This window comes from Lutra lutra, chromosome 16, assembly GCF_902655055.1.
Source record: "Lutra lutra chromosome 16, mLutLut1.2, whole genome shotgun sequence".
Taxonomy (NCBI): Eukaryota; Metazoa; Chordata; class Mammalia; order Carnivora; family Mustelidae; genus Lutra; species Lutra lutra.
In genome coordinates, this window is record NC_062293.1 from 24700005 (window position 1) to 24760952 (window position 60948).

The 60948-nt window shown below is 49.3% G+C and overlaps 1 protein-coding gene across 2 annotated transcripts; it reads left to right on the plus strand.

Moving 5' to 3' along the window:
- Positions 1-12000: 12000 nt before the first annotated feature.
- IGF2BP1 (insulin like growth factor 2 mRNA binding protein 1) lies at positions 12001-60622 on the plus strand. 2 transcript variants are annotated; one of them, XM_047708901.1, is made up of 15 exons: positions 12001-12630; positions 13846-13906; positions 38335-38383; positions 38875-38926; positions 41554-41617; positions 43457-43738; positions 45055-45189; positions 46053-46175; positions 46926-47061; positions 48789-48911; positions 49280-49396; positions 50155-50229; positions 51920-52051; positions 52304-52417; positions 53892-60622. In XM_047708901.1, exons 1-15 carry the CDS (start codon positions 12456-12458, stop codon positions 53982-53984), a joined length of 1731 nt encoding a protein of 576 aa, XP_047564857.1. In that variant the 5' UTR covers positions 12001-12455; the 3' UTR covers positions 53985-60622. The 2 variants fall into 2 exon arrangements, with proteins under 2 accessions (XP_047564857.1, XP_047564856.1); XM_047708900.1 differs by having other exon boundaries at positions 12002-12630; positions 49277-49396.
- Positions 60623-60948: the final 326 nt, after the last annotated feature.

Here is a 60948-nt window from a genome sequence, read left to right on the forward strand (position 1 = left end):
GATTCGCTTGAATATCCACTTGACTTTTTTTTTTTAACTTTGTTATAAAAACGTAATAGTCTTAGATATCCTGAAAAAATACAGCAGAGTCAAGAGAGAGAAACAGGGAGAGAGAAAAGAGAGGGAGAGAGAAACAGACAGGAATAGAGAGAAATCCACTAATCCTGAAACCAGAGTCACTATTAACAGTGTTTTCCAGACTTTTTAGTATTTCAATTAATTTTTATTATGAAATATTTATATTTAACAAAGTAATGTAAACTGTACATGTACAGTTTCAAAGAATGATAAAGTACTTGTGTAGCTACCACTCAGTTGGAGAACTAGAACATTCATCCCTAGTATCTTTGAAGTGCCCTGTGAGCTCCTCCTCGATCATCCCTAGAATTAATTCCCAGAATTAACACATTCTGTTTTGTTTTGTTTTTTTAAGATTTTATTCATTTATTTGACAGACAGAGATCACAGGTAGGCAGAGAGGCAGGCAGAGAGAGAGGAAGGGAAGCAGGCTCCCTGTCGAGCAGAGAGCCCGATGTGGGGCTTGATCCCAGAACCCTGGGATCATGACCTGAGCCAAAGGCAGAGGCTTTAACCCACTGAGCCACCCAGGCGCCCCAAGAATTAACACTTTCTGGAATTTTGTTTATCATGTTTGTTCTTTTCTTTTCCTTTCCTTTTTCTTTTCTTTTCCTTCCTTTTCTTTTCTTTTCTTTTCTTTCCTTTCCTTTTCTTTTCTTTTCTTTGCTTTGCTTTGCTTTTCTTTTCTTTGCTTTGCTTTTCACTTTGCTTTTCTCTTTTCTCTGCTTTCTTTTTTTCTGAAAAAAAAAAAAAAAAAAAAAAAACTTTATTGTTTCCATTTAGTCCACAGCTTGGGAGACGGCTCCAAAGTAGTTAAAAAGCTGCCCAGCAGTTCGTTGCAGAGCTCTTCATTTTCTTTAAAGTTCAACCTTTTCTGGATGCATCCCTAAACAACAAAGTGTTAGTTTTGGATATTCTAGAACTTCTGTGAATGGAACCATTAAGTGCATATTTTTTAGTCTCTGGGTCTTTGTTTTTGTTTATTGATCAGAGTTGTGAAATTCACTCACATTGATAAACATTGCAAAAGTTCTTTTATTATGATTGCCCCCAAATTCCACTGTATGACTATACTCAGCTTTTTATTTATTTTTTTTTTAGTAACGACCTTATTTATTTATTTGACAGACAGAGATCACAAGTAGGCAGAGAGGCAGGCAGAGAGAGAGAGGGAGAAGCAGTCTCCCTGGCGAGCAGAGAGCCCCATGTGGGGGCTCGATCCTAGGACTCTGAGATCATGACCCGAGCTGAAGGCAGAGGCTTAACCCACTGAGCCACCCAGGCGCCCGTATACTCAGCTTCGTTTATCCATTCTTCTTGGAGATGGACATTTGTAAGGTTTCTAGGTTTTGTTATTGTAAGCAATGCTGCTATGAAATGTTCTTGTACACATTCTAGGTATCCATATGCAAGAGTTTTTCTAAGGTAATTTCTAGTCTTTAATGTACACATAGCTTTTGTCATTGTTGCTAAGATGGTTCCAATCATATAGACTATATGAGCACAAATACTAAATTTTGTGTTGTGATACTCATTTTTTAAATAAACTTCCCCTAAGTTTTTCTAAACCCCTTTCAGACACAATTTTTTTTTAAAAGATTTTATTTATTTATTTATTTGACAGACAGAGATCATAAGCAGGCAGAGAGGCAGGCAGAGAGAGAGGAGGAAGCAGGCTCCCTGCTGAGCAGAGAGCCCGATGCGGGGCTCGATCCCAGGACCCTGAGATCATGACCTGAGCCGAAGGCAGTGGCTTAACCCACTGAGCCACCCAGGCGCCCCTCAGACACAATTTTTTAAAAAAGATCTTTACCTGGGGGCGCCTGGGTGGCTCACTTGGTTAAGCAGCTACCTTTGGCTCGGGTCATGATCCCAAGGTCCTGAGATCGAGTTCCATAACAGGCTTCCTGCTCAATGGACAGCCTGCTTCTCCCCTCTACCTCTGCCTGCTGCTCTGCCTACTTGTGCTCTCTATCTCTCTGTCAAATAAATAAATAAAATATTAAAAAAGAAAAAAAAGATCTTTACCTGGGGCACCTGAGTGACTCAGTGGGTTAAAGCCTTTGCCTTTGGCTCAGGTCATGATCCCAGGGTTCTAGGATCGAGCCCCGCGTCCGGGTCTCTGCTCAGTGGGGAGACTGCTTCCCTTCCTCTCTCTCTGCCTGCCCCTCTGCCTACTTGTGATCTCTGTCTGTCAAATAAATAAATAAAATCTTTACAAAAAAAAAAAAGATCTTTACCTATTTACTTATTTTTGAGAGAGAGAGAGAGAGAGCGAGCGAGCACGTACATGCGCACAAGCAGGGTGGGGATGCAGGGAGAGGGAGAAGTGGGGAGCCTGATGTGGGGCTCTTTCCCAGGACCCCGGGATCATGACCTGAGCCAAAGGCAGCCACTTAACCAACTAAACCTTGGACATAATTTTTAATGGCTGCATAATATTTTACCAACTGGCTATGTTTGAAGTTATTTGAAGATTTCCCTATTAGTAAGCATTTCTATTGCTAACAGTTTTTTTCCTTAACAGTGATAAATACTATCTTTGTTTGTTTTCTTGTTGTTCTTGATATTTTGAAAAAGCTAAAATTTTTGTCTTTAAAAATCATGGTATTAAGGGGCGCCTGACTGGCTCAGTGGGTTAAGCCTCTGCCTTCGGCTCAGGTCATGATCTCAGGGTCCTGGGATTGAGTCCCGCATGGGGCTCTCTGCTCAGCAGGGAGCCTGCTTCCCCCTCTCTCTCTGCCTGCCTCTCTGCCTACTTGTGATCTCCCTCTCTCTGTCAAGTAAATAAAAAAATAAAATCTTAAAAAAAACAAAACATGGTATTAAAAAAAAAATCATGGTAAAGGTCAAGCTCCCTGCTCAGGGAGGAGTCCTGCTTCTCCCTCTGCACCCCCTCTCACTTGCCAGCGTGCTCACTTTCTTTCTTTCTTTCTCTCTTTTTTTAAGATTTTATTTATTTATTTGACAGAGATCACAAGTAGGCAGAGAGGCAGGCAGAGATTGGAGGAAGCAGGCTCCCCACTGAGCAGAGAGCCCGATGCGGGGCTCTATCCCAGAACCCTGGGATCATGACCCTAGCCGAAGGCAGAGGCTTTAACCCACTGAGCCACCAAGGTGCCCCTCTCTCTTTCTTTCTAATAAATAAATAAGATCTTTCAAAAAAATGGTAAAATATACATAACATAGGCGTAACTGGGTGGCTCGGTTGGTTGACCCACCAACTCTTTGATTTTGTTCTCTTTCTCCCTCTCCCTCTGCCCCTCCTGTTTGTTCTCTCTCTCTCAGATAAATAAATGTTTAAAAATACATACATAGGGACGCCTGGGTGGCTCAGTTGGTTAAGCAGCTGCCTTCGGCTCAGGTCCTGATCCCAGCGTCCTGGGATCGAGTCCCACATCAGGCTCCTTGCTCGTCAGGGAACCTGCTTCTCCCTCTGCCTCTGCCTGCCATTCTGTCTGCCTGTGCTTGCTCTCTCTCCCTCTCTCTCTCTGACAAAAAAAAAAAAAAAAAAAAAAAACAACAACAACAAAAGAACAAAAAACCATACATAAAATTGTTAATTTTAGCCATTTTTAAGTATCTTAAGATTCAGTAGCATAACAGTGTAAATGTTGTGTAACCATCCCAGTACCATCTCCAGAACTTTCCTCATCTCAAGTTGAAACTCCATACACTAACTCCCCACCTCACACATTCCTCCCAAGCCCTGGTAACCATTATTCTACTTTCTGCCTTTATGAATCTGACTATTCTAAGTATTTATCCTTTGTGCCTGGCTTATTTTACTTAGCCTCATGTTTTCAAGGTTCACCTATATTGTAGCAGGTATCAGAATTTCCTTCTTTTTTAAGGCTGAATAAAATGTTCTATATACCCGATTTTAGTTAGAAAAATTACTCAAAAGTGCAACTTCTTTGTCAAACAATATGAATTTTTAAAGGGTTTTGTTGCCTTAAAATTGTTCTCCCACACAGGCATATGGAATGTTTTATTTCACTATATTCTTGCTAGTAATGAGTATTATAAAGGTTTTTTTTTTAAGATTTTATTTATTTATTTGACAGACAGAGATCACAAGCAGGCAGAGAGGAAGGCAGAGAGAGAGGAGGAAGCAGGCTCCCCACCGAGCAGAGAGCCCGATGCGGGGCTCGATACCAGGACCGTGGGACCACGACCCGAGCCGAAGGCAGAGGCTTTAACCCACTGAGCCACCCAGGCGCCCCTAAAGGTTTTTTTTTTTAATAAAGATTTTATTTATTTGTCAGAGAGAGAGGGAGAGAGAGCGAGCACAGGCAGACAGAATGGCAGGCAGAGGCAGAGGGAGAAGCAGGCTCCTCGCCGAGCAAGGAGCCCGATGTGGGACTCGATCCCAGGACGCTAGGATCATGACCTGAGCCGAAGGCAGCTGCTTAACCAACTGAGCCACCCAGGCGTCCCTGGTAATTATAAATTAAATTTTATTATATTATAAATTATAAATATTATAAATTAAAAACAAAACAAAGCACTTTGCTATTTTCATGACTTGCTTAAATTTGGCTTTAATTTAGACTGCTATAAAAATTGGTTTGCCTTCTCCTTAGTGTTCACAGCGGAATTGATAGGTAGGTGTCCAGTAAACATCTCATATGGGAAGTGGCGGTAGCAGACATCCTGGGAATCACTGAGATGGAGGGCTGTCTAGGGGTGACACTCGTGCTTTGGATGACATGCAAAATAATAAATCTTTACATGGTTAATGAGGTGCTGGCTATATTCCCAGAAAGAAGACCCTAAGAGACCTGTTGGCAGGAAACGCTTGTGGACTGTCCCTTGAGATTGTCATCCTGGTTGGATGGCATCAAGGGAGATAAGGATGGCAAAGGGTTGTGCCAACTAACACTGATGGTTGACTGTCTGAAGCATTGAGTTGAGAACTCCAAGGCTACTTAACCAGACACAAGGTGAAGAGATTGCTCATCCACGGACATCTGGAATAGGACAGTCATGGGTACAAGACTAGGGAGAGACAAGCTGAAAGATATCTTTTGGTTGCTGTTCTTTATGCAGACCTATCAGTCTTCAGAATGATGGAATTTAATCTGATGATTGTAGAGTATTATATTTACAAAAATAGAAATGGGGAAAAAAGAAGAAAGAGAAAGAAAAAGAAAGAGAGAGGAAGGAAAGAAGGAAGGAAGGAAGGAGAAAGATAAAAAGAAAAAGCTCCGCAGGCTGAACACAGCATTTTATTTGATTACACTGACCATGTTTTTCCAGATAGTATCAAAAGATACTTACTATATATTTTTGGACACCTGTCAGCACTGTGTTGGGACTCCTTGGGTGATAGACAGGCTGTGCCCTCAAGGATTTGATACACAAAATTCTAATAACACAATCTGTTATAAGCAATGTAAGACACAGAAAAATGATACAAAGAAGTAAAAGTGTCTAGTGAATGTTCAGACAATAAATGCTGGGAGAACAGGGAGCTTTGTCCTCTGAATGACATGGATGTTCATCTAAAAAATGTAACAAGCTTTTTATTTTGGTGTACAAAATTACTCAAGCATCTCTGTAGCCTTCCACTTCACCAGAAATAACAGTCTGAATGATAGCAAGTTAGTGATAGAGGGACAGGAAAAAGGAAAAGGGAAGGAGTGAAGAAAAGTATAGAAAGTTGGGATAGGTTTATTGATTAAAAAGAGGAAAGACATGGGTTGAGGGGCAGAGGAGCCAGGGAATAATAAAAAGGGGAAGAGAAGTAACAAAGAAAAAAGAAAAATTAAAAAGAGGGTAAAGGTAAAGGGGGAGGAGGAGAGGAATTGACAGTGTCGGGAGTAGGAAGAAAAATGGAGGAACAAAGGGGGGGAGAGAGGGGAGGGGCGGGGAGAGGGGCGGGGAGGAAGAGGAAGATAGGGAAGGACTTCATGACCCTCATTTCAAAGCAGCTTAGAGATAACTCTAATATTTGTTTTCTACACACTTTGTGTAGAAACACATTTTAGAAGTGAAAAGAATAACATAAAAATATATTCAACAATTTAGCATATAAATGCTTACCAAATATTTTCAGGTTATGTTTAAGAATGGAAGTTAAGTTGTGTTGATAATTCTTAAAAACTTGAGAGTGTTTCTGGGAGAGGTGTGTGGACCAAAACTCTTTCTAGATCCTTAACCCATGAAAATCAGAAATCATTTTAAAACTATATCTCAATTTAGTCAAACAACCAAAATAACATACAATTAGGCTGGGTCCCTTTTCTTTGTAAAACTTGTTTCACAAAGACAGAGGAAGTGTTTTAAATGAGTATTTTGGTAATGAGATATTAGTGAAATAGTATGTGCATACAATTTTTAAACCTAAATATAAAAAATCATAGCAGCATTCCCTCTTAAGTACTTTGAAATATTTGAGAGAGCTCCTTGGGGCGGGTGGGGGGGGATCCTAACTAGCAAGAGGAGTAACAGCAATTAATCTTATCATCAGGAATAAAATTTTAAACAAGCAAACAAAAACAACTTGCTTTCTAGATAGAAACATTCTTTTAGTCTTAAAAAGCATAGATGTTTTGTAGCTAAAACTGAATGAACTCCCTGCAGTTTGCTATTGTAACTGATGCATTTTGAATTAAAATCATTTGCATACTTAGAAGCTATGTGGATGTCAAGTATCAAATTGTCTTATTACTATTTCCACTTTAAATAATATTGAGGTGTGGGTTCTCTCTCTTTTGTTGCTCTTTACAATTTGTTTTATTTTGAAAAATAACATTTCATTTTCTTGAATTCTACAGTGTTCCCCCAAATTAACCTGGGACTTATTTTGCATTTTGTGCCAAGTAGGGACTACACAAAATTGTTCACTATCTTTTAACCAAATGATTTTGGAGTCAAAAAAATGCAAAAAGGCAGTAGTCGTGTAGTGTGAGGAATGTTACTGACCATTTCTTGTACATGTGTCCATAGGGCTACTATGGTGTAGTTTAATTTACTCAAACTGAATTTGGAAACATCCATTTTTTAAAAGTTAACAAAATAAACGATTCCCTTCCTTATCTAAGGGTTTCTACATTGCCAACCTGAGCCAAAACAAAACACTGAGCAGTTTTGTCACACAAGCTGTGTGACCCATAGAAAAACAGATGATTGTTCTTAAAGTTCTTTTTTTCTCTTTGAATCTTTTCTATCTCTGGAATAAACACATTTCTTTTTTAAGGTCTGAAACATGGAACACTTTTCCATAATAATCTGAACGAGGAAATTTTCCTTTTCTGCTTACAATTCCCTTACATTTTATGAGTTATCTTAAACACATAATTATCCTTATTTATTTGACAGGAGAAAATACTTCATGTGCTTTTAAATTGGGACTAATTTACACTTTTTCAAAGTTTATGGGCATTTAAAAGAACCACACCAAGACTTCAAGTTGCTAGAAGAAACAAAATATCCCAAAGGCAGTAACAAGGGAAAAACAAGCAAACAACAGCAAAATAAATAAAACCCAAGCAAACAAAATACAAATTCCTCCAAGAACTGGGAATTCTCAGTAGTCCTGTGTCAGTAAATGTGAATTCTTTCTTTTTCTATATTTCATAGAAACCGTAATTCTACTTCAAAACTGAATAGGATTCATTAGAAAATAAAACACAGAAATGTTCTATTTTAATATATTTCCCTCCTAAGTACTTTCCAATTTTTTTGTGTCCTCTCTTTTGTAAAATGTGCTGAACTTTTAAAATAGAAAGTCATAGATAAATGTAAGATTAAATAAGAAGTATATATTCTGGGGATTTATTCAAATGAGCCAATTTAAGAGAAGAAAAAGTTATATGCCCCCAAATATCTATTCAGCATTACTTACAAAAGTTTAAAAGAATTTTGATGTAACTTATATATCTAAAAATAACGATTAATGATTAACTCACATGTACTGGACTGAATGTTATATGTTGGTGAAAAATGATAGTTATGAAAATTTTGAGGCAGCAATTGGAACTACTTCTGGTAAACAACAAGTGAAAAATGGAGATATACAAATAAGATGACAAAATCTTGAACTATTATCAATGGACAAATATTGGGAAGAAATATTTAAAAATAAAATTAAAATTTTATGATAAGGGAATTGCTGATTTTCTCATGTCATATTTCCTCTTTGCTAAAAAAAAAAAAAGTTGTTTTCTTGCCTTTGGGGTTTTTTTCTCCTCTCTAAATTTGTATGTCCACACTGAAGGAAAATAGATCAGAATCCCATCTTTAAAATGGAGTCAAGTTTCAGTGTTCCTAGATTCAGAGAATTGAATCCTGTTAACTAGACCAAACACTTCTCCAGGAAAAATGAAGAGGAAGGAGGGAGAGGAAGAGGAGAACAAAACAAAACAAAACAACAACAACAAAATCCCACTGATAATAAATAAGTGGAATAAAATAATAAAAATAATGTTGTTAGAGAAAATAATTTATCCTGCAGCTATGTTTTTAATTCTTACAAACTAAGTTTGATACTACACTGATGATTAATCTTTCTCAAAGAAGCTGTGTAGGAAAAAAAAAAAAAGGAAAACAAATACAATGTTTATTAGTTGTCTTTAATAACAAAAGAAAGAAAGGACAGAAAGGGGGAAATGATAAAATTGTGGCATTCCAAGTCGGCCCATTCCTATCCCTACCCTAGGAATGTGAGTCTTGACAAGAAATAACCCTACTCTCAGGTTAATTTTAGTGCTGGGCTCACTCAGAGGGGAGATGAAGCACCAGTCAGCATCATTCAGTGACCCCAACTCCAGCCTAAAATAGCCAGATCAGTGAGGCAAAACTGATTTGGGGGCTAAAAAGGTCTGCATCTCACCCCAGCTGTCTCCGCTCTCTTGTTCTTGCAGCCTCTGACTATACACAGAAGCCCTGGGTGGGGGCAGGGGGGAGGATTAGAATTCACTGAAACATCTGATTTCTAAAAAAGAACTAATCAGTTTCAATTTAGCAATAGTTGGTAAATTTTTATTTTCACAAATGTGTATTTTCTCCCCTGCTGTCATTGTAAAACTTGTAAAAGAAACGAATTTCAGCTAACATTTAGACTTCTATTGTATTTTTTAAATGGAAAACAAATCTAAAAGTGAACTGAATTCAATGATTACTTTTACAATTTTTGTTTCCCTTTGAATCTAGGATAGGAAAAGGTGGGCTGCATCTTACAGGAGTTTAGAGGTCTGCATGGAAATTTTTGTGGGGTGTAACTTGCTTTTGTTTTAGGAATAAAGAGATAGAGTAGTGGGCATGCTCCCCAGGGAGAAACCCTGAGAGGTGCTTCTATTAATTCTTAGAGATTTAAATTAAATGAAGGAAACAGCACTCAAAGTTTCTGGGAACTGCAGTGCCCTGCCTAGGACCCTCTTTCTTGTTCCCCAATATAAGAGAAAAGATTTCAGGAGATTGGGGCTCCTTTTTTAGGAAGAGGCCAAGGAATACAACAGCCTTTCTGAGACCATCTTTGAGCCCTTTCAAAAGTCCACACACATCACCAAGAAAAGTCCCCGGGCAACAGACACACATTCTGGCAAGATTTTTTTTTTTTTTTCCCTCCCCACCCCCCCGCCGACTCTCAATTTTTCTCTGAATTCTCTTTGCCCTGCAGTTTGTATTAGCTGGTTTTTTCATTTTAAAAACGTTTATTGAATGCCTACTATGTGGCAGACACCGTTTCCAGCTCGTTGGTTTGTGTGAAAATTATGGTCAAAGAGCTGACTAAATATTGAGTCAGAAAGGGTGGGGGGGAGGGCTGAAGGAGATGTGGGGAGGGGGTAGGGTACAGATGTCGCCCACTTCTTGCCTAGAAAACATTCTTTTTCTACTCAGCTACTAACAGCTCTTGGTATTTTCTGTCGCCCCATGCAAAGAAAAAAAAAAAAAATCACAAACCCCAAATCCGACAAACACGTGGCTGGCTAGAACAAAACGCGGATTTGGAGAGTGGGTTTTGAAGGTGGTGGAGATGGAGAAACCGAGTTGGAAGCCCTCCCCCCACGCCCAAGCCCCGTTTCTTTGCAGCGCGCGGGGAAAACCGGGAGGGGGACAAAGGTGCGGCGTGTGGTCTTTTAACTCCCGACTTTTTGAACGGCAATAAAATCGTCTGGCAGATGAGCGGGGCGCCCAAGTCGGGAGTCGCTCACTGACTCTGCAAACAAAAAATAATAACAAGAAAAAAAAAAATCCAAGGCATTCGTATCAGTGCAGCCAACACGTGTTGCGGAGTCGGCCCGGGCCGCAGGCGACTGAGACAATGGGGTCGGGGACGGGGAAAGGGAGAGTGACCCCCTTCCTCACCTGCCCTCGCAGCACGCGTGCCCCCGACAGAATTGTTTCTCCCACCCGCAGAACCCGGTGCAAAACACGAGGTCCCGCCCAATTCAGGGAGAGTCTGGCATTAACTGGGGGTCCACCCCCTCTTTCCTCGGCCCCCGGGCGATGGGGGGCTCCGGGGTCCCCGGGCCGCCCTCCCCGCCACCACCCCCCTCCCCGGGCGCTATCCCAGCCCCCTCCGCTGGAAACTCGATGCCCTCGCCCGCCACTCGGCGCGGGATCCCGGTTGCGCGTGGACCGCGCGTCCCGCTCTCCGCCGCCTATCCTGGACTCCGAAACGCGCGGCGAACTGCCCCCTCCCCCACCGCCGAGACGGGGTGCGACCGCCCACGTGTCGCCCCTTGCCCAGTCGGGTTCGTCCCTCGGGCTCCCGGGGCCGGAGGATCCGGAGCGAGTTGGTCAAAGGCGAGGAAAGGGACCAGGGCGGATCCGCTTCCCCCCTCCCCAGGAACGGGCGGGGGAGGGGCCGCCGCCCCCTCCTCGAAGCTCCCGCCCCTCGCTTCCCTGAGCGCCGAGCGGAAATTACCCCCTCCCCCCGCGGGTCTGACCTGGGGACGTGGGCGGGGCTTCAGCACTCGGCCCCCCGCCCCCGGCCCCTCTCCCGCCTTCCCGCCGGGATCCGAACGCTGCACCCCAAAGTTCCGAGACCCGAACCCGGCTCTGGGAAAGCTGCGGTCGCCGGCCTGGGTGGGGCGGCCGGAGGGGACTCCACCTGTCCGCCCCCGCGTCAGGGAGGGAGAAGGGGAGCGTTCGGATCCCCACCCAGTCACTCCCTCCCTGAGACCTCCCCCTTCGGTTCGCTCGGGTCTGCTCAAGCTACCACTCCTCTTCCTCCTCTCCACCCCTCCCTCTCTCCTGGGGTCAGCTTGGGCCGGAGCCGCGCGTTCCGCCCACCCCCCCAACCCAGGACCCCGAGACCGTCTCGTTCGGCGGCCGGAGCCGGGTGCGAGCCACCCTTCTCCCGTGGGAATCCCGAAACATGATTTCCTGCGGACCCCTCGTTCCCAGCCGCGGTCCCCCGTGTTCCTAGCTTCCCCGTCCCGCGCTCGCAGGGTCCCCGGGTCCTGGATTGCCGTAGGCGGGGGAGTCTCCTAAGGCTGGGGCCGGGAAGGCCGAGACCCCTCACTTAAAAATCTAGAAGAAAAGCGCCTTTCTTTTTAAAATCACCGGCTCGCGCGACCCCCGCCAGAAGACCCCAGAGTCCTCGGCTTCTCTTTGTCTATCTCGGCCGTCCCCTGCCTGTCAGTCGCTAGCAGTTAACCGGGGTAGGGTGGGCAAACTCTTCCCCCCCCCCCCACCAGACACCGCACGAATAAAAAATAACCGTACGTTTTACCCATAAAGAGGTGGGAGATTCTGGGCCCGACCACCCTCCCCCAGCCGGGGCCGGGGTAGGGGGATGGGTGGGGGCGGGGCGCCTCCCTAGGGGCCAGATTCTTGCCAAGGGGGAGGGGGCAAGGAGAGCTTCGGGAACGCACCCCCCCACCGCCCTGTTCCCCCCCCCCCGGGGGTGAGTTGAATGTCTTTCCCCCCCACACCCCCAGGCTGGAGACTGGTGGGCTGGGCCGGGCCGGAGGGCCGATGGGTCCAGAGGCGTCGGGGGTCTTCCCGAGCAGGGTGGGTGGGGGCTTTCACCACGTGGCTTCGCCTTTTTTTTTTTTTTTTTTCCGCTCCATTTTTTTTCAAGTCGATTTTATTTAGAGGCGGCGCCAGGGCGGCCGCGGAGAAACGTGACACACCAGCCCGCTCGGAGGGGTTTCGGACAGAAGGGAAGGAGTCGCGCCGCGTCGTCCGCCTCCCAGCGCGCCGCGGGCACTTCTCCCGGGCCTCCCCGAACTCTCCCGCGACCTCTGCGCGCCCTCAGGCCGCCCTCCCCGCTGCGGGCTCGGGACAACTTCAGGGGTGGGGTGCGAAGAAAGTTTGCGGCTGCTGCCTCCGGCCTCCCGCCTCTCGGCCTAGGAGGCTCGCCGCCCGCGCCCGCCCGCTCGGCCTTGCCAGGGACCGCGTCCCGCCCCGAGACCGCCACCATGAACAAGCTGTACATCGGCAACCTCAACGAGAGCGTGACCCCCGCGGACTTGGAGAAAGTGTTTGCGGAGCACAAGATCTCCTACAGCGGCCAGTTCTTGGTCAAATCCGGCTATGCCTTCGTGGACTGCCCCGACGAGCACTGGGCGATGAAGGCCATCGAAACTTTCTCCGGTAAGAGTGCACCCACCTCCCCGGAAAAGCCACAACGAAATCCCCGAACAACGGAGACCCGCTCCTCTCCTTGCCCGCCAACTCGTCGCGCTCCGGCCTGCGGGCTTTTGGCCTCGGCATCGACCCTCCGCCCACCTCCTTCGACGCCCCCTCCGTTCCCCCCCACTCGCCCCTCGCGCGGAAATATCCCGGACCCTCTCACTCCTTCCTCCCAGCCCCAGAGCAGAAGCTGGAGGCCTTAGTGGCCGCCCCTACCCCCTACCGACGGGGCGGGGGCCCCATTGGCAGTGTGTGTGTGTGTGTGTGGGGGGGGTCCCCACTCAGGCGGCCCCCAGTCTGTGGCCTTATTTCCACGCCCGCCCCTCCCTATCCGAGGCTGGACCCCCTCTTCCTCGGGCTCCCCCTCCCAGAGCGAACACCCCCGGCTCCCCTTCCTCCGCCCTGGGCCTTTCCTGACGTGGAAGAGGTCCCCCCGCTCCGTCCCCGATGTCCCGGGTGCCCAAGGGGGACTGCAGGCTTCGGGCAGGGCTGGAGAGGAAGGGGGTCCCGCCTCCCGCCCAGGGCCTGGGCTTGAGCCATTTTGATTTGAAAGTGGGGCGTGAGCGGGGTGGCGCGGCGGCGGCGGCGGCGCCGGGTCGCCATGCTGCTTCCCGAGACGCCCAGGCTGGGTCGAGAGGCGCGCGCCGCGGCCGCCGGGGACCCTCCCCGCGGGGCCCGGCTCCGCTCCCCCAGGGCCTCTGCTCGCCACCGGCCCGGACAGGTGAGCGCCCTGCCGCCCCGAGCCCTGCTCCGCGGCTCGGCAGAAAACTAAAGTTTCATCTTGCACCCCTCCCCCGCCACACACTTTGGGAGCAACGGGGAGCCCTTTCTCTCCCGGCCCCAGCTCCCCACCTCTGGGAGCCGAGTAGGCAGCCCACACACCAGACGCTCTGGTCTCCCCATTCCCATTTCGGGCTCCCGGAGCGATCCACTACCCCACTAGCCTCAGTGAGAGAACGGAACAAAACGAAAATTAACAAAACACAATAACGAATTTATAGATTCCACCATTCCCAGAGTGACCGTTTCGCGTCTGGCCACGGAACCCACTGCCTGGATCCCTAGACAGATCTCCGATCCCAGTAACTCCTGAATTGCCCTCTTCGCCCTTTTCCCACCCCACACTCGTTCCAGTTCTTACATTGCCTCTTTTTTCTCTTTTCTTTTAATCTTTAGGGAAAGTCGAATTGCAAGGAAAACGCCTAGAGATTGAACACTCGGTCCCCAAAAAACAAAGGTAGGAAAGGGCTCTTTGAGAAGGGAGGCAACCTGGGGGCGCTTAGAGGCTGTGTGAAGGGGTCCATAGTGTCTCCAGTGGAAGAAACCCATTACTGGCCTTCCCACCCCCAACTCCGGATGTTGGGGGCAGGGAGGGAAGATTGGCTAAGATCTTGTAATGGGTGGTTTACAGCTTGTAAAAAATAAGCCGGGGCTGGGGTGGGCTGAGAGATTGTATTTGGAGAAGGAAAAGGGAAAAATCAATAGAAGAGAAACCTTGTGGAGTTTGTTCAAGGTGTGTGTGTGGGGCCATTTTTATGGGGAAGCTAAAATCTTTGAAGAGTTCCAACTCCTGGACGTTTCTGCAACTTCGAGCAGGGCTCCTTTTCTCCCCCCACCCATTCTTTAGCATAATTCTTAAGTGGATGGGGGGGTGTCCCCTTCACTTCCTTGGGGAAGTGGAATGAGTTCCTGCCTCCAAAAGAATTCCCTTAGGGTTGTGCTTTATGGATATTTCTGCAACAGGCAAGGGCATTTTTTCCCCCCAGACCCCTACCTCTGGTCCCTTACATTACAGTCTTCCCTTCCCGACTGGATTTTGCAAAGAATATGCTTTGCCTGTGCTATCCTCCCCGCCCCCCCAACCCTCACTCCTTGGGTCCATTGTTACAAGGGGACCATCTGGGGTGAGAGCTTTGTGTTCAGGCTGTGAGCTGGGGCTCTTTGGAGGGTCTAGAACTCCCTGGATGAATAGTGAGAGAGAGAGAGAGAGAGAGTGTGTGTGTGTGTGTGTGTGTCCCAATACTTTTCTATTCTTAATTAAGCAAAGTGGGGTACCTCTATCATGTTATCCCCAAATCTGATTCATGGTGGATTTCAGATCTTTAATTGAACTCTGGCTGGGAAGTATAGGGGCAGAGCCTTTCTGCTTTCTCAAATCTGACTTTAACCATATTGACAGTGTAGAATTTTCCCTCCTGTTGCAGCCTCCAGGAACTCTTTGATCTTCTTGTTCCTCCCTCCCCTCCCTAGGTGTGTTCTCCCCCTCATCTCAACTGGAAACTTGCTGCATTTAGAATAATCCTGGCCTTTTCTGGGTAGGAAGGTGGAGGTGGGTGGCTCTGTATGGTTATTTTATTTTATTTTGTTGAGGCTGTGAAGTTTTAACTATAAAGTTTAAGTGAGATAAAAATCTGTTCAGTGGGTTCAGTTTAAGATATTTTAAGTTAACTTAGAACTATTGTATCTATAGATGATCAATATGGCTTGTAACTATGTTTATAGAGCCTGTGATTTAACGTCAAGTACTTCAAATACTCTTATTGGAAAGTCAATTAGAGTTAGGAGTAAAGAGGCAATAAAATCAGAGGGAAGAAAAAAAAGTCTTATTTATTATTTGGAAACATTTCTTGGAGATGGGACTCAGCAAAACATACTGACACCAGTAGATTTATTGAGGAGATTGTGGATATTTGAACTGAAAGCTGAGTGTTTGAAACATGTTGCTGAGAAATGTCCAGAATAACTGGAATTCTGACATCTGTGGGATTTTTTTTTTCCTTTTGCTCTTATGGATGGTTTAAATTTTAAAGGGAATGAAGTGAAAGCAAGAGAAATAGTAAAATGTGATGAAATGGGACCCAAAACATTTATATTTTAATTTCCATGGTGTTCTGTATTTATGAATCTTTTCCCCTAAGCCATCTGCTTGCTTTCAAGTCATTTTCAGGCTCCTTCTTGTTCCCTCCAAAATGCATTACTTAGGGCACTTTTGAGTTGGGAAGGGGGTGGGATATATGAGAAGAGGGGGGTACAAAATCTTCCTTTCCACATCCGTATTAAATTCCACCTTTTATGTGCGCTCCCCCTTCCTAAAATTTTTTTGTGCACTGAGTCAGTTGTGTGTGTTTGTGGGGTGGTTAAGAAGGCACTTCATTTTTCTAGACTGAATCAATTTTTGAAGTTTTAGGATTTAAAAAAAGAGTTTGTTTTCATGAAGTAAGTTTGCTCTATCATTTTGTGTTCTTTGAAGGAAGCATTTTGTGGTATGTGTTTTTAGTCTGTCTGAAAACTATTTTTTCATTTGGTCTGTTACTGGCTTTTTCAATCTCATGGATGTATAGAACAGGAACTAGTTAATTAACTATGACTGATATATTTTGAGCAAAATGAACGACTGTGCATATGTATTTTGTATGTATATACCCTTGTTTTCACTGTTTAAAAAAATAGAAAAGAAGTAACTTTTTGATACACTCAGTTCCACATGAGTTATGACTTTAAACATTTCTAAGAGATGCATAAAAATCTAACAACCTAAGTGTTCCTGTTTTTTGTTTGGTTGTATTTTAGAGGGGGGAGGCAAACAAAAGGTAATATTAACAGCGGTTACCTTAGCATCCTCTGATTTTGAAGTATTCATTTATTTTGTTCTAACTTTGTATCTCTTTGATATAATTTGTACCTTTTTAAGAATACAAGAGACTGAGCAGTATGCATTTAAGCTGAAAACATTAATTTGAAATTTTAAAATGTATGATACTAAATTTCTCCCACCTTCCCAAACCCTCTCTTATACAGTGTTGGAATTTGGGCCAGCAGTTTTGGCTTTTTATTGAGAACTTGTATATATTCACTGTCAATATTAGGACAATGGAGAAAAGCCAAAAGCATTTTTTAAAACAGTTGTGGAAGGGGTTTGTACTTGTGTTTTGTTTTGAGAAGCACAAGAGTAGTTAAGGTAAGGGGGGGGTCCCATTTTAGACTTGTTTATTTTAAGAATTGACTTGCTTTTTAAAGGAATTAAACTTGTGTTTCATTTGCCACTGTGTGTACCTTTTTCTAGAGGAATGTGACCTAAAGATAGCATACCTACTGTCAACTGCTGTCATCAAAGTAAAAGGTGTTGCTATTAAGAAAAAAATGCAAGAGTTGTACTGCATTTCTGTGCATGAAATGTGTTCGGCTTAAAAGACTAATTTTCTTAGGCAGGTTAATGGTTGTTCTTTTCTCTAAGCTGATTTAAAATGAGGTGGACTAAACACTTTTAAGTTTTCCAGGTATTAAAAAAAAAAAAAGAAATTGGTGTCAGAGCCATAGAAGAGTGAGAACTCTCAGAAAGGGCTTAAAGTTTATTCTGATTTTACAGTTTAATTTCCTAAAGTTAACAGCTTTGAAAATCTGTGTGAAGGGATGTCTTGTAAGTGGCAAAAATACTATTTTTAATTTTAAGTGATTTGCTCTGAAGTAATTGGATCACTAAATGTTTTCAAAATAAGCAAAAAGATTCTGCCTTCGGAAATGGACTTGTCTTTAATGGAAACTGTTCTTAGGGGCTGAAAATGAATTATAAGAAGGGGGTTAAGAAGCAAGGGAATGTCTTAAAAAAACAACAAGGGAATAAAAAGTACTAGAGTGGGAGAATTCTTAGGCACTTTTTCTTTAGTGGTTGTAGTTGAAAGATACATCTGACCTGCATTCAACCAGTAAGCGTAAAGTAGAAATAGTTTATGACACTTTGAGTAAAAGTTTTCGTATTAGGTTAGTTTTTTTTTTTTTGCCTTTCAATAAATTTAAAAATAGTTGATTCTTACATTTTTCTGCACTATTTGGAAGGAAGGTGGAAATCAGTTTACTCATCTTCATTTCCACCTGGGAAGTAGATCTTACAAATTCATAAATTATGTTTTCTTCACTGCTAGAAAATCCCTTAACTTGTTGTCATTTAGTGCACAGTATTTCAAGATGCTTTCCTAAAGGACAGTGGTATTTGTCCATTGGAAGAGTGGTAGGTTTCTAGAACCCTTTATTTTCTAACCCAAAGTAGAAAGATGACAATTTTACGCTAATGCTTTCTCAGATGGAAAACTTTGGGGGAGAGAAGGGGAAGAAATTCATCCATCACTAATTCATTCAAAGTATAATTAACTGTCCAAATGTAAAGTTTTAATGGTACAGCTTTTGGTGGAAAAGGAGCAAAACATAATTATGTTTTAGAGATGAAATACATGACATTAGCCATTGGAAGAATCTTGATTCAAGGTTTCTGAAGCTTCTAATCTTTTTAAATTACCTTAATGTATGTCATTTGGATCTGTTTTATGGGTTTGGCTACTTTTAAGGCTTATTTTTTTTTTTAAGGGTTTTGTCTAAACTTCAGTGTGTAATAGCGAGTTGATACCACTGAGATAAGCGAGTAAATACGACTTTAAAATATTTTTTAAGATTTCAGATCTGGTTTAGTTGAGTGAAAAGGGGGAAGACCAGCAAGTGCTGTGTGAGACTTGGGGATGTTTTTGCTGAAGATAGACATTGGTTATCTTTCTGTTGGTGGTGACGGCAGTGGTGGTGGTGTTGTCATTAGAGTAAATGTATGAACCAAAGGCGTTTGAAGAACAGACATTTTGCCAGCTGTTAGGGTTTGAATTCCGTCTTGTTCGCTCCCCATCCTCTTGAAAGATTCTTAAAATGTAGCTTTTAATGCTTTCCAGAAAGTGCAGTTTAGAATTTGGGATGGGAGTGTTAGGGAGAGAAAAGAGGAGGAAAAAAGCAGCAGGGGAGACGGGAGAGATCAGACGAGTTAGTCCTGGGTTGGAAATTCCAGACGGGGGAGAAAAGAGAGAGATGGGGGTTGGGGTGGAATTCCCGCTTCCCTTTTAAAGAGAAGCGGCTGGAGGCGCACTGCGACCCGCGGGAGAGGGGGTCGCAGACTGCAGCTTTGGAAGACTGGGTGGGAGACTGGGCGTAGGGCAAGGCTCCTGCTGCTGTCGGAGTTGCCCGCCTTGCCTTCCCCTTTTCAAAAAGCAGAGAAAGTCGCGGCGGCCCTGGAGGCTCTTCCTGCAGAGCCCTCGCCCGCCCGGCTGCCCTGCCCCTTCCCGGCCTGTGGCCCCCAGCGGCCCCGCAGTCTCGGCCGGCTCCGCGCGCGCCCCCGCGCCCCCGGGGTCCCCAGCAGGGCTGCCTTTCTCCGGGTCCCCGAGACCCCCGGCCGCGGCGCGCGGGCAGACAGCCTCGCCCCAGTCCCGGTCCCGAGAGCCCCAGATTCCCGACCTCGCCCACGTGGAGCGTTCCCCGGCTGCAAGCGCAGCCCCCTTGCAGCGCCCCGGCTGCCTAAAGACCTTTGCATTCGAAGGCAAAAGCTAAAGGCCAAGGCGGAGTGGAGAGTGTTGGGGGGAAAGGAAGGGGTAAGGAGAAAAGAGGACGAGAGGTAGAGAGAAAATGGAGGTGGCATAGTGGTCGCCCTCTCTCTCCCCGGATCCGAGGCCCCTTGGCAACGGGGCACAGAGCTGCAAGAGTTAACAGGGTCCAGTAATCTTTAGAGAATGGCCTCTCCACGTCCCGAAGGCGGACTGAAACAATAACAGGGGGAATCATAGCCAGAGGTTCTGGGGTGGGTTTCATTTGTGTTTTAAAAGAGACACAACAGGTCCTCCGGTGGGCCACTGACTGGGCTTGGAAGACTTCTCTCCGGGTCCCAGCCTGTGTTTGACTCCTTGTGAACATCAGATTTGCACACTAGTTACACCTGTCCCTAGCACACATTTCCTCTCCTTGCCCACACCTTTTAAGATGCCTGTCAAAACAAAAGAAAGGTCTCAAAAAACAGGCACTGGAGAGAGTGCATGCTTTTTGATTACTGATAAAAGTGATATGGTTAGCAAAAGTTGGGGGGGGGGGCGCGGCTGTGATAAGGTGCCATTGCAGGGAAGGCTCTGCTGGCAGGAAGCCGCTCAGCCCCCAGTGGGCTAACTCCATTCCATAGAAGAGCACAGATGTCCTCTCAAATTTTGTTCAGAGGGGACTGTGGGGTTCCTTTTTTTTTTTTTTTTTAGTGAGTGGGAGGGGTCATCCTGGTATGGAACAGGCTGAGCCAGCTTTGTAAAGCCTGTTTGCAGCTAGTAGGTTTGCAATAAATAGTGGAAGAATGAAGGCAGAACAGGCTGGAACAAGCTTTTACCCTAATCACAGACCACTGAAATACAATGTATGGGGGTTACAGGAGAAAAGTGGGTCCTCATTTTAATACAGTTGGAGAAAACCTGATTGGAAAACACTGAAATGTGACAGTATACAGAACATTCCCCGCGGCTCCCCCCTGCCACCCAGGAATGCAGTCCTATCACAGAAGTCCAGTCTTCCAGGATTTGATGTTCGGGTTGTGCGGCAGGGAGCACAGGGCCTGATGAACCACTGGTAAACTGCTTTTGAATGAAATACAGAGCAAAAACCTGGCTGATGAGATGAATTTTTGACTGGTATGTCAAGGTGTTGGGAGGACCTTTCCAGACAAGTGTGATTATCAGACAAGTGGCATTTTGGTGGCTAAAGGCACATGAGAGGCCTGTTGGGATGGATGGGTGTGAATTTTGCTCATAGTTTAGGGGAGGGGTGTGGAACCTCTTTTTTGAGATGAGACGGGAGAAGTGGAGGGTCTCGTTCCCACACCGTGTCTGTTCCGTGGATTCTTATCAGCCCTCTCGATAGTTCTGTAGGAAAAGAGGGTGAGGGAAATTCAGTTTTCATTCATTTTGAGTTAGTTTCAGTTGAAAAATTAGTCCTTCATCCAGATGTTTTGACCACTTGCAGTGGAAAATGTTAAGTCTGAGGGAAATTTGATTGGGTAGTTGAGTTGATTGGATGTAGTTAGAATCTCCAAGAGGAGAAATCAGGATTCAGGGAAAAACTGTTCTGTGTAAAGGTCGTTTTGTGGGGTCTGAGTTCTTTGGCAGCAGGAGCTAGGTGGACAGGAATCATTCTAAACTTCTGAGGCTCAAGAAGGGAGAAGCCCCACGTGGTCAGGGTCTCCTGACCTACCCTCGGTGCCTCCTTCTACCCTCTTCAGGACTATGGAGGAAGGGGCTCTCAGGATAGCTCAGTATTTAAAAATAGCAGCTTTGGAGCCAGGCAGTGACTGAACCTGTAGAAGTTAATCTTCTTTTTTTTTTTTTTTTTTTTTTTTTTTTAAAGATTTTATTTGTTTATTTGACAGAGAGATCACAAGTAGACAGAGAGGCAGGCAGAGAGAGAGAGAGAGAGAGAAGCAGGCTCCCTGCTGAGCAGAGAGCCCGATGCGGGACTCGATCCTAGGACCCTGAGATCATGACCTGAGCTGAAGGCAGCGGCTTAACCCACTGAGCCACCCAGGCGCCCCGAAGTTAATCTTCTTGAGCCTCGATTTCTGTAACTGTGAACTGGCATTATTACACATTAACTATTATTATTGCTATTATTTGTTGTAGATACGGACCTCGCTGCCTCCTGTCTTTGGACTGTGGCAGCTTGGGGCATGTATCTAAGGCAGTTGGCAGGCCGTTGATCTGTCTGTGCTTCTGGCATGTGTATGACATGGAACAGTGATGGACAGGCATACTGAAAGGGACTTATGTGTAGGGTCCTCGGGTAACCTGCATGCTGAAAGGAAGAGCCACCTTTTGGGAGAGGGAGATGAAGCTTACCAGGGCAGTGCCCCCAGGCCCCCTGCGCTATGGACCCCATCCCGTCAGACAAGAGACTGCAAGCGTGCTGGAGAATGCTACTTCTGTTTCCTCGGGGAGGGGGCCATATACTCCGTTGTCACTGCCATGAACCCAGGACAGAGGAGATTTCGTTACTGGGGGCTACCATCAAAGGTGCATGTAGGGTAGGGACATTGGTGAGAGAGGAACCATCTTAATTCTGCAGATGAGGTAAGTATGATAAGGATCCTGGATGAAGGGGACTGTGAGTCATTGCGGGTCAGAGGAAGGAAGAAATGAGAGCAGCTTCCCCCACCTGGTGGGAGATGGGCATGTTTGCCTTGATGTTCAGCTCTTGGTTAGCTCACAAAGAAGCCTTTCAGGAATTGGGGCTCCCTGGATGCCCAGGAAGCGACTGCATACATTGTTCCTTTTCCTGTGCCCTTATAGAGGGCACAGCCCCAGTGGCGTCACTTTCCCTGGCCCCCTGCACTGGAAAGAGAGCCCATGTGGCCGTCCACTTCTTCTCTTTGGGCCTCTCTGCTGAAAGGGTGTGCACACCCCCACTGGCACAGACCGATTGCCCCCTGAAATCTCAGTCTAGGGACTGCGGATTGAACCTTCTCTCCATGAGGTGGGGAGAGAAAGGGCTTCCAATCCGGATGTGGCTTTTGGCCATTTAACAGGCTTGTGACTTTAATCAGTTACTATAAAGGGTTTTACAATTAGTTTATGGGGAATGATGTGTGTTGCCTCTCTTCTGGAGTGGCATCTGGGATTGCTTGGGGCTCCTCAGCTTCCAATGAGGTATTCTGGAGATGAAGAGGACAAAATGAGGGGCGACAGGAACTAACGTGGGGGCTGGCGGGAGGAGTAAACTTGTTGAGGATGTCTGTTCCAGGCTAGAAATATTTATTCTCTACTTCCTCCTCCAGGTCTCTAAGTTTCTTGGGAGGAGAAGTCTGACTGTAATAGAGCAGTTGGCTTGGGCAGGATTTGGAGACGACCCTAAATTAAAGAGTAGAGATGCTCCTTCGCAGACCTGGCTGTTGGTGGCTGCAGGCAGTGTGCTCTGAGCAGGGAGTAGACAGAGGATGTTGGCTTGGAGGGGGGACAGCAGTGTTCAGAAGATCCTCCCTTGACTCCTTATGTCGAGTGTCCACAGCAGCAACTTTCTGTTGTAAAAGAAGGGAAAATCTGGCTCACTGGGGCTATTTTATCTAGAGGGTTTTCCTGCCTGTGGTCATTACCATTTGATTCAAAGCTGCTGCTGCTGGCTTTTTAGAATCGGATAGAGGGATACCTGTCCGGAATAAGCCGGGGGCAGGCAGGTGGGATACGATGGCCTTCACAAACCTCCTAGGTCTCTGTGAGATAATCTTCCTTTCGCTTTCATCCGCTTGTCCCTTGCTGACTACTATCTTGAATGAGTAGTTTGCTAAATTTAAACTTCTAACTAGAGGAAGAGTGGAGCCTGAGCCGAGACAGACTCTCTTCAAAACATCCCATGGTCAGCAACTTTAGCGTGTGTGTGTGTGTGTGTGTGTGTGTGTGTGTGGTGGGGGGTTTGCCAGTCAGACATTAGCCATTTTTGCGGAGGGGGAGAGATTTTAAAAATAACATATTTACAACCAGTTTCCATGTAAGAAAATATTTAACAAGATGGTACAAATCGCTACAATTGCTAGCATTTTGCTGTGAATTTTGGTATCTCTCCGAGTGTGTCCGCTCACTTAATGCACGTGGGCATTCATTCACCCGGTTGAACATGTCCAGAGTCTACGGCCTCTGCCAGGGTCAGAAATACAATGAGGGACAAGGGAAAGACTTGTCTTAGAGTGGAGATGGGAGGAAATACAACTTCTCGGTTCAGTTTCCTCTAGGAGCTTTTAGATTTTTCACTTGCTCCTTAGTATTTTAAGAGAATTTTAAGTTAAAAAAAGCTATTTGTTTATCTGTCTGCTTACTTATTTATAAGATTTTTAAATTTTTATATTTTAAAAAAGATTTTTATTTATTTATTTATTTGACAGAGAGAGAGATCACAAGTAGGCAGAGAGGCAGGCAGAGAGAGAGAAAGAGGGAGGGAAGCAGGCTCCCCATCAAGCAGGGAGCCTGATGTGGGGCTTGACCCCAGGACTCCAGGATCATGACCTGAGCTGAAGGCAGAGGCTTAACCCACTGAGCCACCCAGGCACCCCTATAAGATTTTATTTTTAAGTAATCGCTACGCCCAACCTGGGGCTCAAACGGAACCCCAAGGTAGAGCTGCGTGCTTTTCCCAGTGAGCCAGCCAGGCACCCCTAAGTTAAAAATTTTAAGGATTTTAAAATTTCAGTTAATCAACGACCTCTTAAATATCTAAATAATTTTACGTGGTGAGGCATACATACCATGACATTGACTGCTCTAAGCGTGAAGCGCTCTGCTCCATTATGGAGAACATTTATGCTGTCAACCAGCCAGCACCTGCCTTCGTCTCTAGAACTCTCTCATCCTGCGGGACTGGAACTGTACCCAGTAAACTCTCCATCTCAAACCATTGCCAGTTTTGCTTTTTCCTCCATTGCCAGTTTTGCTTTTTCCTCCATGGTGGTCACCTCTTCATCCTTCCATAAATATGGGAGTTTTTGCCTGACCCCTCTCTTGCCATTAACACTAATTATTTGCACTGTTGGGTCTTTTTCAGAGTGGGGGAGAGAGACAAGGGTTGAGAGAGGGAGCTGCACCCCAGAGGTGCGAGATAAAAATCTGTGCCTTCGGGCATTTTCACTTTAGATCCAGGAAGAGCTCTGTGGGACAGCAGAGGCCAAGAGACCATGTATTAAAATGGGAGGCACACAACCTCAGGGACTAAAATAGAGGAGGGAGGCTTTGAGGGAGCTAGCTAAGCTGTGTTTTGGAGGATAGGCAGACAAAATAGGGGTGGATTAAGGAGAGCGTGATGGATTGACAGGGAGAGATGTTCATCTAGAAGAGCGGGGTGGCATTGTAGTGAGGCGGTCGGGCAGGTGGGGAGGATACCCCTGTTTATTTCCCTTATAGAGCGTCTTCTTGGCTCCAGAGCTCTGTTGGAGGTGACTCAGGTCTAAAGATGGGCACTTAATGAGCATCTCGTCCCATCTAAGCACTGTTCCCCCAGTCCTCATAGAGAGTCCTGTGCAAGGGACTTTCTTCTGCAGAAGAAGCTGAAGCTGAGAGGGTTGAGTGACTTAGCTAGGGTCCGCACGTGACTCGGTGGTGGTGCTGGGATTCAAACCCACGCCTTTCCACTTCCAAGGCTGAGCTCTCTTTGGAGGTGGGAACAGGTGATCCTCTAACGTTCAAAGGAATTGAATCTTATCTTGAGCTTTTCTCGGGGGAGAGCGTAAGTAAGGTTAGCAAATAAAAACACGCCCAACATGAATTTCAACCTGTTCTGAGCCTCCTCCTTTCCCAGGTGTTTCATGCCTGCTTTAGCATTTTATTTTCCTCACACTGTTGGGATTTTCAGGCAATTTTCAGTGGTTAAAAAAAAAACTCAGAAAATTCTCCTCTTGTCTGGGCAGCTAAGGTGGGAAATGGGGACGCTGCTTTTAGAATGAAAAAGACCTCGGGACGCCTGGGTGGCTCAGTTGGTTGGACGACTGCCTTCGGCTCAGGTCATGATCCCGGAGTCCCGGGATTGAGTCCTGCATCGGGCTCCCAGCTCCACGGGGAGTCTCCTTCTCCCTCTGACTTTCTCCTCGCTCATGCTCTCTCTCACTGCCTTTCTCTCAATAAATAAATAAAAATCTTAAAAAAAAAAAGGGGCGCCTGGGTGGCTCAGTTGGTTGAGCAGCTGCCTTCGGCTCAGGTCATGATCCCAGCGTCCTGGGATCGAGTCCCACATCGGGCTCCTTTCTCGTCAGGGAGCCTGCTTCTCCCTCTGCCTCTGCCTGCCATTCTGTCTGCCTGTGCTCTCGCTCTCTCTCTCTCTCTCTCTCTCTGACAAATAAATAAAATCTTAAAAAAAAAATCTTAAAAAAAAAAAAAGAATTAGAACGAAAAAGATTTACAGAGAGCTGAGTGAAATGGAGAAGGACTTGAGTGGGGTTAAAGTTCGGGTATCAGCCTCAGCTTGCTGTTTCCCGGGATGGGTAAACTGTGGGATCCAGGGTCCCTATCTTTTCCTGGGCCTCGTTTCCTCATCTGCAACATCCCCTTCTCCAGAAACCCCATGAAATGAGCTAGGTATTTTGAGTTATAAGGGCCTCCTTCCTTTGGCATTCTGGTAGGCACCAGGGCTAGAGTCTTTGGCTGGTATCCCCCCCACTCTGTTTGGGTCAACACCATGAAACATGGGAGGCTGGGGGGAGGGGGTGAGATGCTTCTCTCCCTCCCACCTCCCAGCAGGAAGGGACAGAGAATTCACCTATGTTGCAAGCCTACAGAGTCATAAATCATAGCTTAGGTATGTTTTTGAGGATCAAGAACCCAGGTACCTTCTTCCCCCCATCCCTCCAAGCAGGAGGAGCAGGCAGGCTTCACGGTATAGCCACGTTTGCTGGCCAGTGTCACCTTGGGTTAGTCACTTAACTTCTCTGAGCCAGTTTTTGTTTTGTTTGTTTGTTTTTGAACTGCAGAATGGAAATAAATATTCTCATTCTTTGGCGATTCAGAGGCTCAAATCAACTGCTTGTCGCTGTTTTAGGTTCATGGAAGTTGGGGGTGTAAAGAACGACTTTGTAAATTCTAAAGTCCGTGCAAAATAAGATTATCATTAACTGATGACACCCCGAGAGGGCAGACAAAGAAGATCCTTCTCACCCCTAGACAAATGCCCTACTGCGCATGGGGAGTGGAGATGAGTCTTCGATTGTAACTTTTCTGAGGAGGCTTCCAGAACGCCCCGGGAAGAGGGTCTTTTTTCTTCAGGCCCGGAAGGCCTTCGCAATCCGTGCCCCCAGCCCACTCCCGGGCCTCAGTTCCTGCCTTCTCAGTGGGAGGCCTCCCTGGCCGGGTCCTGCCTCCTCCCCGCAGCCTGGCCGAGGTCTCTAAGGAATGCCGCCTCCCGGGCCATTTTCTCCCCTCCAGCTTCTGCGGCCCCACTTCCAGCCCTCTCTTGGCCCCCTACCCCCAACCGGTTCCCACTTAAATGCTTGCAGGCCTGTTTGCAGGCGGGAAACCCCCTCCCCCACAGGACCACCTCAGTCACAGCCCTGACCACAGGGAGGTCGGGTCTGGATTTACTAAAGGACCCCGGAGGGGGAGCCTGCCCCTCGCTGGCTGCCTGGCTCGCTCATGGGGTCGGGTTTCGGCCGGTGGCTCTGGAGAGAGAGACAAAGGGCAAAGTCCTGTCCCCACCCCCACCCGGCAGCCCGGGGGCGCTTCTCCCCTCCCCCTCTGGGCCCCGCGGGGGAGCCGAGGGCCCCCTGGGCCGGGCGGGACCGGCTCTCACCCAGCCGGGTACCGAGGGGGTTCTGGCGGCAGAACATTCTAGACTGCGGCGGGCGAGGGGGGTGGGGTGGGGGCATCGCATGCCCCCGCTCTGAGCTCTGCCGACGCGGCCCACCCAGCGGCTGGGGTGGGAGCCCGCGCGCTCAGCTTTCCCTGGGCGAGGTGAGGGGCTGGGGGAAGGGGCCGCCCGCGTGGGGCGCAGGCCGGGCGACGCCAGCGCGGCCGCTCAGCTGCTCAGGCCTTCTCAATTGCCCGTTCATGAGGGCTCCCCTCCTCCCCCCAGCTGCTGCCAGCCCTCCCCCACCCTCAGCTGCTGCCGCCCTTCCCAGGCACCTCTTTCTCCTCCGTTGCCCTGCCTGCCCCTGCTTTGGCGGCCCTCCGGGGCAGGGCCTGCCACCCTGGGGCTCCTGGCGGGTCTGAGACCTTGCTGGCTGCACCATCTTGGAAGGTGCTTGTGCAGCTCCTGGCCGCCATCCCTGGGCTGGGGCGAGAGACCTCCCATAAGGGCATCTGCGCCTGCCTCAAGGCTGGGCACAACGCGGGATGGGTGTTCACGTCGGAGGAGAGTTGTTCTGATAACTGCTCATCCCGGTAGGAAGAGATAAACAGCAGCCTCCCGAAGTTTCTGACCCCCAGCAGGTCTGTGCCAGCAGCTCAGGGGGAGACCTGCCTTGAGGAGGTTTAGCCTCATGTGGGAGGGACACAGCCAGCACTCCTTCCTACTGGTAGGATGATCAGTTATTGTTTTTAATGTACACTGGGGTACGTTGGCGGCCCTTCACAGGGCCCTGCCCATTCCAAGAATTATGCTAAGTCCCATAGGGGCTTTTTCTCTGTGGGGAATGGAGTTGCTGAAGCCTGATTTCTCTTGAGGCTGGTCTAGTTTCTTTATCCTTGCTTCTGAGTGCTCCACCGTAAAATCCTGTCTTGAACTGGGCTCTCCAAGCTTGCCATTCCCTCCTGAGGGAGAGACTCAGCCTTTCTGTTTTTGAGGTGTGCCCACGATGCTTTCCACTGAGCACCAGCTCTGCCTTTCAGCCAGGTCTGCAGGTCCCAGAGGGCCAGACCTTTTGGTTCTCAACCTTTCTGGAGAAACGCTAATATCTCTATTGTTGGGGGGGGGGTGAGAGTTCAGCCAACATCTCTGAAGAGCTTGGACAGGAATACTCTTTATAGCCCACTTCTGCCTTTTCCTCTCGGAGTATTTTACCCCCATCCCCCACAAGTGAAGATGCTGGAAAGGCTTCTCACTGCCAGTCTGAGAAGGATGGTGAATAATGTCTGCAAGGGTTCATTTCTGATCCCACACCGTTGCTGCCTTCACCGGGAAGGCTCTGCTGCTCACGCTGGGTCACCTCTTTATCACTTGTCTCCACAAATTAGGTTTATTCTGAAGGCTTTTCCACATGTCCCCATACTCAGATTCTCCGTCCTCCCACTTCACCCTGCAGAGCTCCCATGGCCAGGTCCCACTCTGAGGAGCCACTCAGGTGAAAGCACAGGTCGAGGGAGAGAGCAGGGTGGAGCGAGGGAGAGACCATTGGCCCAGGCCAACTTGAGATTTGTCTGGAAAGAGCTGCACTGTCTCAGAGCTTCTGTTTTGGCTTCCTCCCTGGCGCTGCCCAGATGGGCAAGGAAAAAAAAAAAAAGCGTGGGCTGTCTTGTCAATCCATTCATTTCCGAGGTGAGTGAACAGAATGAAGTATACATCGTGGAGGTTTGCTTGCTCACACTGGTGAGAGCCTTCCTGCTCCATGTCCCACCTTACCCTCCTTGCCTCTCCCGAAACTTACGCGAAATCTTGCAAGAGTTGTTGGTGACTATCCTTTTACGCCGCTAACAGTTCTGACAATCATCCAGCCGTATTATAGTCTAGTTAGCTCTTGTGTGAGTTAAACCCTGTGCCCAAATTAGAGCCGCATGCAGTAAAAGCCAGTTGGCGCGCACTTAGCCGTACAGAATATGGGCATTTTTCCTGCTGCTGACATCGGGGCTCTACAAGCTTCTGCTGTGTTAACGCTTCTTGTCAGAGGGAAAGCAGGCTTTGGTGGAGAGATGAGCACGAGAGCTGGGTTCCGGTTGTACGTTAGCGTCGCCAAGGCTCTTTTCTTCTTTTCGGAGCCCTGTGTTTCTCCAACCCTCAGACGAAGGTGACTGTTGGGGGACCTCTCAGGCTCGAGGGGCTTACCCCTTGCCAGCCTCAGTGTAGGAATCTGATTTCCTGCATCTGGAACTTGCTGGTGCTGGGTTCGTGTGTGTGGGCGCGCGCATGCGCGCCCGTCCATCCTTAGGTAAGAAGCCGAGCAGCTCCCCCTCCCCCCCCGCGCCCCCCAACTGCTTCCCTGCTTCTAGATAGGCTGGGAGTGTATTAAATATGATACAAAGCCTTCCAGAGGTGTGTGTGTCGGGGGAGGGTGGTTATATGCTTCATCCCGGAGTCTTTCCTGGAGATTTGATTTTCCTTTCTGCTTGTCCCCTGAATTAGCACAGGAGTCCAAGCACACGTGGGACAGTGCACGGGTGCTACATGCATTTAAAAGACCATGTTCACGGGACCACAGATGTTTCGCAGCGGTGTCACTGCCTTCCAGTCGCCCCTCCTAACACCCTAGCGTTCACATGGGCCGTGGCGTCTGCGCTGCCTACTCCCGTACCTTTCAGTAGGTTCATGTTTTCCTTTCCAGCCCCTACCCTGCCCATCAGCCCACCCGACAGCCCGCCTGTCTGGCTGCCCTGCCTCTGGATCAGCCTGGCACAGAGCCCTGGGCATTGGGCCAGCTCCTCCTCCCCTCTCCGGCCCCGCCCCCTTTCTCAGCTCCTGCCATGCCCGGAGCGTGCCAGGTCCGCCCCCTTCGGAGGCTTCCCTGGACAGTTATTTTTTTCATCCTCTCCACCCTATAAGGGATAAGGAGGCAGGGTGGGGTGGGGGGGAGGACTGGATTAGTGGTACTCTTAGGGAAAAGGCTGACGTTGATACTTCAGGGCATGTTAGATGCGTGACTTCCAGCTGGAAAAAACTGGGAGGAGGGCCAGGCTCGGGAGGGTGCTTCTCCTGCATCAGCCGCGGGGGACTCTCTTGTTGAAGAGTCAACAGGATCTCCCACTTGTAAAGGGATGCAGTGGACAGCCCCCCTCTACCCCCCAGTTAACCTTATCCAGTCCCTTCTCTCATCTCCAACCAAATGGGGTCCCCTACTGGACTGTCAGCTCTTTGAGAGCAGGAGGCACGCTTGTCTCCATCACTTTATGCTCTCCATTGTAGCACAATGGGCAGCCCTGTCCAGTAGGAGTACATTGACAGGTACATATGTAAGTTTCTTTTTTTTTTCTTAGATTCTTTTTTAAAATTTTTGAAATTTCCTAATAGCCATGTCAGAAAAGAGGGAAAATAATGTAAAAGATTAATTCTAAAATTAACTTGGAAATTCAGAGTATTATTATTTTTTAAAAATTTTTGGAAGATTTTATTTATTTATTTATTTATCTGACAGAGAGAGAGAGAGAGAGAGATCACAAGTAGGCAGAGAGGCAGGCAGAGAAAGAGAGAGAGAGAGAAGCAGGCTCCCTGCTGAGCAGACAGCCCGATGCGGGACTCTATCCCAGGACCCAGGACCCAGGATCATGACCTGAGCTAAAGGCAGAGGCTTAACCCACTGAGCCACCCAGGCATCCTTACTTTTTTTTTTTTTTTAAGATTTTATTTATTCGACAGACAGAGATCACAAGTAGGCAGAGAGGCAGGCAGAGAGAGGAGGAGGAAGCAGGCTCCCCACTGAGTGGAGAGCCCGATGTGGGGCTTGATCCCAGAACCCTGAGATCATGACCTGAGCTGAAGGCAGAGGCTTTAACCCACTGAGCCACCCAGGTGCCCCCCCCACTTTTTAAAAAAAGGTTTTTATTTTATTTATTTGACAGACGGAGATTGCAAGTATGCAGAAAGGCAGGCAGAGAGAGGAAGGGAAGCAGGCTCCCCACCGAGCAGAGAGCCTGATGCCAGGGTTGATCCCAGGACCCTGGGATCATGACCTGAACTGAAAGCAGAGACTTTAATCCACTGAGCCACTCAAGTGCCCCAATTCAGAGTATTATTAATTCAGCATGTAATCAGTGTAGTGATGAGGTTTTATTTTTGGGGGGAGGGCGTACAAAGTCATAAGGAATCCGGTGTGTAGTATTTTATACTTAGAGCCTATTCCAGTTCAGATGCTGAGTTTTCATGGGAAGCATTCAACCAGCATTTTTTTTTTTTTTAAGATTTTATTTATTTGACACAGAGAGAGAGATCACAAGTAGGCAGAGAGGCAGGCAGAGAGAGAGGGAAGCAGGCTCCCTGCTGAGCAGAGAGCCCGATGCGGGGCTCGATCCCAGGACTCTGAGATCATGACCTGAGCCGAAGGCAGAGGCTTTAACCCACTGAGCCACCCAGGCACCCCTCAACCAGCATTTTATAATTTATTTATTTATAAAGATTTTGTTTCTTTGGGAGAGACAGGTGTGCAAGTGTGTGCGCTGGAGCTGGGGAGGGGGTTGCAGAGGGAGAGGGAGAGAGAATCCCAAGCAGACTGCGCTGAGTGAGCATGGGGCCCAATCCCAAGACCCTGAGACTGTGACGTGAGCTGAGATGTAGAGTGAGATGCTCCGCTGACCCAGCCAGCAGGGGCCCGCAAACAGCATTTAGATTTCACAAATTTTACAGAAGCCTTGATGCAAGTCATGGTTGTGAGTTTGTGGATGAGAAAGGAAAGTAACCTTTGTGGCTTGCTCTTGCCGGACATGCCAGTAACTGCAGTCTCCGGCCACCTCCCCAGCCACCTCCCCAGCCAGGCTTTTGTTCTCATCGTCTTGGCTTAGTTTCTTCCCAGCTTTTTGAGGAGCTGTCTGCAGGCTTGAGCCAGGACTGGGGCATCCTTGGGATGAAGTTCCATGTGAAGATGTGCGGGAGGATGTCTTCACTGTGGACATATGGATGGATTCCAAAGTCTCCATGAACTCCTGAGATCTTGACACTGTGTGTGGAACGTTGGCACTTTTCTGGTGTAGAGTGTTCTTAGCTTTTATCACATTCCTGGGGGGATGGAGTATCGACAAAGGTGTATGTGTCTGAGAGAGTGTTAATTACCACTTATTTAAGGGGCACCTGGGTGGCTCCGTTGGTTAAGCGTCTGCCTTTGGCTCAGATCATGGTCCTAGGGTCCTGGGATTGAGCCCCGTGTGGTGCTCCCTGTTCAGCGGAGAGCCTGCTTTTCTCTCTCCCTCTGTCTGCTGCTCCCCCTGCTTGTGTACTCTCTCGGTCCAATAAATAAATAAAATCTTTTAAAAAAAAAAAAGAAAAAAAAAAAGAACCACTTATTTAAGACCATTAGGCCATAGAAAATTCCTCAGATTAAGAAAGCCTTTTCCTATAGGTAGACAGGGTTGATCCCTGCTGGGAACACAAGCCCTTGTAAAACAGACCACTCCTGGTCCTTGTTTCCTACATGTGAGAAACTGAGGTCCAGAGGGTTGAAGGTTGGACTTGTCCAAGGCCACATAGCCTGTTAGGCAGAAAATCACAGTCTGGGGTAGGGCTGGAGGTGAAGGATCTCATCTGGAAATCCCAGTTTAATCCTGGTTCTCTGCCGAGATGAAAGTCCAGGTTTGACTCTTGATCAGGGGCCCCAAGCTTGACAAGATTTCCAAAACTTGTTGCTGCTTCCCTCCCACTCCCCCCACTTTCTGCTGGTTTAGGCCACCTGGTTTAAAGGAACTTCTCCTTTTAGAGGGGGGTGAGATCCCTTCCTCTGGGGCTGTGGGGATGGAAAAAGGAATAGAACACTCCCTGGGGCAGGTTTCAGCCATTTGCCAGGAGACTTGGAGTCCTTATACCTCCTGTGCCTTCTGCCCTGTGGGGAGGCCCCATTCTGAAGGCTGTCATTTGTGTATCTGCTCCTCTCAGCCCTGGACCCCAGGTCCCTGCCCGCTCCAGTCCCCAGCAGGCTCATCTCAGAGGCTTGCATTTTTGGTCATACAACCCCAACCGGAAAACCTCGTGAGATCCATTAATTTATTTGGAACCTGCTATGACTTTAAAACTGGCTAACCTGGAGTAATTTGAAAAAAGTTTTAGGGGCCCCTGGGTGGCTCAGTTGCTTAAGCATCTGACTCTTGGTCTCGGCCCAGGTATTGATCTCATGGTCCTGGGTTTGAGCCCCACTTAGAACAATTTTAATGATGGGAAAAAAGTATACAAGTGAAGAAGTATAAAAGATAATGTAATAAGTCTCCGATGTACCCATCACCTAGCTTTAGAAATACCAACGTGTCGAGCCGGTTTATTTTTTCTTCACCCTCTGATTATTTTGCTCCAAATCATGGGCACCTTATTATTTTTTAAAGATTTAATTAATTAATTTATTTGACAGATCACAAGGAGGCAGAGAGGCAGGCAGAGAAAGAGGAGGAAGCGGGTTCCTCGCTGAGCAGAGCGCCCTGGGCACCTTATTTTATCTGTAGTTGTTTGTCTCTCTTTTTTAAGTTTTTGTCTATTCGTGGGAGAGTGAGAGAGAGAGAGAGCGAGAGAGAGAGAGAGAGAGCGCGAGTGCGTGCGAGTGCACGAGCAGGTGGAGTGAGGGAGCCTGATGTGGGATTCGATCCCAGGATCCTGGGATCATGGCCTGAGCTGAAGGCAGACACTTAACTGACTGAGCCACCCAGGCTCCCTATCTCTCTCTCTCTCTCTTTTTTTTTTTTTTTTAATATAAGAACTTGAGGGGCGCCTGGGTGGCTCAATCAGTTAGGCATCTGACTCTTGATCTCAGCTGAGCTCCTGATCTCAGGGTCGAGGGTTCAAGACCTGTGTTGGGCTCCACACTGAGCATGGAGCCTACTTAAAAAAATAAGAACTTACTGGGACGCCTGGGTGGCTCAGTGGGTTGAGCCGCTGCCTTCGGCTCAGGTCATGATCTCAGGATCCTGGGATCGAGTCCCACATCGGGCTCTCTGCTCAGCGGGGAGCCTGCTTCCCTCTCTCTCTCTGCCTGCCTCTGTCTACTGTGATCTCTCTCTGTCAAATAAATAAACAAAATTAAAAAAAAAAAAAAGAACTTACAAAATCACGGATTTTAATTAGCAGTGTTATCCGTATCTAATCAGTGTTCAATATGCGGTAGAATCACTTCACCCACTTATGGAAGAAGTTAAGAGCTTATGGAATTACAGGTGGGACATTTTGATTTATTGGAGAATAGTACCCGCTTAGCCAGGCCCGCTGTTCACTATGTTGTATGAATTTTTTTTTTTTAAAGATCTTATTTATTTATTGACAGGGAGTGGGGAGGGAGAAGCGGGCTTCCTGGTGATCAGAGGTCATGACCTGCGCCAAAGGCAAATGCTCAATGACTGAGCCACCCAGGCACCCCTGTTGTATGAATTCTGAATATTTTTTTCTTTAAAGATTTTTTTAAATTATTTTATTAGAGTTTATAAGTGAGAGAGCACAAGCAGGGGGAGCAGCAGAGAGAAAAGGGAGAAGCAGACTCCCCACTGAGCAGAGCCCAACTCGGGGTTCGATCCCAGGATCCTGAGATCATGACCTGAGCCGAAGGCAACTGCTTGACTGAGTGAGCCACCCAGGCGCCCCAAATTCTGAATATTTTTGGTTGTCCTTTGGCCAGACTTGGCTGAGTTTTGGCAAAGGCTTTTTGTCTCCTTTCTTCCATCAAAATAGCAGCACGGAACAGCACACAGAGTCTGCAATCAGACAAGGTTTGAGTTCCAAGCCTGACTAGGCTTTTAGTAGCTGTGTGCTTGGCAGAAATACTCAATCTCCATTCTCAGGGTCCTGGTCTGTAAAATGGAGCCTCGGACCCCACCCTCACGGGTAATGAGGGTCTTCTAGCAAGTGCTGAATTTCAGCCTCGCATCTTTTAAGCATTCCTCAAATGCTGGCCCTTCCCTAATTGACTTGTTTTCCTTCCCAGTCTAAGTCAGTGACACTTCTCTGAAAAGGTGAAAAGGATGAGAATTCCTTCCCAGGGAGAACTCCCAACCACGTCCTTTTCCGGTGTCCGGTTCCTGTGCTTCCGGAAATTCTTGGTTTTGCTCCTTAACTCCTTACGCTGTCGCATGGGTGCTCTCTCCCTCTGTTCTCTGCTGAAATCTTCCCTTGAGAAAGATGGTCTTTCTTGACCATCTTGAGATAGTCTTAAGAAAGACTTGAGGCTTGAGAAAAATGGTCACTTGGTCTCTGTGGCCTTCATGGCCCCCCACCCTACCCCCGCACCCTCCTCCCCCAGCATTGGAGAGGTGGGTCCCCTGTGGTTCCTCTGTCCTGGGAGCTGCCCCAGGGCTTGGTAACTTGCCCTTCAGGTCAAGGCAGGCAAAGAGGTCAGAAGCCACAGGGTGTTGGCACCCAGGGAAGGAATTAGGTTGGTGAAACCATTGTCTTCGTTGCCAGGGGCTATCACTCGACAGGTTTATCAGCTCCTGGGTGCTGAGGTGTGTGCTTCGTGAACCTCTAGGCATTCTCTTGCTTTTTCTGAACGAGGGGTGTTGGGGTTTGGGCCCTCCAGGCTCCGCTCAGAGTAGAGGGCCCTATTACCTGTAGGGCAGAGTACTGCTCAGCCCTAGTGGAGGCTGGTGCACTGGAGTGTGGAGTGGGGCCCTGGGCCGTACCAGGACCCTTTAGTTGTTGGAGGAGGCAGGGGACTGGGACTGGAGGCGCTGGTATTTCCCACTGTTGCCCCAGCAGTGATGTCTAAATATTGTAACGACTGCATTACCATCGCCCAGTGAGAGTGCTCCTGGCCAGCCCTTCTTCCCTGTCTCCCTCCATGCTTGTCTGGATGCCTGTGGGCTCCTGAGGACCTGGCCAGGGATTGTGCATCCACTCCCACAAAAGGAACCCCCATTCGCGCAGCTTATCTCTGGAAGTCTGCTCATAAAAGCCCTGTCTGATTCCACAGGAGGAAACCATGGTACGAGCCATCAAATGCCATGGCTTCTCTCTGGACCCCCAAGCCCTCCACATACCACTCTGGCCCAGCTTGCCCCTGGCCTTCCATAGTCTGTGGGGCAGAGGAGTTCACTGGGGGTCCTGGGAGGGGAGGACTGGGTACAGTTCCCAACATCGCCCCACGTGCTTTGGGCCTGAAAGAAATTAGGTAGCACCATCAGTAATAGAAACCAGGCCAAGAGCTTAAAAGACAAAGGGTCTTCCGTGGTTTCTGTAGTGTGTGTGTCAGGGTTGGGGGCTTTCGGGAAGGAGGTTTGGGGGCCTGACGGGGTTCCCACGATTGGGTGTGTGTGTCCTAGAGGGGTGGGTGAGTCTCTGCCTCTTGGGGGTGGGAGAGGGCTGCCGGGAGGTCTTTTCTTTCATTGGTTGTGTGGCCCTGCCCTCCTCCCCCTCCTTCTCCTGGAACATTCCAGACATTCCAAACTGCCATTGCTTTCAGGATATGGATTAAAACCCCAAACCGAGATTTGATTTCCTCACCCCATCCCCTCCCCAACTCTTCCCTACCTTGAAAAGAAAAGTCCCTAAACCTAGGAGTTTGAAGGAGGAGGAGGAGGGTATTTCTGACCTTCGACCTGAGATTACACTAAGGGACCATCTTGAAAGAGCCATCTTCACACTCAGCTCCCGCACTGTGGTTGCTATAGGCCCTTACTGGTCTGAGCTCCCAGGCAGGCAGGGCCCCCCCCCCCCCCCCCCCCCCCCCGGCCTTTTCATCTGCAAGAGTTTGCTAGAGGGAAGGACTCCTGTCGTGGGGTCAAGTGGTGTAACCATCTCTTCCGTAATTCTCCCTACAGTTGGACTTCTACTGTGAGGGTTTCTGCATTTTCTCTGTCTGTTTGGGCACAAAATGGGTGTTCTATGGGACATCATCCTTCACAAGGCCATACCTCAGGCCCCCTCTTTTGCCTATGAATGGAATCAAAGAAGGTGGCCTGGTGTGGGATCTGAGGACCCCGAACTGGACAGGAACTGGACGTGGTTCTTATCCTTGCTGTCTTGTTCTGCAGTGTAGTCTGATGACTTTAGATCGGGTTCATGAACCACCCTAGGTAAAGAGCCTTAAACATGTAGATTCCCTTCAACATGGATCTTCCTTTTCCCTGCAGTCATTTTGTCCCAGGAAGAGATTTCCTTTGTGTATTTCATCAATAAAGACTTTTCCATGCTCAGAGCTGCACAGCCTGGAAGGGATCTTGGAGAGACACTTCGTTTCCATTTGACCCTTTAAGGTCCCAGGGATGGAGTGAGTGAGCGGACTTAGGTAGGACAGAGCCCAGAGGGAAGCTTTTATGGTGAGAACTTAGCATCCCTTCGTCCTGTGTTTTCAACACCCGTCTCCTCTAGCTTGGCAGGAGCAGACAAGGGCCCGGTAGGAACGCTGAGGCCTGAAGCTTACTTGGCTTAGTCAGATGAAGACCCAGTCCGGTAGTTTAAGAGCTAGAACTGGATTTTCTGCTTCCCAGGTTCGTTTTCCCTCATGCCGTTAGAATTTCATTGGACCATGTCCCTGAACTAAGTTTGTGATCAAGGATATACCGAGACATAAATGACAATTGACCAGTGAAGATCAAGTCAATTGAAATGTTAGTTAAGCCCAGGGATTAGGACATCGATTTGGGTAGTGAGCAGTTAATTGCCCTGGGAATCAACCTTGAACCTGAAAGCCTTCCTGGGGAAGATTACACTTCTAAGAGGTATTTGAAACATGGGAAGGAGACAAGAGAAGGCATCTGGAAGGAGGGAAGGTGGCGGTCCTGACGCCCTGTCGGTGTGTTTCCGCCGTAGTATTTCAGGAGCGGCTGTTACTACACCTTAAGTACTTGAAGCCCTTTGCTAAGCTCTGATATTATCTAACATCACCTGAAACCACCCTGTGAATAGGTATTATCCCTGTTTTACAAAGAAAGGAAAGTGAGCCTCATAGAAGTGAAATAATTTTAAGATCAGTGCTCTTAAGTGGAACAGAGATTTAAATCCATACCTGCATCAGAAACACTGAGCTCTGCCGTACCACCAGCCTGCTGTCAATTATTTGCATGTATGTCTCTCCCAATAAATTGTGAGCACCTTGAGGCCAGGTACCTTGTCTCTTTTGTTTGTCACTGTGTTGCCAGTATCTAGAACAAAGTACAGCTTTGTTTAACTAGGCACAGTTAAATGGGTATCAGATTAATGAATGACGTCTCTGTAGCAGCTTCGGATTCCTAGTCCCTGAAACGTTGACACCTCCATAGGAGGTAAGAGGTGGAAATAGGTGGCTAGTGAAGGTAAGAGAGGGAGAGACCTGGGTGGAGGGACAAACAAAGCAGGTTCGGTTTGGGGGGGATTATGGTACCCTGGTACCTCGGGCCTCTGATCTCAGTCTTCCTGTCAGTGGCTGCACTGATCATTTACCCTGGGAAGTGAGGCGCCCTTCTCCTAGATCTTCATTCCCAAAGGTTATCGTTGTTGAATTCTCAGACTTTGGTGTTGAATAGGAGGTAGGGAGATAAAGACGCACACAGGGGTTAAACACTGCCAGGTCGTAGGTCCCTAAAGCATCCAGAGCTTCATGACCATTAATCCTGTTCCCTCTGATTTCAGGAGTCGGAAAATTCAGATTCGAAATATCCCACCCCAGCTCCGTTGGGAAGTAAGTGATTGGGGGCAACGCAAGGCATGGGGAAGTGGAGACGGGAAAGGAAGTCCAGGCCAATCTGAGTTGGCAGAGATGACTGGGGAATCTCCCACCCCTGCCCCGCCCCGGTGGTGTGGGGGTCTGCCAGGGATGCTAGTGCTGAGGGAGGTTGGTTGGGTCTTCTCCACAGCCTGGGACTACTCAGGTTAGCCCTTTGGGCTTGTCCCCAGACTTAGACCCCAGAGGCCCAAGTCTCCTTCCAGAAAGGCCCTTGGATGCCTTTTTGTTGTGCTCAAGTGCATTTCTGCACTTGATACCTCGACAAGTTACCAGCAGTATCAGTACCCTACAAAGAGTACATCCAGCAAGGTATACTACTCAGTCCCCTCCTGAGGCTATGCCTGTGCCCTCGTGCTCTGGGGTGACGGTGTCCGGCGGCCGGCTTCGTGAACAGTTCCTGGGATGCTCAGAGTAGGCCTCCTCTCCTCTCTCTTCCATGCCCCTAGGTGCTGGACAGCCTGCTTGCTCAGTACGGTACAGTGGAGAACTGCGAGCAAGGTAAGGGTACAGAGGCCATGGGCAGTGGGGAGGTGGGGGATGCATGCTGGAGCAGTTTGGGGGATCTTCTCTGCTTCGTTTTCCATGACCACAACCACCTGGCGTACCAAAAACAGACAGACAGACAGACAGAACATGGCATGAAGGGAGATACACACATGGGGGAGGTAGGCACGTCGGCCTGGCTTTGGCTGTGCTGCTTCTCTCTGGAGCGGGTTTCCCTGTTTAATGAACAAAAGTTACCCATTTCCTGCATGGGGTCCCAGGCTCTTAGGGGTCAGTCACGGTTGAAAGAGAGGTCTGAAGAGTTGAGCAGTAGGATGAGCATGGAAACTGGCACTCAGCCCGAGGAAGTCTGCAGCTCCTGCATTTTAAAAGCTTCATGATTCTTAATATTTGGCTGGAATAGTAATTGGTTATCTCTTTGCAGAAGCTCTGATAGTCTGCTACATGTCTGGTCAATTAAAAAAAAAGATTTTATTACTGGGTGCATGGCGATGGGCAGGGCGCGGTGTTTCAAGAGTGCGTTTAGTATTTCAAGAGAAATACTAAGAAGTCTGGGTCATACACTATTTGCTAAGATTTCTGAGGTTTCTCCATTGCTTCAAGTTATAAATAATTTTAAGAGGAAATGAGCGAAAATGATGATTCTGACTGAATGGATACAAGGTAGAGCTTGGCCGTTCCGAGAAGATACGGAGTTGGAGTTTGTAGTTCTCCGAGAAAAGTAAAGAAATCACCCCGTCGAGATTTAAGCGCTTATCTCCATTTTCTGTGGAAAGGCGCAATCTAGAAATCACTGTAGATTAAAATACCAGCCTGCGTTGAAGTAAAGTGCTGAGTCCATCAAGTGTGTTCTCCTGCTCTGATCCTGTAGGTTGCCTTTTTATCATAAATGCTGGGACACAGCTGGACACACGGATAACCATTGCCCTGTATGGCTTGCGCGTTGGACTAATGACTGAGTTACTCCTGGATAAACAGCCAGAATGAGTGCTGGCTGGGGACCTCAGCGTGAGCTGTGCTGGGAGGGAGGTCCTGAGGCCAAGCTAGTGTACATCTGTCCAGGGCTCACTGGGGAGCTCTAACACATCATATCAGGAGGGGAGACTCGCTCCCTGGAGAGAACAGAAATGGGAAATGTTTGATTTTGCTGGACAACAGAGAAAGTCTTCTGGTGTCACTTTCTAAGTGAGGTCCTTTCTGTCCACTCTGTTTATTTATTTTTTAAAAGATTTTATTTATTTATTTGACGGACAGAGATCGCAAGTAGGTAGAGAGGCAGGCAGAGAGAGAGGGGGAAGCAGGCTCCCTGCCGAGCAGAGAGCCTGTTGTGGGGCTCGATGTGGGGCTCCATCCCAGGCCCCTGAGACCATGACCTGAGCCGAAGGCAGAGGCTTAACCCACTGAGCCACCCAGGCGCCCCCTGTCCACTCTGTTTAAAACGCACTTCTTCCTACCACCTCCTTTAACCTTGATTGACATTTCTCCATGGTGTTCATCAACTTCTGATAGGCTAGAGAATTTGCTTATTGTGCTTTGTGTTGTCTGCTCCTGCTAGAATGTAAGCTCCAGGAAGGCAGGGCCTTTGTCAGTTTCATCCATTATGGGGTTTCAGTTTAATGGGCAAGATTGTTCTTGCGGACTCTCCCTCACTCACCGCTGAGCTGGGGGAGCTCTGCGGATGAAGGCCAGAGGGGCTTAGAGTGGTCTGTGCTGAGCATTTGTTATCCTCAGGGTGAGGGGGGCAGAGGCTTGGTTTTTGTCACTGTCCTCCACCCCAGGGCTGAGCTGGCCCAGGGAACCCCGAATCAAAAGACAGACACAAGACAGGTTAATTTTACTAATTTAAAATAAGAAACGTGCCCTCAGATCGCCTGGAATTCTATCGTCCAGCCCAGTCTCTCCCTGTAGGAAAGAGTATATGACAGAATCGAATGAAGACCAAGAGGTTTCATGGTAAGAACAGAGGACTTGGATGGGATTCATGGCAGGCACCATGAAGTTATGATGGATAGAATGTGCATTTTCACTGCCAAGCGGTGTGGAAGACCGAGTCAGGAAAGTGCCACCCCTCGGTTCCCCAGTAGCTACTCCTCTTAGCCTGTTTAGCTTAGGTTATGATAGCTCACTTATGGTCCATCTGTCCTTGAGGATGGTCTGCAGTGGAAATGGGTCTCTTTGCCATATGCTTACAGACCATGTTTGGGATGTTTGCTTCCGTAAATTGCTGATCTTACTGTGTGTGGATTTTTGACAAAGTTTAACTTCCCAAGAATAAACGGGAAATCCCAGACCCGGTGTGTGTGCTCTCCCTGCTGCCTAACTGCTGTGCTGACCGTGCCGTTTGGTTGCCCAGTGTGGGGTCGGGGGCTGGGAGGTGCTGGCCAGGGGGAAATTTAGAGGAAGACACGGATGGGAAAATGCAAAAAGGTTAATTTGAATTTTCTAGTTCTGGAGAGACTGGCCTCAAGGGTGGGTAGTTTGCCTTGTCATTCAGGTCTTTCCTTCTTCCAACACATTCAATTTCTTCTACCCTGGAAGGATGAGTTTTTGACACTTGGGGTTCATTGGTGGCATCTCCAGATTGTGTTGCTCTAACCTTGGCCTCTGTTTTGCTCCCCCAGTGAACACCGAGAGTGAGACGGCGGTGGTGAATGTCACCTATTCCAACCGGGAACAGACCAGGCAGTGAGTGGGCTGGAAAGCGGGGTGGGGAGGGTCTTCATGAAGCCCTGGAGGCAGGCAAGAGTGCCTGCTTGGGTTCTGTTACGGTGACAGCCAGTCGCAGACTTTTTTTGGTTCAGGGGTCTCAAGGGTTCAGAAACTCATCAGGATTGATAGCAAATCATGGACAGGAAGGGACCCAGAGAAACCTTCCCAGGAAAGGTGGGAAATCCTCTAGGAGAAAAGGTGGGCTTTCTCTGGCATGTCTAGCTGCCCTGGCAGGGTCCTTTGCCTTGTTGACGGCGCCATCTAGTGTTAGTGAGGAGGAACTGCGAGATTCACAGGAGGGATTTGTTCGTGTTCTGATGTGGCGGGGGGCAGACATTTTCTTGCGGATGATGCTGCGAGCCCAGTTTCTGCTCTTGTAGGGTCCTGTTCGTCCAGTCACACGCATGCTTTCTAGCTCCTTAAGCCCTTTGGTTGAGCAGTTACACTTCTCACCTGCTGGTCCTGACGGACCTTGTATAGTCCGTGCATTTACTCATTCATATCTGACCTGTTACGGGCTTTTTGCCACATTGGGCTTTTGAGAGCTTACTTGTTCCTTCAGCATGCTGCCTCCAGCCTGCTGATGGTACAGGGATCCCACCGCTTCCTCAAATCCTATTTTCTTTTGTTTTTCTTTATTTTGTTTTAAAGTTTATTTTATTTATTTTATTTTTCATTGTTTTGAAGATTTTATTTATTTATTTGACACAAAGAGATCATACATAGGCAGAAAGGCAGGCAGAAAGGGGTGGGGGGAAGCAGGCTCCCTGCTGAGCAGAGAGCCCGATGCGGGGCTCGATCCCAAGACCCTGAGATCATGACCCGAGCTGAAGGCAGAGGCTTAACCCACTGAGCCACCCAGGTGCCCCTTACAGTTTATTTTTAAGTTATTTCTACACCCAACGTGGTACTCGAACGCAGGGTCCCGAGATCAAGAGTTAGCATACTCTACTGACCGAACCTGCCAGGCGCCCTGCCCGCAATTTTTTTTTTTTTTTTTAATTGAACAGATAGAGATAACAAGTAGGCGGCGGGGTGGGGGGTGGGAAGCAGGCTCCCTGCTGGGCAGAGAGCCCAACTCGGAGCTTGATCCCAGGACCCTGGGATCATGACCTGAGCCGAAGGCAGAGGCTTAACCCCCTGAGCCACCCAGGCGCCCCATGCCCGCACTTTTTTAAGTAGCTCTTGGGCTCAGAATTTTCTGGACGTCCCTGTTGCCCCTTCCTTAGCCTGGCTCTAAAGGTCATGTCAACACCAGCTTACTCCCCGCGGCCTGTTGCTGCCTTGTTAACATTTCTGACCTGCATCGGCTGCTGTGGAACGGGAGGAAGCTTGCTTTTTCAGACATTCCAGATAGACTTAAACTCCAGCTTCCAAGCTGTAAGCAGGACATTCTGTCTCCAGCCTCTCCCTCTTCCCCCCGCCCCCAACGGTTTCCTCAGATATAGAAGGTGCCAGGCTCAGACTCAGCAGGTGTAAAAACAAGTCTCTTCTTTCATCGTGTGTTTATTATATTTATTTACTTACCGCGAATCACATGTGGTTCTCAGAGTAACCTGTGATACGTAGTTCTGGCTGGAACTAATAAACCAGTTCGAAATTCATTGAGAATAACTTATTTAGGTTTCCCTTTGATGTTTTCAGCCATTTAGACTGGACAGTTCTCTGAGGTGGAGGTGGGAGTGGTGGGTAGGTGGTCATCTCCGTTACTTTCAGTGTGTTCCAAGTTGTAACCCGGAGTGCTTCACACACGGAGGGCCTTTGGTGTGATTGGCGTGGACTGGAGGGACCAGTAGATTCTCCCTCTGTCCTCAGAGCCATCATGAAGCTGAATGGCCACCAGCTGGAGAACCACGCCTTGAAGGTCTCCTACATTCCTGACGAGCAGATAGCACAGGGTCCTGAGAATGGGCGTCGAGGCGGCTTTGGCTCTCGGGGTCAGCCCCGCCAGGGCTCCCCTGTGGCAGCGGGGGCCCCAGCCAAGCAGCAGCAAGTGGATATCCCCCTGCGGCTTCTGGTACCCACCCAGTATGTGGGTGCCATCATCGGCAAGGAGGGGGCCACCATACGAAACATCACGAAACAGACCCAGTCCAAGTGAGTCTTGGCTACGGGGCCGTGGGAGCTGGGGTGCCTCCTGGTTGCACGCCGGGCATGTCTCAGTATATACCTTTCAGGAAATGTTTCCTGGAATGTGTTCCCTTTTCTCTTCATTGGGGAAGGGGGATGGTCACTGTTCCAATCTCAGCCTCCTGGAAAGGTGGGGGCTGTTGGGGAGGTTGAATGGACCTGGGGCATGCCATTTGCTGGCCAGTGGCTGGGCCGCACCATTATTAGTAGGAGGCATTCTAGAATTTCTTGTAGGAAGTGTCCTTGGGCAGACCGAGTCTGGGTGAGTCAGCCACAGAGTCTGCTGGTGGCCCCTGGGATGGGCAGCCCGGCCAAAGCCAACCCTCAGTGATAGGTCACCATCCTGCCCCATCTCCTGTTCCACCACTGCTATCCCTCTAATCTCTTTATTTATTTATTTACTTATTTATTTTTTAAAAGATTTTATTTATTTATTTGACAGACAGAGATCACAAGTAGGCAGAGAGGCAGGCAGAGAGAGAGAGAAGATGAAGCAGGCTCCCTGAGGAGCAGACAGCCCAATGTGGGGCTTGATCCCAGGACCCTGGGATCATGACCTGGGCCGAAGGCAGAGGCTTTAACCCACTGAGCCACCGAGGCGCACCTAATCTCTTTTTTAAAATTTGACTTTTTTTTCTTTTTTAAAGATTTTATTTATTTATTTGTCAGAGAGAGAGAGCACAAGTAGAGAAGCAAGCAGGCAGAGGCAGAGAGAGAACCAGGCTCCCCGCTGAGCAAGGAGCCCGATGTAGGACTCGATTCCAGGACCCTGGGCTCATGACCCGAGCTAAAGGCAGCTACTCAACTGACTGAGCCACTGAGGCATCCCAGACTTTTTTTTTATTTGAATATAGTTGACTTCTCTTCTCTAATCTTTATAGCTGGTCAGGGTACTCTGGAAAAGAACAGGTCACATCATGTCCTTATTCCAAATGCATCCTTAATTATTTACTTTTAATTTGGAACAGTGTGCCTTCCCTTTATAGTTGTTTCACGGGGGCACCCAGTGTTGAAGGGGAAATGCAGCTTCAGAGCTGTGGGCTGCTGATGGCCAGCCCTGTGTTCCCATGCCAGACGCCACTGTTGTCCCCCCCCCACCTCCTCATTCAGTGGGCCGGCCTGGGTTCCCCTGGACTTTTCTCTGCCCTTCCTACTTCTGCACTTGAACTTGTTCTAAGAGCCGTTTCTGAACTTTGGGTTGAGGAGAGGTGGCCAGGAGGGTGAAGAAGACTCCGGGTTTCACCGGGGAGTGACCTAACCATCCTTGACCTTGTGGTCCTCAGGATAGACGTGCACAGGAAGGAGAACGCAGGTGCTGCGGAGAAGGCCATCAGCGTCCACTCGACCCCGGAGGGCTGCTCGTCTGCCTGTAAGATGATCTTGGAGATCATGCACAAGGAAGCCAAGGACACTAAAACGTAAGGCTTTCACTCAGCGTTTCTCAGGAGGAGGGGATGGCCGCCCTCCCCTGCTCTGACATGCTTTATTCGCAAGAATGTGGAGATAGAGAGGAGACAGGACGTAAACTGAAACGTGAGGTCCTTTTTCCCACAAGTTACACCCGTGTACCCTTTTAGCGATTCTGTGCATTTACGGGTGTGTGTGCACGCGTTGGTCCACGGACGTACGTATGCAGGTGTGCTGCGTGTTCCAGCACAAATAGGACCATAGTGAACGTGTTCTCTAGTTCACTTTTTTCCCATTTATGGATCAGCAGTTAATCACCCGCCTCATTCTTTCTAACGCTGCATGGAATTCTATGGTGTGGCTGTTCTAAAGTAAACAGTTGAATGAGTATTAATATGCACGTACCCGTGAAACGATCACCCCAGTTAGGATAATGAGCACGGCTGTTGCTCTGGTAGTCCCTATGCCCCTTGGTGGCTCGTCCATGCTTCCCCATTTCTCTAGCACTAAGCAACCACCAATTTGTTGATTTTCATAATGATTTCAAAAGTAGGTGTTTTTTTCTTTTTTAAAGATTTTATTTATTTATTTGACAGACAGAGATCACAAGTAGGCAAGAGAGGCAGGCAGAGAGAGAGGAAGGGAAGCAGGCTCCCCACTGAGCAGAGAGCCTAATGTGGGGCTCGATCCCAGGACCCTGAGATCAGGACCTGAGCTGAAGGCAGAGGCTTAACCCACTGAGCCACCCAGGCGCCCCTCAAAAGTAGTTTTGTGCCGTGGTTGGTCCCAGAAACCCCACGTCTGCAGTGGCAGGCTGACTGAGTCTCTGTGTGGCCCCCCGTTTAACAGCTCTTGTTTCTCCCTCCTTCCCAAGGGCTGACGAGGTTCCCCTGAAGATCCTGGCCCATAATAACTTTGTGGGGCGTCTCATTGGCAAGGAAGGGCGCAATCTGAAGAAAGTAGAGCAGGACACAGAGACGAAGATCACCATCTCCTCGTAAGGCTCCCAATTACCTCTCTGTGAGGGGGCTGCCCGGGGGCAGCGGTGTGTCAGTAGTGAGCCTTAATACTGGGGCCGTAAGTTGGATGCAGTTTCTGCCCTAGGGAAGCTTGATCAGTGAAGTGGCAAAGACTGGTTATCTCTGTGAGGGCTGGGGTTGCTGGAGCACATCCTTCCGTCCTCTGGGCTGCCCATCACGCCTGTCCCCTGCATCTCCGAGAGCCTGCAGCCGGGGTGGGGGTGGGGCAGGGAGTGGGATGGCAGTTTCAGGCGTGTTTGCCAGGCTTCGAGAAGCAGACTGACCGAGGCCCCGGTCTGAGGATTAAGTGTGTGCTCCCTTGTGTCACGGCCCGCTCCTCCCGGTAGAACCAGAGCCAGGCAGACCAGTTACCTCTTCTGTGAGCACTGTGCCTCGGCATTTCATCCCAGACTCGCTCCGTTCTGAAAGCATAGGAGATGGGTCGCCTAGAACCACTGGAGAAACCTCCAGTCCTGAGTGTCCTCTTTGCTTTACCAGTGCTGAAAAGCGGTCTGTGATCGGACTCCTCGCAAATCGAGGGGTTTCAATCCGGTGTTCTCTCCCAGTACCTGGCTTGCCCCCGCCTTGCCCCGGTGACAGACTGAAGGCCAGAGATGGGAAGCTGTTTGCTGACAGGGACGCAGCCTACAGGAGCTGTGTCTGGGGCTGGTGCCCAGCAGGGGGCCTCTCACTGGTGGGAGGGTGACGCAGCCCTGCTGTCCCGCCAGGTTGCAGGACCTCACCCTCTATAATCCCGAGAGGACCATCACCGTGAAGGGGGCCATTGAGAACTGCTGCAGGGCCGAGCAGGAGATCATGAAGAAGGTTCGGGAGGCCTATGAGAACGACGTGGCCGCCATGAGTGTGAGTGCCCGGTGCCGCTGCTTCCCCTGACGCTCTGGGCCTGCGGCACCGAAGAAGGGGTCCTCCACGTGGGGTGGTCAGGCCACACGCCTTTGGATTTCCAGCCCTCCAGATCTTTGAAGTTTAATGAATAGAGATTCTTTTTTTTTTTTTTTTTTAAGATTTTATTTATTTATTTGACAGAGAGAGAGATCACAAGTAGGTGGAGAGGCAGGCAGAGAGAGAGAGGAGGAAGCAGGCTCTTCGCTGAGCAGAGAGCCCGATGTGGGGCTTGATTCCAGGACCCCGGGATCATGACCTGAGCTGAAGGCAGAGGCTTTTAACCCACAGAGCCACCCAGGCGCCCCATGAATAGAGATTCTTGATCTGATTCCTGAGGTGTGGGTCGGGTTTCATCAGGGGCTTTGAGGTCTGTGGTCTTCCTATAAAATTAGTGTTGTGGGTCCTCCAGTGAGGAGAGTGGCCATAATTTTTATCTCATTTGTTTTTTAAGATTATATTTGTTTATTTCAGAGATAAAAGAGAGCACAAGAGCCAGGGCAAGCAGGGGGAGAAGCAGAGGGAGAGGGGCAGGGACTAAGAAGATTCTGCATTGGATGTGGATCCCAGTGTGGGGCTTGATCCCACAACCCTAAGATCATGACCTGAGCCACAGTCAAGAGTTGGACGCTTAACATCTGAGCCAGCCAGGCACCCCTCATCTGATTTTTTAACTTTTTTTTTTTTAAGGATTTTATTTATTTTTTTGACAGACGCAGTGAGAGAGAGGGAACGCAAGCAGGGGAGGTGGGAGAGGGAGAACAGGCCTCCTGCAGAGCAGAGAGCCCGATGTGGGGCTTGATCCCAGAACCCTGGGATCATGACCCGAGCCGAAGGCACCCCTGATTTTTTAAAATTAAGTTTTCATTCATTCGTTCATTTTTTTTTAAAAGATTTTATTTATTTATTTGACAGAGAGATCACAAGCAGGCAGAGAGGCAGGCAGAGAGAGAGGAGGAAGCAGGCTCCCTGCTGAGCAGAGAGCCCGATGCGGGGCTTGATCCCAGGACTCTGAGATCATGACCTGAGCCGAAGGCAGCGGCCCAACCCACTGAGCCACCCAGGCACCCCCATTCGTTCATTTTTAAAGATTTTATTTTTGAGAATGAGGATGAGTGGCGGAGGCAGAGGGAGAAGCATGCTCCCCGCTGAGTAGAGAGCCTGATGTGGGACTTGATCCCAGGATCCCAGGATCATGACCCGAGCCAAAGGCAGACAGTCAACCGACTGAGCCACCCAGGTGTCCCTCAGCTGATTTTTTTAAAAGGAGAGTGAGAATGTGGGGTACAGGAAAACATGTGAGCCCTGGAGGTCGAACGGAGATCTGTCCTTGCTGTGGCTTCTCATGGGAATTTTCCAGTGCAGGCAGGGTTAGTGGAATAAGCCACCGGGGAGATGGGACATCTGAGGGTCTGGTTGACCCTTCTGGTTGGTGTTGCTGGTTCTTGATCCAGCGGTCATGTCCCATTGCTCACAGCCCCATGCCCCGTGTGTGTGTGTGTGTGTGTGTGTGTGTGTGTGTGTGCGCGAGCGCGCGCGCGCTCAAGAGCCAGAAGGGCAGGAAGGCTTTGTGCAAAAGCACCCGGTTCTGCTGTGTTTGCACCCCCCCAACCCTAGCACTGCTTTCTGGGTTCATCCGGGCCCTGCAGCACGAGCTGACCTCTTCCCTCCTCACCTTCCTTCCCCAGCTGCAGTCACATCTCATACCCGGCCTGAACCTGGCGGCCGTAGGTCTTTTTCCAGCTTCGTCCAGTGCGGTCCCACCACCTCCCAGCAGTGTCACTGGGGCTGCTCCCTACAGCTCCTTTATGGTAGGTGCAAGATTTCCTGACCGGGGGGGGGGGGGGGGGGGGGCCCTGGGCCTTTCCACGGCCTCCCTTAGGGTCGAGTCCCCTGCGGGAGCCTGATGCTTAGGAATTTGCAGAGAGGGAGGAGGGACGGGAGGTCTGGGATGCCCCTCTTGTGCAGTGTTGCCAGCTGTGTGCACGGTGCTGCAGAGGCCGCCTGGTGGCAGCACCGTCCCTCGTCCCTTTTGGCCCTGGGGAGAGCCCTGGCGCGGGTCGTCCATATTGGCCGCCCAGTGTCTGGCTCCTTCTCTTTGAGGACGCTCACCTGGGGGGTGGAAGGGCTCCAGGCCGCGCCCTGCTCCCGGTGGTAACGCGCCCTGCCCCGGTAGCAGGCCCCGGAGCAGGAGACGGTGCAGGTGTTCATCCCAGCACAGGCGGTGGGGGCCATCATCGGGAAGAAGGGACAGCATATCAAACAGCTCTCGCGATTCGCCAGCGCCTCCATTAAGGTGACCTGCTCTGCCTCCTTCCAGGTCCTGGGAAGAGGGGAGCGCTCTGCTTCCACCCCGTCCGCCTTTCTTCCTGGATACCCTATGGGGCCGCTCTTGGGTGGCTTCTTTCTCTGCTAGTCCCCGTCCCCTTTGGGAGGAGAGCTTAGGTTCTGACATGGACTGATGCGGGTTCAGCCCCCAGCTCTGGAGCCTCAGCCCCTGATCCCTTGTGACTGTAGTCCAGTCTGAGCGACACAAAGTGAGGCAGTCGCCCCCCCCCACTCGGCCAGTGCCCAGCGCTCAGTGGTTGCGGCAGGTGCCAGCTGTCTTTTCGCCTTCCTTGGCTGGGGTCTGGTGCAGAGAGAAGAGACACGAACTAAACAGAGTTAATCTTCACAAGCCTAAATCCAGTAGTGTCGGCGGTCCTAAAGGAGTTGGTCAGACACAGGGATTCTTTTCTGCTGGTATGGTCCCTGCCCTCCTCACCGTGGGCATTTTGTCTGTGCCCCACTCCAAGCAGGACCCCATGGAAGCCTCCCCAGGAAGCTGGGAGGGTGCACGGTGGGGAGGCCCTGCTTAGGGACTGTCCCTGGCATGCACACACACAACACGCACACGTCCTCATCACATTTTTGGTGCAGGGGCAGTGCCCTTGGGGCTCAGGGTCTTTGTTGTTGCTTCTCCTGGCCCTCGGAAGTAGGTGGTGGAATTGGGATGGTGGTGGGGGGCTTGGTGGAGGTAGGGGGCACCTCTTTGACCAGTTCTTTCCTTTCTAGATTGCTCCTCCTGAAACTCCTGACTCCAAAGTTCGTATGGTCATCATCACTGGACCCCCAGAAGCCCAATTTAAGGTTCTCATCCTTGTTTTTCCAAAGGAAGGAATCGAGGTTGGGTGGGAATGGAAATCTGCAGATCTTCGTCTTTTTATTTCATTTTTATTTTTATTTATTTAGTTCTTAAAGATTTTATTTATTTATTTGACGGGTAGAGATCACGAGTAGGCAGAGAGGCAGGCAGAGCAGGGGTGGTGGGGGGGAAGCAGGCTCCATGCTGAGCAGAGAGCCCTATACAAGGCTCTATCCCAGGACCCTGGGATCATGACCTGAGCTGGAGGCAGAGGCTTAACCCACTGAGCCACCCAGGAGCAGTCCCCCCCACCCCTTTTTTAAAGATTTTATTTATTTATTTGATGGACAGAGATCACAAGTAGGCAGAGAGGCAGGCGGGGGGAGGGGGAGCAGGCTCCCTGCTGAGCAGAGAGCCTGATGCAGGGCTTGATCTCAGGACCCTGAGATCATGACCTGAGCTGAAGGCAGAGGCTTAACCCACTGAGCCACCCAGGCGCCCCTACATAACACTTTCTTTTTTTTTTTTTTTTTTTAAAGATTTTATTTATTTATTTGACAGAGAGATCACAAGCAGGCAGAGAGGCAGGCAGAGAGAGAGGAGGAAGCAGGCTCCCTGCTGAGCAGAAAGCCCGATGCGGGGCTCGATCCCAGGACTCTGAGATCATGACCTGAGCCGAAGGCAGCGGCTTAACCCACTGAGCCACCCAGGCGCCCCTACATAACACTTTCTTTTAAAAAGTTTTTATTTATGGGACGCCTGGGTGGCTCAGTTGGTTAAGCAGCTGCCTTCGGCTCAGGTCATGATCCCAGCGTCCTGGGATCGAGTCCCACATCGGGCTCCTTGCTTGGCAGCAAGCCTGCTTCTCCCTCTGCCTCTGCCTGCCACTCTGTCTGCCTGTGCTCACTCTCGCTTCTCTCTCTATGACAAATAAATAAATAAAATCTTTAAAAAAAAAAAAGTTTTTATTTATTTAAGTAACTCCTACACCTAGCGTGGGGCTTGCAGCCACAACCCTGAGATGGAGAGTCGCATGCCCTGCTGACTGAGCCAGCTGGGGGCGCCGAGAGCGGCATGGCAGTGCCTGCTGGCAATGTGGCATCAGACTCCATTTCTGTTGACTTCTTCACTCTTTATTTCTGAAGGTGAACAGAAATCTGGGACAGAAGGAAGGCTGAGGGCTTCTTTCTTGTGTCCTGTTTCCCTTAGTAAGGAAGATCTTTGATGCCCAATTCCCTCCTCTCCTTTCTTTCTTTATGTCCTGCTGCATTGCTGGGTCCCTGAACTGGTGGTCACAGAGTCAGAGAGCGACCCGTTGGTTCCTCCTGACCTAGGCAGGGCTAGAGAACGGGGACGCTCCAGAGGCTGTGGGGCCTGTCCAGCAGCCTGTCCTCTGGCTGACTTGATGAGCTGCCTTGTTCACGATCATCCCAGAGCCCGCAGGGGTTTGTAGCTTCTGAAGTGTCCCTGAAGTATGTGTTCAGTTACTGCACCTGGGCTCTCCAGCATTATAAGGAAGCAGAAGGAACAGGTCGCTGCTCACGGGCCATTTTCGCATCCCCTGGTGTAAATGGTTGAGCTGGGCCTGTGGGTGAAAGGGGATCGGTTGCACCTTGGGGGCTCCGGTCGGGCGGTTCCTTTGCTTCCCTTCTGTCATGTGTAGCCCGCTGATGAACAAGGACCTCCTCCTCTCAGGCTCAGGGAAGAATTTATGGAAAACTCAAGGAGGAGAACTTCTTTGGTCCCAAGGAGGAAGTGAAGCTGGAGACCCACATCCGGGTGCCGGCGTCCGCTGCTGGCAGAGTCATTGGCAAAGGTGGCAAAACGGTGAGCCTCAGGGCCAGGGATAGATGTGCTGGGTTGTAGTGCTCACACCGCACGGCTCTGCCCTGGCCTCCTACTCCCCTACCCTGTAGGACCTGAGGACCCCCACTTTCTCCTTTACCTATTCTCCTCCCTGGCCCGGCTCCGGGGTCCTCCAGTTACCTGCTAGGGTCATGCCTTCTGCCCCTCCCTCCAGCCCCTTCTGTGCTTTCCGGATAGCACCCTAAGCTGCCCTCTGCTCCCCACCCCGCCCAGGTAAATGAGTTGCAGAATTTGACAGCGGCTGAGGTGGTGGTGCCAAGAGATCAGACTCCGGATGAGAATGACCAGGTCATCGTCAAGATCATTGGGCATTTTTATGCCAGCCAGGTACACAGGGCACTCCCCCGTCTCGTGCCAGTGCAGTTCCTTTGGCTTTCTTACAGTGACTACCTCCATCCCTGCTTCCGGTTCTGCTGTCCCATTCCGGAACTCCCCATCCCCACACCACTTCCGTGGGCCAGTCAGCACTGCCCGGTATTGGGACCGACCCCGGAGTCTGGAAAGAGGGTGGATATTAGGTTCAAATGCTCTGAATCTCAAAAAAGCAGAAAAAGGTTGATTGGAAGGTAGTGGGGTTGCCCTGAAATTCTCTGGCGGTGGAACGGGAAGGGATATGGGGACTCCTGGACATGAGCCCTTCTGTTGAGAGGATAGGCAGCTTCCTAAGCTAGATGCTGCCTCAGCAGTCCAGGGTAGCACAGGAACCCAGAACCCCAGTTCCTGGCTCTTGGTTCCCAGTGTGGTGTGGCCGTGCAGCACCAGGAGCGGGGGTTTGGAGGCAGAGGGCTTGGAGCTCAGACCCCATGTGGCCTTTCTGCTGTATGGCCTGGGCTGAGAAACTTCCCATGACAGTCCTCAGAGAACAAGAGCCACGATAGTATCCTAGATTTCCGCGTGCGTCTGATATGCCGAGCACCGTTCCGTGTGGCTCACATATATGAGCTCACTTAATCCCCGTGACAGCCTCATTGTACATCGTGGTCGCGTGAAGGATAGATCCAAGGACGCACTGGGCCAGGACGTTCCCAGTGCCGACTTGGGCGGCGGGGGTACGTGCGTTTTTCATGTGTTAGAATGAGAATCAGGGAAACCTTCTGTAAATCATCCGTGTGCGGCCGACTGCATGGGAAGTACGAGACTCCTGAGTCCACAGCCTTTTCCCCCACCTCTGCCATCTTTCTCTTGAACCAGGAAACCGAGCTCTCCGTTTATGGAAGGAAGCGATTCTGGTCAGTGGTTAGGGGCGCCCCTGTTGCAGTTGGCTTCCCTGGCAGAGCTCTGTTCTTAGTGAAGCACCTTTGAGAGGGAAAGACTCTAAGAGACAGATCCTTGGGTTTTTTGTCCATTGCTCAGGTTTCACCATTTGATTTGTAAATCCGTGTCTGGACATGACTTCATCCCCTTGGCTGGCGATGTTTGCACACGTAGCAGGGAGTCTGATTTGTGAGGAGGTCTCCCGCATGATGACCCTCCGACCAGACATCCTCCTGGAAACCCCGGGAGTTCTGTTTGGGGTTCAGTAGCGTGTGTGGCAACTATTGTCAGTTTTTCAATTCTGGTGAATGAGTTTGTTTTCTGGCTCCCCCTCCCTCAGGTCCCCCCCCGCCCCCGCCGGAGGTGTTCAGGGCCCACGGGGAGGCAGAGAAACTTCGGGTCCCGCTCACCCTTGCTCTTCCTGTTGCGCTTGTTGCCGGTGTCTAAGTCTTGGTGGCCTCTCTCCCCCGGGGTCAGGCTCTCTCATTACCTTTGGGGGATCCTCAAGGGGGTCTTCACTCTGGCCTCTTCTCTGGTTTTCCTGCAGATGGCACAGCGGAAGATACGAGACATCCTGGCCCAAGTTAAACAGCTGCACCAAAAGGGACAGAGTAACCAGGCCCAGGCACGGAGGAAGTGACCAGCCCCTCCCTGTCACATCGACTCAAGGACAACGGGCTGAAGTCGAGAGCACGTTCTCCCCAGCAGGCCTGAGAATGAGTGGGAATCAGGGACACTTGGGCTGGGATGTAGATCAGGTTTGCCCACTTGCTTGAGAAAAGACGTTCCAGTGAGGAACCCTGATCCCTTGGCCCCACACGCCCAACCAATTGGCCCAACATGCCCGCCCCTCAGGGTGTCACCATGGCGATTCTAGCTCAGGGTGCTTTTAAACGTGGATTGTTGAAGTAATTTCTCCAGGTCCCACCAAGAGGGTGGGTCAGACCCCAGTGGGAAGAGAAATAAAATTTCCTTCAGGTTTTTCAATCACTCAGAGGAGTGTTTCAATCAGCCTCAAAGGATGGTTTGCTTCTTGACCCTAAAATCCTTCCAGCCTTCTCCTACTTGGTCCGTTGATTAAAATACCTCTATTCTCATGCCCTGACATAGCCTGTTCCTGTATAGCCTTTTTCTATAGTCACACGGATTGTTTTATCTGTACTGCTACCAGAAAAAGTGGGAACCAGTGCACTGCTTTGCTTACGTTACTGATTCAAAGGAGAAGACACACCAGCATCTGTAGTCTAATTCCACTCCTTCCCTAACCAACCGATAGGAACAGCAAGGAATAAAGAATGGGGGGGGGGGAATCGATTAAAATATATAGTAATCCACGTTTAAAAGGAGTGCCCTTATGGCTGGTCTAGTCCAGATCACCGGGGTGAAAAATTGGCGTGATTAAAATTTTTTCCACTCGGTCGGGACGTCCCCACCAAGATTCCCTGCCCCATTCGTGTCCTTCTCCCCATCTAGGTGCACATGGGTGGTACGGAATGCTCAGCGGGATAGGGGCTGACCACTGTACTGTCCCTGATTCCCATCATTCTCAGGCAGATTTTATATTTTTTTAAAGTCTATTTTAATGATTGGATATGAGCACTGGGAAGGGGACATGACTCCCCTTGATAAAGTCTCAGTTCCATGGAGGACTTGAGTGGCCCCAAAGGCTGCCACTGTGCCCTCACTCCAGCCCATGTGCTCCTATAAGGGCTGGTTCCCAGAGGTAAGGGTTGTGGGGCACTCCCCCTCCACGGCACTGTTCCCTTGGTGGTGGTGGGATGTGGAACCCAACCCTGAGCTCCCAGTAAAGCTAAAGCCCATCATCTGGCATGTATTACGAATATTCAGTACATTGGAGAGTATTTGCTTCTGTTTTTATCCTAGAGGCCTATTTAACCGATGGCTTCTGCCTCTGTGAATCATTGGCACGACAAGAGTTGTGCCTGAGAACAGAATTCAAAATACCAGCAGCGTTATGCACAAAGGGTAAATAAGCTTAATTTATTAATTTACCAGGCTCAATAAGATCCCGTTGGAAGTTCAGCGCTTGTGGAAGACGGCAGCCATCAGTTAAATGAGGTTAGGCCTCCCCTCTGAATATACTGATTGTCAATGCATATTAGCCAGGTGGTGCACTTTAGCTACCTTGGACAATGCTATCAAGTGTGCTGGGAAGGGAGGAAGGCCTCTCTGCATGTGGAAGAGCCCATGCATGGCCTCCCCTCCTTCCAACACTGCAACCACGACAGTAGTAATCACGAGACAACCATGACACGTGGGCGGAGTCAGTCAGGTAATGCTGTGCGCGAAGTAAACTACCTCAAGGTATGAAGTTACCTCAGCAATTACTTTCCTTTTTGTTCCCCCACCTTTTTTTTTTAACCTTTTTTTTTCTTTGCGGCTTGCTGATATTTTATATAAAAAAAGAGCAAAGCAAAAGAGAAGCTGATAGTCTTGAATATTTTATTTTTTTAATGAAAAGAAAAAAACGAGAAAGTTATGTTTCATAATTTCTTACAACATGAGCCAGTGTAAGCCTTTAGGATCTCTCTATGGAGAACAGGCCCTGTGGAAAGGCAGTGGGGGCTGGCTCTTGGGGAGGAGGCTGGGGCTGAGTGAGCCCGGGGGGAGGCCCTGATCTAGGACTCCCAGATTCCTAAAAACCACTGTCCTCTCTCCTGGAAACTCCTTGCTTGCCAGGATCCAGAGACCTGGCCGAGCTGTGGGCCTCGGGGGACCAGACAACAAACCCCAGCAGCTGGCCCCTGGCGTCCGCCCCCCTTTTTCCCTTTTTGGTTAAAGGGCATCCCAGCCAATTTTCCCCACCAGTGGTGCTGTTGAGATATTTTAAAATACTGCCTCCGTTTTATCGAGGAGTGAAATAATAACTAAAAAAAATACCCGTTTAAAAAAAAAGCAAACTCTGTTTCTCTGTCTAGAAATATGGGAGCCAAGATTCCGTTGGTAGAAGAGACATAGCTGCTCTCACACCCTCAAGAGAGGTCCACCTGGTCTATCATTGCCATCTTTTTCTTTTTCCTTCTTTCTTTTTCTATTCCCCTCCCCCCCATTATTTTCATCTCAGTCCCATCTTGCTGTTCTTTTTGGTCTATGTCAACAGACCAAGGAGCAGACCGACTCTTGGATGACTGCCCCCCCCCACCAGTCTCCTCTGTCTTCTTTAGATTGATCTGATTGATTTTAATAGTGGACCCAAACTAAAGGAATTCTTAATTTAGGGTGGTGGGTTGCCAGGAGGGGTAGGAGGTATGGAAATGTGATTGGGGACAGGTTCTTGCCTCGCTCATGTCTTATCCCTTTGTCCCCGTGACATTCTTTTATAACCTCCAGAATGGTCTGTTCCAAAGAGAGGAGGACACAGGAGAGCATTTAGGGGTAATATCAGGCCAATGTAACCCGAGCTTCCCACCTGTCCTAACCACCAAAAAAAAAAAAAAAAAAAAAAAAGGGTCTCCCAACTTCCATCTCTGGCTCTCTGTGCTTTATCCCAAAATGAAGCAGATAACATTCAGACATCGGCCATTTGGTGATTTAAGGCAAATTTCCAGCAGCAAGCATGCTTTAAGATCTGGTTCAAACTATCAGCAGAAAAAACAAAAACAAAAACCACCCACAGTACCTGAAATGTGATTGTTGCAGTGTTCAGTTTCCTTGGGATCCTGCTCCCTTCACACCGGAAGCCCACGTCCTTTTCCTTTGGCTGATTCAGCTCCCAGAAGAGGTCAGGAAGTGTGACGAGGGACTGTCCAACAGGAGTTGAATTAGGCACAGCTCCACTCATCGCTGACGTTTGCCCAGTGGGAAGGTTGTGAAAGTTACCTACCAGAAGCAGAAGGAATATGGTTTGGTGGTTAAAGTTTAGGGGAGATAAAGGACCTGTCTTGGTGGGCCTGCCTTTGACCCCTAGGCTAGGTCTTGGGATGGTCCCCTGTCCTCCCCCCGCATCACCTCCATTTCCCCATCCTTGGCGAGATAAGTCAACGTGAAAAGCACTTGGGAGATTTGGATGATCTGAGAAAAGCGACTTTTAAAAAACCACTTCTTATACTCGAAGATTATATATATATATATATATATATATGTATGTGTGTGTGTGTGTGCGCTACATATATATTTTTAAGAAAGGACCATCTCTTGAGGATATATTTTTTAATTCTGTGGAACACACAAAAAAAAAACCAAAATGGTTTGATTCACTAACTTTGAACCTGCATCTGACAGTTACACCCCGATGGCTTTAATCCCCTCTAGGGTCTGGTTGCCTTTTGCGGTTTGGGTTTTGGACTTGGCTCCTCGGAGGGGCCTGGGTAGGAGAGAGCTGAGCGGAGGGACAGGGAATTTTCTCCCCTGCTGCCCTCTCCTGCCCACCCCCCCAGGTCCTTGTCAGTCTTTATTCCTTTCCCCGCGAGCTCTCCACTTGGGGGCGGGGGCAGTTGGGAGCTATTTTTAGGTATGCCTCACTCTTGGCAGCAAAGATCCCCTGTAAAACCCAGAGAACACTGGTGGGGGGGGGAACACTCCAGGTGGCTCTGTGTCCGTTTTCCTCTGTGCCAAAGACAGACAGAGGCTGAGAGGCCGCTTTTGAATCAAAGCAGTAGCCATCTTTCGACGTAGACTTGGGCTGTCTGGGAGGGGCTCCCGGAGACAGTGTGAGCTAAAGACGCGTCCCTTCCCTTCCGAGCCTCCTGGGGGACTTGGGGCCAGGACTTGCCAAGGGGTAGGGAGCTGAGAAAGGGGTCCATGGGCTCCTGGTTGCACTTTGGGGTAGGAGGGGAAGTTCGGGGCTCCTCCGTGTGGGACTGCTCTCTGTTCCCTGCCCCCGCTGCAGAGATGGCACGGCGAGTTCCCTTCAGGCCTGGCAGACTGGCAGCGAGGAGGGGCCTCAGTTAGCTCTCAAGGGTGCCTTCCCCTCCTCCCACCCCAGACATACCCTCTGCCAAACTGGGAACCAGCAGTGCGCTGTTAACTACCTCACAGAGCCCCGGAGGGACCGTCCGAGCTTCCGGTTCGCGGAGAAGCTGGCACCTCTTGTCCCCCGCTTCGTCCCACCTCCCAGCCAGGGGTGGGGGGAGAGCCTAGTGGCTTTGACATTCAAACCATGCAGCTGTTTTGCCTGTTGAAAACTGGTAGAAGGAAGACAGCACAGCCTAAGAAAAAGTAATCGCAGGAAGATGGAAGACAAATCCTCAGTGCCAGGGGACATAAAGCCATTTCCCTTCCGAACACTCGATGACTTAGATGCAGAACATTTCTCTTGTATTCAGACTTAGAGTAACACCAGCTGAAAGCTTCGGTTTCTTTCCTTTGGATACATAAGGCTTCTCTATCAGGGTCCAGGGCAGGGAGGAGGCCTGCTGACCGAAGGTGGAGGTAGAGGGTGAGGGCCAGATCCCAACCTTGACCCTTGGGCCCAGTGCACCTCCTTGGGGCACAGCCTGATGATGGCACCATTAGTAGGGTGCCTTAGTATAGTTGAATCCGGACTGACAAGACATGAAAGAATTGTGTTTTGTTTTGTTTTGTTGTTTTTTTTTCTGAAATGAACTAGCAGGAAGCTCCTCCGGAGCACGAGTTTTGAGTAACCACAGGTGATGGACGCTACGAGTAGAAATGGATTAACTACCTCAATCCTTAACAGTAAGATTGGAACCAAGGGCGGGGACTCGTGCATGGGGGTATGAATCCCAGCCAGGAGAAGTGAGTTGAGAGGCTTGTGCCACGAAAGGTTTGTTCTGGAGGGACAGGCAGGCCTGCCAGGATTCCCCCCGTTCCTGTCAACGGGGCTGGGAGGTCTGGCAATGAGGTGCCCCCCTTTCTGCCTTACTTGCTCTGTCTTGTTAGACCAGAGAGGCCAGCTGGACGTGATGTAGGGGCTTAGGCCTGGAGCCCATCACTCAGCCCTCCAGTCAGGAGGCCTGGGAAAGCAGAGCTCAGACCTCTTCAGGCTTTTTCTGAGAGGTTCTGCCTCCACTGTACCCCCTTCTCCGTCGTCACGGGGACGGTTGGCTCTGGAAGAGGCGGTGCAGGATCCTTTGTCCTGAGAGAGTCCAAGGCCCCCCTGCCCTCTGGTCGCTCAGGCGTCTTTGTAGTTGGGGAGCCCACCGGGCGGTCCCAGCCCCTCCCCACCCTCTAATGGACCTCCTCATAGAAGCCCCGTTTCACTTTTGTTTTATCTACCTCTTAGCAAGACAATAGAAATTAGGTAGTGGCAACTCCACTTGCTTAGGTTAGGGGGGGAAAAAGATTTCTTTTTCCAAAGGAAAAAAAAAATATTACCTTAAAAATACTTTCCAAAAAATTGTAAAAAACCAAAAAAAAATTTTAAAAATTAAAAAAAAAAAAAAAGAGGGAGACATTTTCCAGTGACCACTGGATTGTTTTAATCCCCCAAACTTTTCTCTTTTTTTCCCCCGTAAATAAGTTTCACTCTGGTGAGTTTCTCCACTTGCTTAAGATAACGTGCTAATCTAACAGGTACAGCTTTCACAGAGCCCCCTGGCTTGCGGTCTCCCCCATTACTCCTCCCCCACCTCCCTTGGTGAGTCTACCTGTGCTCACCCCAAGACCCTCCCAGCCAGGTGACTTCAGCCCTCCCTCCCCAGCCAAGAATACAGACTTTGTGTGTGTTGGGGTGCTTCTCGACTCACCGTTTCCCCGCTGTGGGGGTTGGGGGGGGTGCTTGTAACACTTGTAACGCTTCTGTGTAAATTTTATGTAACCCACTGCCGTGTAAAGCTGTTCAAAATGAATTTCAGCAGATGACGAGTTAGCGCAATGAATGAACATCCTCTCCCACCACTTGGAGTCTCCCCTTTCTCCAGCATCTTCGCCCAGGTCCCGGAAACCAGACTAAGAGGAGCTCCCTCCCACGAGGCAAAGTGCGTGGGTATCCCGTCATGAGACGTCACTCACTCGGGAGAGTGGAAGATGTTTTTTATGGCCGAGAATCCCGGTCGGGGCCAGAGGGGGCTCCTGCATGTGACTGCTCGCCTGGTCTGTAATTGCGGCCACTTCGAATATTGTACTTGGCTGGGCACCTGCCAGCCATCACCGCCGGATTCTGGTTGTACCCTTCCCCCGCCCCACCCCCTCCGCGTTCTTTGCTCTGCCCCCGTGTGGTGGGCCGCTGGCTCAGACTTGGCGAATTTGTGCTTTTGCTGGGTGAGCGCCCCAGCTTTACCCGCGAAGTGTGTTTCAGCTACATACCACTTCATTCTGCTGTTTCAATTCCAAAATAAAAGGAAACTTTTATTGAAAGCTGTGTGCGCATGCGCGCGTGTGTTGTGTGTCTCCCGGGTGGACTTTCGGGGGTCGGGTGGCTGCGGTGTTCAGACCTTCGCCGGCTGACTTCAGTGTGAGGCCTGGTTCGCAGGCACCAGAGTTGCTCAAATACAAGCTAGGCGTTTTTCTTCAATTAGCCAACAGCCAACAGGAGTGGCTTTGAGATGGTCCCTTGCTGTTCAGTTCCTTTGCAGGCTGGAATAAGGCCTCCACTGTGAAAAACTGCTGCGAAATCCCAGTGCAGAGCAGCCACGGTTGGACGTGGGGGAGAGGTGTTGTCCTTCCTGACACCTGCCCTGAAA

Coding starts and splice junctions, on each gene's coding strand:
- IGF2BP1 (XM_047708900.1), top strand. CDS start 12,456: ATGAACAAGCTGTACATCGGCAACCTCAACGAGAGCGTGACCCCCGCG. Junction 45,190..46,052: donor GAAGCCAAGGACACTAAAAC/GTAAGGCTTTCA, acceptor CTCCTTCCCAAG/GGCTGACGAGGTTCCCCTGA. Junction 47,062..48,788: donor ACGACGTGGCCGCCATGAGT/GTGAGTGCCCGG, acceptor TTCCTTCCCCAG/CTGCAGTCACATCTCATACC.